The sequence below is a fragment of the Sarcophilus harrisii genome, chromosome 4 (assembly GCF_902635505.1).
Source record: "Sarcophilus harrisii chromosome 4, mSarHar1.11, whole genome shotgun sequence".
In the NCBI taxonomy this organism is placed as follows: domain Eukaryota; kingdom Metazoa; phylum Chordata; class Mammalia; order Dasyuromorphia; family Dasyuridae; genus Sarcophilus; species Sarcophilus harrisii.
Genome location: NC_045429.1, coordinates 338,860,124 through 338,931,321, shown reverse-complemented (window position 1 = coordinate 338,931,321; position 71,198 = coordinate 338,860,124). Strand labels below are relative to the sequence as shown.

General features: G+C 42.8%; 2 protein-coding genes across 6 annotated transcripts; one reads left to right on the top strand and one right to left on the bottom strand.

Moving 5' to 3' along the window:
- Positions 1-18,572: 18,572 nt before the first annotated feature.
- ETV4 (ETS variant transcription factor 4) lies at positions 18,573-35,734 on the top strand. Of its 5 annotated transcripts, none has more exons than XM_031966360.1 (13): positions 18,573-18,655; positions 19,229-19,340; positions 19,668-19,761; positions 20,073-20,120; positions 27,038-27,091; positions 28,227-28,350; positions 28,907-29,065; positions 29,440-29,705; positions 31,428-31,502; positions 32,758-32,826; positions 33,015-33,187; positions 33,411-33,512; positions 34,641-35,734. In XM_031966360.1, exons 2-13 carry the CDS (start codon positions 19,281-19,283, stop codon positions 34,863-34,865), a joined length of 1,449 nt encoding a protein of 482 aa, XP_031822220.1. In that variant the 5' UTR covers positions 18,573-18,655; positions 19,229-19,280; the 3' UTR covers positions 34,866-35,734. The 5 variants fall into 5 exon arrangements, with proteins under 5 accessions (XP_031822220.1, XP_031822218.1, XP_031822222.1 ...); XM_031966358.1 differs by having other exon boundaries at positions 28,224-28,350; XM_031966362.1 differs by lacking the exons at positions 18,573-18,655; positions 19,229-19,340 and adding exons at positions 18,780-19,029; positions 21,942-22,017 and having other exon boundaries at positions 28,224-28,350.
- Positions 35,735-40,013: 4,279 nt separating this feature from the next.
- On the bottom strand, positions 40,014-69,787 carry DHX8 (DEAH-box helicase 8). The gene is made up of 23 exons (XM_003768151.4): positions 69,548-69,787; positions 66,156-66,241; positions 65,385-65,457; positions 64,130-64,215; positions 62,363-62,469; positions 61,481-61,804; positions 60,913-61,057; positions 60,580-60,783; positions 59,899-59,986; positions 59,380-59,477; positions 54,068-54,215; positions 52,154-52,335; positions 51,555-51,749; positions 51,161-51,346; positions 50,783-50,993; positions 50,449-50,630; positions 45,470-45,610; positions 44,280-44,435; positions 42,747-42,884; positions 42,218-42,346; positions 41,843-42,039; positions 41,037-41,216; positions 40,014-40,233 (listed from the first exon to the last, which is right to left on the bottom strand). Exons 1-23 carry the CDS (start codon positions 69,657-69,659, stop codon positions 40,014-40,016), a joined length of 3,588 nt encoding a protein of 1,195 aa, XP_003768199.1. The 5' UTR covers positions 69,660-69,787.
- Between the last annotated feature and the right edge of the window lie 1,411 nt (positions 69,788-71,198).

Sequence of the window (71,198 nt, the reverse complement as noted above, 5' to 3'; positions counted from 1 at the left end):
AACACAGATCAACTCCCTGTTTTCCATTTACCTTCTCAAGGAGAAATTTTACCTAATTCAAACCCAGGAACAAACACAGGGTATCCATCCCTGACTGAGCAAAAATTGCAACAATAAAATTAATTCCATCCTTTTTTATTATATATGATTTGCTCCATTCCAGAGTGTCTTAGTGTCATGTTAAATACAGGACCCAGAATTTTAATGTACAACCTAAGTCTCCATTCAGGAGGAACACTACTAATGCAATTCCTGGTCACTTGGAAATGTATTAGAGCTTCCCCGGAGTGTCCAGATGGTCCTGTCTAGAGTCCAGGTCACTTGACTGTCTCTCACATTTGCTAATAAATGGTTCATTTCAGTGAAACAGTCTATCCAGACTACAGAGCAAAACAGACCCAGAAAAAAAGGAAGGAGAAAGGAATTATGGCTGGAAAGATGATATTTCAAGAGAAAAAGAGGGGTAAATGATCTAAAGTAGAGGTGGAAACAGAAGAAATTCTGTGTTGTAGTGAGCCTATTTGAAACAACTTTGCAGTAGGAAAAAAAAAAAAAAAAGACTGGCTTTGGTTCAAATCTTATAACTAACACTGACACCAAATTCTTCCCAATGCCTTCCTTTACAGAGAGCAGAAACTAGACTCAGCTCCCACCACTGTGCATCTAATGCCCAGTCTGGTTTCAACTCCATGGAGCAAGATGCCCCTTCATATGTTCCCCACCAGCACTGACTTTCTGTCTCCTTGGGTATGTTGTCTCCTCTTTGAACACCTTGAAGATAAGGTCCTTCTTTCTTTTAATTAATTGTGCCCCCAGAGCGTAATACTGTGTCTGACACATAGTGGGCATTTAATTTAAAAAGTATTGGATTGGCTACTCACACAAAATTACTTTTCTCTGGATCTCCGTTTCCTCAAATATCAGATGAGAGATCAACTGGTTTTCTAAGATTAGCTAAAAACTATGATCCTAGATTCTCAAGAGAGGCACCACATGGCATGTGAGATTGCCTTAAAGTCAGGGAAACCTGAATTTAAGTAACTGTGTCTCTAACAACTCCAGTGGCTCCCTATTACTGCTAGGATTAAAAAAAAAAAAAAAAAAATTCTTCTGTTTAGCTTCTTAAACCCTTCCCAATCTCACAGAGATGAGATTTTTCTTTTCTCAAGAAGAGCATCTTAGATTTAGTCTTGGCTGTCCTCCCCTATATGGGCCAGAAGAAGGCTTTGAAAATTTGGAAGAATTCCGAGTTTCCTATCTTCCCATCAGGGTATTGGCATCATCCTCTAGACAATAGAGTCTAGTCTACATTGGCTGCAAAAAAAAAAAAAAAAAATGTTTAAAATGGTCTTTATGTGTAACTGGGAGAAAATATTATTTAAAAAAAAAGAACAACAAAAAAATTACAAGTATTTCTTATGAGAACCCCATTAAGAGGAGAAAAAGACTTCCAGAAATCAGAAGTTATCAAGCTAATCCCTTACCACCTGTTCTTTTTAAGGATGAGCCCACTTTCTCCTGATCTGAATGCAATGATGGGAAGAGAATATGATATAGACTTTTGGAGAGTATTTTTATACCAAGTATATCATAGTACTAAACTTCTATTTCTAAAAGCCAAGCAAATTTGATTAGCTAATGAATACCAATTGGCAATCGAAGTAGGTGCAGGGGACAAATTAGTGAGATAACATGAGCTCTTGTTGTTGTCCATTCTCCAAGAGAATCAGAATGACATGACACTATCAGGGCCAATGTACAGAATTTCCAACAGTGGCTGATCAGATCATGAGCTATATTAGAGAAACCATCTCTGATCCATAGGGCTACTCTGAAAACCTTGAGGAAAGATAATGATTATTACCTCACCCTCTATATTTTCTCTATACTTGTCTTCCCCATTAAAATGTAATTGTCTTGAAAATAAGAATTGTTTTATTTTTTGTATTTATAATCTCCAGTGCTTAATAAATGCTTGATATCTGCTGACTGGGTGATTCATTCATTCGGGGGATAGATATAGAGACCAAAAAAATGAAAACAATCTCTACCTTTAAGTATCTAATATTCATTTGAAGATAATAATGAAGGTACACAGATTTTTTTTCTTAAAAGATAAAATATACACAAAGTTAATACCAAGATTGGCTCCTGATAAAATAAATATTGATCTGGTTTCACTCTGTTTATAAAATCATGACTTTTTTGAAGTACTGAAGAACCACAACCCTTGCTTTTTTAGCTCAAAAGACAGGTCACAAAGAAACAAGAATTATTTGTTCCCCCTCCTCGCCATTCATCAAAAAATATTGACTGTGTCCCAAACCCTCTGTTCCAGATTGTTCCAAATGAATCACCTCGGTCTCAGGACTGTTCTCCAAACTAGTACCACACAGAGTGATTCCCACTGTAAAATGTACAAATCTATCCATACTTGAAAAAGATTAGACTAGTTCTAAAAGAAATGAGTCCTAAAAAGAAATGAGAAATAGAATAAAAATTTTCTCCTCTTGCTCCCTAAATTCAGTTCCTATCACTTTACACCCTTCAGATGTACCATTAGCAGAAGTCTGGATGAAAATGAAAATAGTCATCAGCTTTTAACAACAAAAATAATACCAATCCCCCACCCTAAGCTTCTCCCTTTGTGTTCTTCTAATGTTAGGAACTGAGCAGGAGATTCATGATATTTTCTTTTTAGCAGGAATTCTTAATCTGAATTTTTTTTTAATATTTTGGTGACTCTATTTTAATATAGCTGATTTCCTTCATAATCCTAAATATCTTATATTATGCATCTAAAAGCATTCTGAGAAAAAGTCCATAAGTTTCACTGGACATCAAAAAAGGTCCATGACCAAAAAAGTATTAAGAAACTGTCTTACAATTCCAAAGACCCATGATGGAAATTGTTGTATAATCCTGAGTAAACCACTTAATCCTAATTGCCAGGAAAGAAGGAAAGAAGGGAGGGAGGGAAGGCAGGAGGGAGGGAGGAAAGGAGGGAGGGAGGGAGGATGTCATAAATAGATTAAATAGCCAGATATAGAAAGAGATAATACATATATACATACATAAATGAAGATTAGATTAAATAAACCCTCAGGTTTCTTCCTGTACTTTCCTTCTGTGGTGAAGGCTGAAAAGGAATCCTCCTGTTCAGTACTGAAGAAGAAAATAAAGGGGAAGAAATATTTGGAGTTTTGTTTTGGGTGTTGTTGGGGTTGTTTAGGTCTCCTTAGATTTTTTTTCATCTTACTTTTATTGGTAATTTTTTTTTCATCACTTTTGTAACAGGACTTTTCTAAATAAACCTGAAGTACTCATATCCTAAGAAAGCTCTTCCTCCATCTCTACCCAGTGAACTATTCTTTGTAGCCAAGATTTTAAAAAAAATATCAACTCCCCAAAAAACACTAAACCACACCTCAACTATATTTGGCCATAATTTTGTTTAATCCATTTTTCAATTGTGTCTGACTCTTTGTGACCCCATTTGGGATTTTCTTGGTAGAGATATTGGAGAAGTTCACCATTTTCTTCTCCAGATCATTTTACAGATAAGGAAACTGAAGCAAAAAGGACAAAGTGACTTGCCCAGAATCAAATAGCTATTAAGTGTCTGAGGCCATAAAGATTTAGGGAGATGAGTCTTCTTGACCCCAGGACATGCAGCCAATGCATATCTTAAAGCCATTGTCCTCCACCTGGGCCAAATTGGGAGGAAAGTGCTCCTTGCAGTCTATATGACCTTGGACTCTGTTTTCTTATCTGTTATAGTTTGTTCTTTGTTTTCAGAGGAAACCAATGATCTCACAGGTGAATTAAGTGAGGCAGTTGCCCAAAGTGTTCAGTCTCATTCTCTTCCAAAATGATCAAAGTTCAGTGATGAGACAAAAGTCAAGGTGACTGGCAATGACCCAGGGGATAACCATGGGGCCTTGGGGTCTGGCCAAGTTCTAAGCACTCCTTAGCACCTGCTTCCTTCCTGGTCGTTGGAATAAATCGTTCTCATCCACCCATTCTGCCAAGGGAAGGTTTTCACACACTTGGGCAGACATCCTTCTAAGTCACCAATGGGTTAAAGGCCCTATTGATCAGCCTCACTCTGGTCTAGCTCGTGCGCCAAGATGGCTTTACTGGGGTGAGACTGCTGCACACACTGTAGCTCCTTGGAGCCACAGGTGACAGGTGAGCCAGGTACACGCCAAAGGTGGATGAGCAGCCCTGAGAAGGGCTGAGAAAGCCCCATGGAATAGCTTAAGACAGAGGGTTCTGACAGTCACCAGGATCAGGACAGATGATGCTTGAGCCATATATATATATATATATATATATATATATATATATATATATATATATATATATCATATATACATGATAAAAGGAGATCCATGTTTGCTTAGTGCCTTTCCATCAGACAGAGAAGACTTTGAGAGCAGGAACTCAGTTCTGGTTTTCGTTGTGGAAGGATTCTGGTTATTTTTTTTTTGTTTGTTTCTCTTTCTTTGCTCAGAGTGCTTATATGGCACATAGCAAGTGCTTAATAAATGGAAAAAAGGAAGTAAACCATAACAACCCTAGCAGGAAGGTGCTATTATTGCCCCAATTTAAATGGAGTAACTGTTATGCCAAAATTCTCTTTTAATGGGGTGACCAGTTTCTCCAATTGTCCTATTTCGTAATTCTGCCTTAGGTTATAACCGTCCCCTCTTAATGTTTGAGATAAAGGTTTTATAAACATTCCTTAATGTTTGACAAGATAAAGGTTTATCCTTTTCAGATGTCATTAGAATATCAGTAATGTCGTTGTTCTTGTTATTCCATAAAAAGTTTGCTGCCCCAATACTCAGGGCTAGACTCTTTGAGATGATAGTCTCGTCTAGCCCTGGGATCAACATGGATGTATTGGTCCCAGTCTTTCTCTCCATTTAATAAATTATTGAATTGGTCTCTAATCTCTGTCTTGTTTAGTTTCTTTGGCATTACATAACGAGGATACAAAAATTAAGTGACTTGTCTGACTAGTGTTTGAAGCCATATTTGAATTCAGGTCTTCCTGACTTCAGGCCCCAGCACTCTATCCACTAAACCACCTGAATCGCTCAGTTGTTTTCAGTTGTATCGGACTCTTTGTGACTCCATTTGGAATTTTCTTGGCAAAGATACTGGAGTGATTTGCCATTTCCTCCTCCAAATCATTTTACAAATGAGGAAACTGAGGTAGGCAAGGTTAAGTGACTTGCCTGGGCTCACCCAGCTAGTAAGAGATTGAGGGAAAATGAGAACTCAGAATGATGAGTCTTCCTGACTCTAAGCCAGATGCTCTATTCACTGTGCCAATTTGTGGCCCATAGCATATAGTAGGTGGTATATAAATGCTTATTCCCTACTTTGCCATTCCCATCACCATTCCAACTCTCTGATCATTTTCTCTGCCTGTCCCCCATTCCTGGAATGCTCTCCCTCTTCAGTTCCTACTACTGACCTCCCTAGCTTCCTTTAAACCCCAGCTACAATCCTACCTTCTGCAAAAAGCTTTCCCAATTCTCTTAATTCCAGTGCCTTCTCTTTATTAATTTGCTCCTATTCTTCTATTTCCATAGCCTCCTTCATATATTTTGTTTGCAAGTTGAATCCCTATCAGGTTGTAAGCTCCTTGAGGGCAATGATTATCTTTTTGCCTCTTTTTGTATCCCCTGGCACCTAATAAAGATTTATTGATTGGGTGATTGTTTGACTTCTCTCCCTAAAATGTTAAATATGTTTCACAACAATCAAGCTGTGAAAGAAACTGAGTACCATAGTAACATATACAGAGACCATAGTCACAATGGCCTTTATAAGAAATCTGGAGAGCAAAGGTGATGAAATTAATATTTCCATAGTGCCTTAAAGCTTCCCAAAGCACATTACAAATCTTTCTCTTCAAGATAGTATAATGGGACGTCATAATTTTAAGGTAGAGATCTTTAGGTTATATTAATAATAATGATGATTATAAAGGTTAGCATTACTATAATACATCATCTTATTCAGATTACACAGATCTTATTTTTTAAATGAGAATAAAAACAGCCCTTACCTCCCAGGGTTGATGTGAAGATAAAATAAGATAATATATGTAAAACAGGCATTTTATTCTCACAACAAGCTGGGGAGGTAAGTGCCATTAGATGAGAAAACTGAGATTTACGAAATTGAAGAAAATTGATGAAATGATTTATGTGAAGTGCTATATGGATGGTAACTATTATTATTATTAAACTTATAACAATCCTGTCAGGTAGGTACTATCTATAATTTGGGGGAGAGGGGAAGTTAATCAGGATTAAGGGATTTCCTCAAGATCACACGAACTCAGGTCCTCCTAACTCCAGGGCCAGTGCTCTATCCACTACGCCTACCTACCTCAGGAAGGGCTATTATTATCTCCATTTTACAGATGAGGAAACTGAGGCTGAGAGGAAGATTTGTCCAGGGTTACACAATCAAACCATGATAGAATTGGTCCCAATAAAAAAAATAATCAAATAATAAAAAAGAACCCACATATTCCAAAGCCAGGACTTTTTCCATCACACCAGTGTATCATGTGCTGGTATTGCATCCATGTATAACACACTAGAAATAACACACTGATATTATTATTATTATTAGAAGATGAAAGAGAAAGTCATGTCACCTATATAAACCTAGGATCTCATGTCCTGGAGGTAATGGGGGGGGGGGGGGGGGGGAGGGGGGAATAAAACAGCAAAATAAATTGACCTGTAGTAAGACCAGGAAAACCAAGAATCAATCAATCAATCAGCAAACCTACTATGTGCCAGGAGGCATTGTGCTAGACACTGAAAATAAAACCCCCAGTCCCTACCCTTAAGACACTTATTCAATCAGGAAAAACCTCGAGCAGTTGGAAGGAGTATAGAATCATAGGAGGAGCCTAGGCTCTCTGTAAAACAAGGTTTAAGCAGGTCCTAGCTTATTTATCTCTGTGATCCTGGACAAGTCATTTCCCTTTACTATTAAATAGGGAAACTGGACTAGACATTCTCTAAGGTGCCCTTCTTCCAACTGAAGGATCCTGCAGGATGAGATGACCAGTCCTGAACATCCATCTGTCTCTGCTCCAGAGATGAAAGATTTGGAATAGGTATAATTCACTGGTAAGAAGACAAGAAGGAAGCATTCTGTTGTGGTTTGTTGTTGGGTTTTTAAATCATAAAATAGATTAGTTTAACAGTAAGGGGAAAAAAAGTCAGATTTATTGTTTTAATTAAGTACACTTTGCATTCTCAATCTCAAGGGGGAGAAGTGCCCTGTCCCATCAGCTTCCAATTTTTCCATCCATTTGGGGAAGATGTCCACACAATTTGAAATGAAAAATGCGTGCTCTAGTCAATTGTCAGTTGAGAACTCACTGGAAGCAATTGCAGAAATGTTATATTGGAAGAGACATATTCAGCAAGATTCTTACAGGTAGATCTGTTTAAATGGAAAAGCAAGGAAATTGAGAATGATCAGCCAAAAAGAAATGCCCCACAGGAAATGGGGGAAGGGGACAAGGAGCATGAGATGTTGCTATATAGGGTACAGGTGAGAAATATAAATTATTTTCATCTTTGCTCTGCTCAGTGACTGACTATGCAGAGTTATCAGTTCTGTCTCTGTAGGGATATCTGTGGGTCCCCCCTCCATGCCCTCTTTAATGCACTGGAGGCCTCCCTCTTCTGGTAATCAAACCTTTGGACATCCCCTCCCCTCTGTTTCTTTCTGACTATCCCTCCCACCACCTCCTTCCTCCACCCAGGCCCCTAATCCTTCTCCATCAACAACATCTTCTGAGCATTCATTCTGCATGGCCCCTAGATCTTAAATTAATAGCTGGAATTGTAAATTACCAGATAAATCTAGCCTGGGTTCACTAATATGATAGATGAGAGTAAGCGTGAGAAATAAATACCAGTATCTTACAGAACATGGAAAAATGGGAAGAAAGGGGGAGAGAAGGGAGATACCTAAGCTTATGAAGGTTTAGAGGTATGGAAGGGTGGAGGGAATTCTGTTTTTTTATAAAGTCCATAGATAAAATTAAATTTATCCTTCCCCCATTTTAAACCTCCTCATTAAAAAAAAAAAAAAAAAAAAAAAGAGAAGATTTTTAAGAATACAATCCTCAATATTCCCCAGGTTTTAGATTTGTGAGATTGGCTTAACGAGATGAGAAATCTACTCATTCACACATTACTCTTGACAAGAAGTGCAAACATAGACCCTATTGGAGAGTAGTACAGGAGATAAGTGGAATAAAGTGAATTTAAACGGCAAAGAGAGAAATTGCCTCCTCTCCTCAAAGCCAAGGCCCAGAGGGTGGCAGTGTGCACCTCATAACTCAAGTCTCCACTTAATTAAACAGGGGACTATCTTGGACTCTACCCAACTGGCCCCAATTCCATTCTGATTCTGATTCTTCAGGCTGCTAACAATGTTCATTGAGAGGGAGGAAGGAGAGAAAGAAGGAAAGAAAAGAAGGAAGGAAAGGAAGAAAAAAAATTGAGAGAGGAAGGAAGAGGGAGGAAGAATGGAAGGAAAAAAGGAAGGAAGGAAGGAATGAAAAGAAAAGAGAAGGAAAGAAGGAAGTGGGGAGGAAGGAAAGAAGGAAAACAAAAGGGAGGGAGGGAGAAAGAGAGGGAAGGAGAAAGGGACAGAGAGAAAAAGGGAGGGAGGAAGGGAGGAAGAAAAGAAAGAAGAATCTTTCCTAAAGGTTCTACCTCAAATGTCCCATCTAGGAGTTTACATGCATACTAGAAAATAGGACTATGCAAAAGTGGTGGCTCTGGGACAGGAGTTTTGGTCTAAGCAGGCTAAAGAATTGTGAGTACATGCCCTTAAACTCTAAGGAACTGATTAAGGGTTCTGTATATTTCTCTATTCTATACTGAGCCTATATCTAAGTCTCATCTTAGAACAATCATTCAATAATTAGCTTATTAGGCCCAAACTTCAGTGATCCAGGGCACAATTTTAGTTATGGGCTCACATATCAGGGGCCCCCTAAAAAGAATGAGAAAAAAAATTCAAGATATAATATAAATGGAGTATAGAATAGGCAGATTATAGGATATGATTCTCACTAATGAGGAGCAATTGAGTGTTAGAGTGGAAATGAGGAGGAACTTAGGGGGAAATGACCATTCTATCAGAATATATAAGAGAGAAGGAAAGGAATATTGGGTATAGTCTGACGTACACTCTACATTTGAAGAAAGAAGATTTCAAAGAGTTCAGGGAAAACTGGGTTCCCATGGACTAAAACATTTTAGAGGAAGTTTGTCAAGGAGGAATGAGATATGCAAACACATATATACATACTCACACATTTAGTCTATATTTGAAAATGAGATTTTTCTGAAAAGGACAATGCATAGGAAATGCACCAACTGACTTAGATTTTACAAAAAATATACACACAAGATGGAAATAAGGCCTGATATAAAAAAGATATGGGAATGGACAAAGGAAAAGGAGAAGTATTCACAAGCTAAGCATGTTTTAAATATTATCTTATTGGATGATGAGGCTTGATCCTATCAAAATAATACCAAAAATACTAAAACTTAAAAAGAACTGAGGTTGGTCAAGGAAGCTAAGGATAACAAAAAGGACCTTTTTTTTCCCCCTTAGCACTATTGGGAGAAGTCTTCCAGACTCAGGCCCAGTACTTTATCTACTGTGCTACCTGCCTCTAAAATAGCTGATACATCTATAGCACTTTCTATGTGCCAGAAACAGTGCTAAGCACTTGATATATTTTTTTTTATCCTTCCCTTTTGAAGAGGACCAATGATGTGACAGGTCATGTCTTGATTCAAATGTGAAATGGATTTAAATGAAGCAGAATTGCACAAAGTTGTCAGACCTGCTCTCTCTTCCAAAGAGAAAACTTCACTGGCAAAGATATTAGAATGGTTTATCATTTCCTTCTTCGGCTCATTTTACAGATGAAATAGGGCCAAGCAACTTAGCCAGAATTATCCAGGTGGTAAGTGTCTGAGGATGGATTTGAACTTATCTCTTTCTGACTCCAGATCTACCTTCCTCCACTCATTGGGAAAACAAGCTTTTTTTTTTTTTAATTTGCAAAAATGTTTAATATTGGGACAGCTAGGTGACAGTGAATAGAGCACTGGCCCTAGACTCAGGGGTACCTAAGTTCAAATCCAACCTTAGACATTTACTAGCTACCTGTGTGACTCTGGAGAAAGAAGAAGAAGGAGGAAGAGGAAGAAGAAGAAGAAGAGAAAGAAGAAGAGGATGAAGATGAAGAAGAAGAGGAACATGAAGAAGAAGGAAGAAGAAGAAAGAAGAAAGAAGAAGAAGAAGGAGAAAGAAGAAGAAGAAGAAGAAAAATTGGGAACTATGGAGCAAATACTCCAAAGGACATGCAGGGGTCCTCAAACTATGGCCCACGGGCCAGATGTGGCAGCTGAGGACGTTTATCCCCCTCACCGAGGGCTATGAAGTTTCTTTATTTAAAGGCCCACAAAACAAAGTTTTTTTTATTTTTACTATAGTCCGGCACTCCAACAGTCTGAGTGACGGTGAACTGGCCCCCTATTTAAAAAGTTTGAGATCCCTTAAGTGGGAGAGGAGGGCAGAATTAGAGGAGATCAGGATGGAAGTATCTAGACCTGAGGGAGGGCAAGACAAGGATGAGGAATAGAGTATGAACATTGACTACTGAAACCTTCAGTGTCACTGGAAAGGGCTATATAAGAGAATAGGAATAAGCTAACTATTGAACCATAAACCCAGGCAGCATAACAGTGATCAGAAAGAAATTAACTGAGGGAAACATATTAGTTTGTTGGAGATCCTTCCTTGAAGTTCAGAGTGTCCAGAGGACAATCAGGAATGGTGAAGAAGTTTGAGTTTGGGACATATGAAGATGAACTGAACATATTTAGCTTGAAGCAGGCAAAATACAGTGAGTAAAGTGCTGGACTCCCAGAGGGAGACCTGAGTTCAAATCCTACCTCAGACATCAGCTATGTGAAACTGGGCAAGTCACTTAATCTCTAGATCTCACTAATCACTTCACAACTCACTACCAAGGAGGACTTAACTTCTTCATCCTAGGAATTTTCCCTCTCCCTTTTCAGTTTTACAATTCTAATTAAATCAGTCAACTTACTGTTCCCAGAACAGATGTGTCAAGATATCCTCCTAAGGCTATACTCACCCCTTCCAGGATAACCACTCCCACACAGGTGTTGTTCGTTTTTGTCCAACTCTTCAAGATCCCTTTGGGGTTTTCTTGACAAGAATACCAGAGTGTTGGCCATTTCCTTTTCCAGTCCATTTTACAGCTGAAAAAACTGAGGCAAATGGGTTAATTAACTTGCCTAGGGTCACCCGGGTAGGAAGTGTCTGAGGTCAAATTTGAACTCTGGAAGGTGAGTCTTCCTGACTCCAGCCTGGCATTCTGTGCACTATGGCACCACCTCGCTGCCATTGTACTTCATTGATGATCAACTCTCAGGACCCCATTTGGTGTCTTCTTGACAAAGTTACAGGAGTTCTTTGTTCTGTTCTTCTCCAGTTCTTTAGGAAGATCACTTTACTAGCTAAGCAAAGGATGGGCTAGACTGGGAAAAACTTGAGATAGGGAGGACAGCCAGCAGATTATTTCAACAGCCAATGAGGTGATAAGGGATGAAATGAAGTGATGTCCAGTCTCATTAACTTACTACCCTGGCTCAGTGGAGTTTATTATTCAGGATCTTGACCTGTTATTCTAATTAACCTTTTCTGTATCAAGAGTCTTTTTTGGCAGTTGGGTGAAACTGATGAACAAGCACCTTTTTAAAAATAATGCCTTTAAATTAAATTAAATACTTATGATTACCAAGGGACAGCTAGCTGGCACAGTGGATAGGGTGCCAAGCCTAGATTCAGAAGGACACGAGTTCTAATCCAGCCTCAGACAATAAGTAAGACACTTAATCCTTTTTGCCTCAATTTCCTCATCTGTCAAATGAATTAAAGGAGGAAATGGTCACCCACTCCAGCAAACTCTCTAAACTCTCGAAAATGGGCTCCTAAACAATCAGATAGATTTTTCTTGTGCAGCAAGATAATTGCACAAATGTTTACATATATTGGATTTAACATATGTTTTAACATGTATAACATATATTGGATTAATTGCCATACAGGGGAGGGAGTGGGGGAAAGGAGGGGAAAATGTGGAACACAAGGTTTTGCAAGGGTCAACATTGAAAAACTATCCATGCATATGTTCTGAAAATAAAAAGTTATAATTTAAAAAAAAAACTAGCTGGAATAGGAAAAGAATTAGACATGACTAAACAATAAAATGATTACAAAGAAAGTCAAGTATATTGAAATATAGTTATTACATTCTTTTAAACAAGTTTACAGAAGCCGGGTTAAGAACATCTGAATTAAGGGTTTGATTTTTAGCTGCCCCTTTCTGCTCAAATGAAATTGTTTTTCTTAGCTCTTCAGGTTGCTGCAATGAAAAAAAAAAAAGTCTTCTGCCTGCTTTCTACAGTTTCTCCCCATGACATCCAGAACCATCAATCAAAAAAATGTTTTTGAATCTTATCTTTATTTTCCTTAATAGGCAGCCTAGTCCCCACCCACCCCCACCCTATCTCACAGTTTTGGGGCCTTTCTAATCACTGCTCCCTACAATAAGCTTCATTTCTTCCCTAGATTTTATCTATTTGCTACCCCCACCCCCAACACAGCTTTCTTTTTCCTCATCTTTAGTCTTTTGGATCTTCCAGCGCCCCTCAGGTCCCTTTAGCATATCTAAAGCCTATATCTACATTTTATAACTGCCCCAAGAGGAACTGATCTCCATCCTACCCATAATATATTGGAGAGTGGTGAGTATTGGAATAAAAAAAGAGAGTTAATTTCTCCATATTTTGCCGTATATCTACCATCCTTCCTTCTTCCTCTTGGCCCCCCACTATAGATGAGTGTGTTGCAAGGCAAGATGTCATTATCATTAGAATTTTCTTGAAACTTTCAAATTCAAAACATTTATTAAGGGCTTCCTAGGTCTTAGGTACTAAGTTGAGCAGTGGAGACACAAAGACACAAAATAGTCTTTGCTTTTGAGGATCTTATATTCTCCAGAAGTAGGTGGAGCAAAAAGCGTTGATTAACAATTAATAAACATTTATTAAAAATCAGGCAGTGCATCAGTATTATCTCTATGGGAGAAAAGCAATGAGTCCCCAAGTGATAGGATAGAGAGACCTGAACCTGGAGTCAAGAGGATCTGAGTTCAAATGCAGCCTCAGACATTTCCTCAGTGAATGCTCCTGGGAAAGTCACTTAATCTTGTCTGCCTCAATTTTCTCATCTGTAAAATGAGCTGCAGAGGGGAGTGGCAAATTACTAAGCAGAGACAACATGCAAATAAATATATACAAAGCAGGCTATATACAGAATAAATACAAAATAATTAAAAGAAGGAAGACCTTAGAATTAAAAGAGGTTGGGAAAGGATTCCTAGGGAAGGTAGGATTTTAATTGGGACTTAAAAGAAGCCAGAACTGCCTTTAAAGGAAGCCAGGAAGATCTTCAGAGTTGAGGAGTTTTCCAAGCATGGGAGACAGTCAGAAAAAATTATTGGAGCTAAGAGATGAAGTTCTTGGGACAAGAACTTGTTCGTGTCTTGTCTTGTTCATGGGACAAGCAGTAAACTAGAATCACTAGATCAAAAAGCATGTAATGGACTATCATGCTATAAGAAATCATGAGCAGACTGATTTCAGAAAAACCTGGGAAGAGTTACATGAACTGATGAGAAGGGAAGTGAGAACTGTGTCCAATGACACAGTAACAGCAAGATTATGTGATGATCAATTATGATAGACTTAGCTCTTCTCAGCAGTGAGGTGATCTAAAAACAAATCCGATAGACTTGGTTTGGAAAATGGCATCTGCATTCAGAGAAAGAACTACGGAGGCTGAATGTGGATCGAAGCATAGTATTTTTACCTTTTTGTTGTTGTTTTGTTCTGTTTTTTCTTTCATATGGTTTTTGCCTTTTGTTCTGATTTTTCTTTCCCAATATGCCTAATATAGAAATATGTTTAAAATGATTGTATGCACACAACCTATAATAGACTGCTTTCTGTGTTGAGGAGAGGGAGGTGAGAGAGAGAGAGAGAGAGAGAGAGAGAGAGAGAGAGAGAGAGAAAGGAAAGAGAGAAAGAGAGAGAGGAGGGGGGGTGAGAGAGAGAGGAGACACACAGAAAATCTGTAACTCAAAAACTTACAAAAATGAATGTAGAAAATTATCTTTACATGTAATTAAAAAATAAAATACTGTTAGAATTTTTTTTTAAAGAATGTGTATTGGAGGATAGGGTGGGAATATAGGAAAGGAATAAAGTAGAAAGGCTGGAAAAGTAGGAGGGGGCTAGATTATGATATGATCAGACCTTCATTTTGGGGAAATCACTTTAATGGCTCAATGAAGAATGGACTGTAGCACAAAGAGATTTGAGGCAGGCAAAACCACTACCAAGCTATTACAATTATCAAGGCATGAGGTGATGAGCAACTGTACCAGAGTAGTGACAGTGTCAAAGGAAAGAAAGGAGTGTATTCCAGATATGTTACAAAGGTGAAATCAGGACTCTGGGGTATGGAGATAAGAAGAATCCAGGATCACTCCTAGGTAGTGAGCCTGAGCGACTGAGAGGATGGTGTGGTCCTCTACACTAATTGGGAAGGTAAGGGTTTGGGGAGAGTATTTAGGGAGAAAGATAATCTTCTGTGTTGAACATATTACAAAAGTGAGGATCACTGGTGATGGACCAGGATGCAGTGAATGACCTTGGTATCTTCTATGACTGACCAATCTCTAAACACTCTACAATGCTTGCTTCTTGGCTACTGGAACAAATTGTTCTCATCCACCCATTTAGTCTTTGTGGCAGAGTTGGGGAGTCTTTCCATACTTGCAGTAGACATCCCCCTAATTCACCAACAGCCTGACAGGTCACTGTGTACTGAGACTGAACATGTTACAACTTCTTGGAAACACAAGTGAGAGCTGAGTGCCAGGTAGATAACAAAGGTAGATGAACAGCCCTAAAAAGGGCTCACCTCACAGGTTGCTAGTTCTCCTGGAACACCCCATATGTTCCATTATTTGTAGTGTACCCCATCAAAAATCAAATAGTTTTCTCCCCTTTATTTAGCAGTATGTAAGTAGCTATGAAAGCAGTAAGTAGGGGGAGAGACCCAAGGCTGAGGCTTGGCTGGGCATAATCAGTAGCTAGGGATTTGAGAGAGGAGGCCAGCATAGGGTTGATTTGATTCCCCAAGGAGTCAAGATGAGGAGAAGATGAGACTGTGGCTAGTGCAAGGGAGATGGCACAGCAGAAAATTGAGGAACCAAGGGATTGAAAATCATGAAGAAAATGAAGACTAGAATTATGTAAAGGAAGGCAGAAGGAAAAGTACAAAGACAATAGATTATAGCCTGATGATTTTCATCATGGTGGAATTTCAGAATTCTTGAATATGGAGGTAAGTACATTTATATAGGTGATGGCTAGATGAATAGCATGAGCATTTTTGTGTGGGATGTAGAAGTAGCTTATGGGAGGTGAATTGTTTGAAGTACTGAATGGTTAGGGTGTTTGAGGGAGAATCAGTTTCTATATGGAATGGAATGAGGGCTGGAGTTGGAGAGGAAAAGAGGGGGAGTAACATTGGGGATTTTGATTGGGTAGTAGATATGAATAACATAAACCTCAAAGAAAGAGAGGTTACTGAATGATGGAGGAAGAAGGAGAATCTGAAATCCTTTGAGCCAAACACCAGACACACAAGTATAAGGAAGCGATACCTTCAGCAAGAGGAGAGCTGGGTCTCTCTGCTGGGAAGGGAATGAAACATGATGGGCCTGAGCCTCTTCTCAAAATGGAGAATAAAAACTGAGGAATAAAATATGCTGATAGTAAGTAAAGACAAGGTAATTTGAGGAGAGAGAGCAGCAGAGAAATCATGGAAGGATTTGAGGAAGTCATGCACCTGAGCTGAACCTGGCAGGAAGCCAGGGGCACCAAGGATTAGAGGCCAGGGGACAGACTGTGCAAAAAGGCATGGGGACGGCTTAACTGAAAAAAACTCAGTGTAAAGGGGAATGTCATTCTTTATGTGTTTAATGCACTGACCACATTCTGTTTTGTGCTATAGATTTGTGTGGATATTTTTGTTCCCCTTCAAAAACTGCAAGATGGAGCGTAAAACTCACTAGTCTTAGATATTGGAGACCTAGGTTCAAATCCCAATAAAGTCACTTCCTGTATGGTCTCTTATTCTCTCTGAGTCTCAGTTTACTCATCCATAAAATAAGCATCATAAAACATGCTTTTTTATTTATTTGTTAATTATTATTAATTTATAAATTAAATATGTTGTATATGAATATATATTAATTCACCTGATGGTGTTGTTGTCCAGAAGGTTGTTGATAAACAACTTATAAGGAACTATCCCTCCCTTCAATGAGGAAATGAAGACTATAGGTACAGAATATTGTACGTACTGTTAAGATACCGTAGTTTTATGGGGTTTGCTAAAGTGCTTTTCTTTTCCTCTTATAAATTCTTATTGCAAGGGATGACTGGCTGGGCAAGAGGAAAGAATTTATTCCCAAATGAATGTGATACAATAGCAAAAGATCTCTAAAATAAAATACATTTTAATAATTTTAACATGTTATGGAAATGTAAACTCTCTGCTAGGATTCATAGTTGGAAGTGGAAATGTGGCAGTTGCTGGGGAGAGCAATTGTCTTGAATTCAGAAGGTGGATAGAGGGCTCTAATGGACATTTACCAAGATGTGTGCCTATAAACCAGTTATTGAGGATATATGTGCACTATAAGGAAGGGGAATCTTCAGCAAGACTGGGCGCCAGTTCTCTCTGCTAGGAGAGAAATGAAGCACCATGGGCCCGAACCTCAGAGTTCTTGGGGGGAAAAGTGCTTTGTAAACATTAAAGTATTGTGGACACTTCATCTTTGCTCTCTTTCTGTTCCTCTCTTCATTCCCCAATAGGAGCCTTGTACTTAATACTTTAAACAAATAAAGTTTGATAAATTTTAATCTCTTGCTTATGCCCAGACATCTCACAAACAGTGTGAGTCACTCAGGAAAGACAACTCCTCCCAATCCAGAGTTTTGGTCCTGACTACATGTGTTTTTGTGGCAGAGAAAGGAATAAATGTTCCTGTTACATGCCCCAGGCTCCAGAGCCTGGGGGCTGATATCCGAGGCCAGGGACCAGTCCCCCAGTGACAGTTTCCCCTCCTCTTCCCCCCCACCCCCAACTTGAGCCCGACTTAAGAATCCCCCACCCCCACTTTGGGGCCTTAGCTTGGCCGCTGCCCCAGAAGGACGCACTTTACTTTCAGTGGAGTCAGGGCAAGAAGCCTAGCGAGCTAGGAGCGGCGACCGGGGCGGGAATCTGGCCTGGGTGCTCGCCGTGTGACCGGCAGCCCCCGAAGAGGCCACCCCACCCCATCTTCCATCTTCTTCCTCCTTCCACTACCACGTCATCGTCCTGGGCCACCCAGCCCAAATCCCTGAATTTATTGGACTCCCCACCCCCTCCAGGAAGGGAGATGCCATCGCTATTGTGTCTCCTCCAGTCCCGCTGGCACCGCGGGTTTCTGCCCCCTGAAGCCTGGCCATTCTCCAAGGCCGCCGGCCGCCCGATGCTCCCCGCCCCCCCTCCCCCCGCACATTGGCTGCAGAGATGGCCAGAGAAACCCTGGAGCCACCAAAGCGACGTTTTCCGGGGTGGGGGTGGGGGTGAAGCCTAGGGTGAGAGATGGAAACGCTGCAGGGAAAGTGTGGCGGTGGAGTTGGTGAGGACCTTGTGGGGGAAGGCTTGGCCGGCCACCTGTGCGCTCCCTCTGTGTACACACACACACACACACACACACACACACACAGAGGTACACTTCTTCTTGGGGGTGGGGAGCGCGCTGCGCACGCACCTATACAAACCCAGACGGGTGTGTTTCACACATTCACACACACAATCCCGGAGCCAAAGACACCCTCCGCCGTTCCCTCCCGGAGCCCGTTGGGAGGCTTAGCTGAGAACCCGCCCGGGCCCCTAAGCTCTGCTCTGCTGCGCTCCTTTCCCTTACACGAAGCTCTTTATGAATGAACTCCTAGAGCAGCAAGTTTATTTTTTTATGAATGAGAGCCCAAGCCGTGAATGAAGCCCTGAACCAGGCCTTGCGTTCCGATTGGCCCGGGTTGCTGGGAAACTCCGCCCCCGGGCTCGGACGGGCTACGATCCTGATTGGCGGGCGTGTCCGGCCCTGGGGTTTCATTCACAAAAGTCAATGAAACAAAGGGAACGGGGAAAGCTGAGCCCGTGCTGAAGGAAATGCACCAATCGGGGGGTCCCCCGGGCACACAACTGTCTGCTCCGGCCGGAAAACAAGTTGGTGCGCTTGGGACTGGGGACTAAGGAAGCCTTGCTCTGTCTCGAAACCCGAAGTCCCTACTTCCCAATCCGGGGACATGCTCCGGACCCCAAAGCGGCAACTGCACTGACGCCCCCTCCTCAGGTGAGGGTGAGGGGGAAGGGAGAGGGAGGAAGTGTGATTCCCCGCCCACACACACACACACACACACACACACCATAATACACAATCGTGCGCGCACATACATGCTTCTGCAAATTTGGGGTGGGGGAGGAGAGGGGAAACAGAGGTTAGAAGGGAGTTGCTGAACTGGGAGTCCATGTGTCCAGCAAAGAGGTGGCGGGTTGAGTTAGTTGCATGAGGATGGTGCATCAGTCGCCTTCCCCCCACCCCCACGCACACGCGCGCGCACTCACACGCACAGAGACACACACAAAATAAGTCTTATGTAACCGATCTCAGCAGACCAGGGTTGCAGAAAGAAGAGAAAGGAAGAATTGTAAAGCTTCCGAGAGCAGGTGGGGGTTTATTTGGCGGGAGGGAAGTGGCAGTGGGGAAGCCCTCATTCCCTCCGGAGGTGAAGAAATTTGGCCGTCCCACCTTGGGTTCCCAACTGAAGCCGCTGGCCCTCCCCTCTCCCAAGCCCCTTCCCGGGCGGTCTGTGAGCGAAGCCCCGTTCCCACTCTCCTCCCGCCCCCATCCCCACTCCTACCCCAGGTCTTTCCCCCCCTCGGTGGGGCCGAGGCTCGAGGTCTGAGGGAGGAGCCGAATGGAGCGGAGGATGAAAGGCGGATACGTGGACCAGCAAGTGCCATACACCTTCTCCAGCGTGAGCGCGGGTCTCGGCCCCTCTGGCACCGCGGGCACCTCCATCCCTTCCTCCTCCGACCCCCTTCCCCAACTTTCCTCGCCCCTCGCCTATCCCTCCGACCTTTCCCCACCCCCATTCTCGCCCCTCCTACCCCCATGCATCCCGAGCGGGGACCGGCTCTTTGCCAGTCCCGGGGGACCTAGGTCAGACCTCCACGCCCCAGCCCCGTGACCACCCTTAGCTGCCTCCGCCCCATCCATATCCATCCCCCCATTACACCACTCTAGAGGATGACTCGGGGTCCATTGGGCCCTTTTCTCCCCCCTCGCCTCCCCCCACCCCCAGAAATCGCCCGGAAATGGGAGTCTGAGCCGAGCTCTGATGGTCACACAGGGGAAACTCATGGACCCTGGCTCCCTGCCGCCCCCGGAGTCAGAAGGTGAAGTGCCAGATTCTGGGGACCTGTACCTCTCCCACCCCATCCCAAGCCACACGGTATCCTCCCAATCCCCAGCCAGGCCCTCCAAATAAATACCCGGGCTCAGTATGTAATCCCTCCCCACCCCCAACACTTGTGGCATTTCCTTTTCGAAAGAAAGTGTTCTTTCCCCGAGTGCACCCCACTTTCTCCGAGTGCTCTTTCAGCCTCGGTTGGGTTGGGAGGGGGAACTCCCTGGCTTTGAGTTCATCTCTCGGTCTTCCTACCCCACCAACACCTCCCCATCCCATTTTATTCTATTCAACCCTCAGATCTCTTCCAAGACTTGAGCCAATTCCAAGAGACCTGGCTTACGGAAGGTGAGTTTGGGATTTTTTGGTTGCCCTTCTTTCCCTCTGATCCTGCTCCCCCCACCCCGACCCCCCTGCAGCTCTGGGACTCCCCCAAACTATCTCCTTTTCTTCGGCTCTTCCCCACCCCACCCCCACCAGCCTAGTGTGTGGACATATATATTGATGTATTTATTTTCTCTTGCCCTGAGCGGGCTTCTAAGCTTGTGTAACTAGGCCTGGGGATGAATCAGACCATTGTGCGGGGTATTTGCTTATGAATGGAACTTGGCCTCAGGCCCATTTTCCTTGTTGAAATTTTCTTTTGCAAAGTCTGCTTGGCCCTGTAGGAAGACTGAGGTGTGTATTGGGGTGGGGGTGGGGAGGGGAAAGGAGCAGTTAATTTGTTACTTATCTTTAAGAGTTTCCAAAACATTGATTCTTCCTACCCTTCCCCCACCCCACTAGACAATCAGCTATTCAGTGTGTAAGACAAAAGAAGAAAAAAAGTTGAAATGATTTTTTTTTCTGTCTATTTTTGCCTCCAGGGGCCAGAGATCTGTCCCTAAATTCCCTTGGTCATAAATCAGATATTTCTTCTTTTTCCTCTCTTTCCCTTCTCCACTTTCCAAGTGATATTCTCCCAACCATCTTTTTCCAACCAGAGGCTGGAGGGTTTTGATGGTGTTTGATGGATGTATTGTATTAAGGTCAGAAGCTGTATCCGATAGGGGTAGAATCTAGATTTGGGTGTGGTTGGTTGCTGTATTTCACCTAGTGTGTTTTGGAAAGGATGGTTGAAATATTTTAATAAGTTCTGATGATATTAGATTTAGAGATAGACAGGATCTTTGAGGTCATCTTTTACCACTTGGTATAAATCCATAGGTTTGTTTCTGATAAAATTGGTGGCTTATTAGTGGTTTTGTTTGTAAACACTCTGGGTGGGTCTGGCTGGAAGGATTAACATTCCGTCTTGAACTTTTCATTTTTACGTCTTGTTGACCAAAAAAGCTCAGGTCAGGAGAGATTTCTCTGTTCTCTTCTGCATCTCCCCATCACCTCTCAAGCTCTGGTATCTCATTTAGGTGATATTTTATATATTCCAAACTGCAGGGGACCCTTGGAGCAAGTTGGAAAGAACTTTTGCTTAGATGCTTGGGGCATTTGGCGGTATTATGTAAATCAGACTTTCTCCTAATCTCAGAAGTGGGCTGAGTAGATAAATTAGTTGGAATTACAATTACAAACCCAGTCTTATCTCTCGGTCTCCAACACCTTCCCTCCTGGAGTTCCTGGGCTAAAACCTAAGGTGGCAGAATAGTAAGACCGTGGGATTCATGCAGCAGAATTTTCAGGGTTCCTGTTTTTATCTTCATTTCACTAATTCCTTGTAGTTTAACATCCCCTGGGCTCCCCAGGCTGAAGGTCCCCAATGCCTGTGACCCTCAACTGGGCAGCACCCCAGGTCCCGAGGTTGGCTCTGGCATCGGCCAGTCCCTTCTGTGGCCTAGGTTTAGGGGTGACCCGAGGAGGAAATATCTTCCTATCCCTCCGTATAGAGGAAGACTCACCCCTTGACAAAAGGGGTTAGGGGTACTTGGGGATAGCAGTCCCAGGGAGTAGTCTCTGTTTCTGCTCCTCTGAAGTCCCTGTACATTCAAATCCAGTGGGTGGACAGTGCATGGCCAGAGAGGGGGAGGGAAGCATAAGAGGCAGAGGGAGGGGGCCTGGGATCTCCCTAGTTCCCTTTCCCTTCTGAGGGAGCGGCTCCGGTTCCCAGCTGGAGATGGAAGGGGCCTGAGGTGGGGATGCTGAGGCCGCTCACTCCCACTCTCTCTGCGGAGACAGATGCAGCTGCCGGGGCCATGTCCCCCTCTGCCGTCAAGTCACCATCCTGGCCTTCTCTACTGCCTTCTCCCGCAAGGTCAGTGTCCCCTCGTAGCCCAGGGGGGCCCTGAGATAGTGTGAATAGGTGGAGGGAGGCTGGAGCTCGAAGGGTGTGGTGGGGGGGATGGGCAGGAATCTCTTCTTTGGAAAGTGGTGATCGTAGGGAACCCTGGGCCAAATGTGGGGTGGCCCGCCATCCGACCCCCGCCACCGCTTCCTAGAGAATTTACAAGCCCACTTTTCCTCAGTCCTCCGGGGGCAGAGCCACCCATTTCTGCCAAGGGGCTATCCGCAGTGTAATAATCCTCACTGAGCCCCACTGCTATGCCAGTGCCAAGGGACCAAGAGAGAGGTGAGGGAGCTTGGTCGGGTGGACCACCAGGCGTGGACAGCTTAGAGGGGCTTGGGCAGGGTGTGTCTGGGGGGCTCGTAAGCCGAGAAATGGCGACAAGGACGCCTATTCCTGGTTTTTCTGGAGCCTCATCTTGAAAGGGTCGGAAAGGACCTCCATTTTCAGGGTGGATGCCAGGACTCGGTTGAAATGTTGGGAAAAGAGAGTGCAGGGAAATGCCCTGAAGTTGGGTCTGATTCTGAGGGACCACCTGGCTAGTGGCGGATGGGGGAACTGACCCATCCTGTATAAGGTTTCCCTTTTGGGGCTTTCGGCGGGCAGCACGAGGTAGCCAACCCGAGCTTGGGTTCCGTTCCGTGGAAATGGGAATATTTCATCCGGCTTCATGTGTCATATGGTTTAAGCCCTCTGTAATGAGATCCCCTTCACCCTTTGGTCCCTTCAGCCTGTGGATAGACATGTGTGACCTGGTTCAGGTTCCGTGTGCTTATGCTTATGACTGAGGTGGCTAGAGCTGACCGAAGGAATTAAGGAATATTTATATGTGCAGGATTGTATTTGTGTCCTCATGTTTGTGTATGTAGTTGTGTATGCTGGGTGTGAGCCTTCACTCAGTTTATTTCCCCTTCTCCCCCCTAGTCTTTACCAGTACTCTTTAGTTGGACTTGATGGCCATCTCACAGAGTGTGGACAAGGACTATTTCCTTCCCCTCCCCAATTTAAGGATAGGTGATTCCCTATAGAACAGAGGGGGATATTTGGGGAGTGCACATATATATACAAGCCATAGATTGTTCCTGAAAAGCTAGTCTAGAACAGCTGAGGCTCGTGAGGCAAGACAAGTGGTTATGTAGTAGGGCAGAGGCTCTGGGAAAAGGGTCTTGCTTGCTTCCTTTCCCCCCACTATTCCTTTGGAATGCTATTGCAGGGCTCAGAGTGGGGGGAAATCTTGAAACGTCCAGCAGAGGATTGGGGGCAGGAGCCAGGGGGGTACACACTCAGATTCCTCCATTTTCCTATGCCGTGACATAGAGACAGGAGAAAAATATGGGAGAGTCATATGGGTGAACAGCTAACTTCGCCTTCAAGAGTACTTTAACCCTTCCAGACCTTGGGTTGGGAGACCTTCCATTAATCTTTGTGGAGCATCCTTCCATATACCTTATCCTTTGAACTCTCCCCATTTGCATGCTAGTTTCCTGAATTGCATAGATTTGAAGAACATTAGAACACAGAGGGACCTTGAAGGATATTTAGTTTAACTCCTTTAAATTACAGTAAAACCCAGAGAGAAATGATTTGTCTAAAGTCACACAGCTCATCATCCACAGAGGCAGGAAACAAGAGTGTCCTCAGATTTCTTCCTAGCTTGGCAGTTCCCTGCCCTCAACAGCCATCCTCACCCCCTGTCAGAAGTCATAAGAGCCTAGTATTGAGACCTGAAAGGGGTTTTATGAGATTATAAGTCTAAATCATCAAATATAACCCTCTGGTTCATCTGCTATGGAGAATTTGGTAGCTGGCTGGAATGGGAGAGGGAAATCAGAATTCAGTTAAATAAATAAAACAAATCATTGTGATCTCAGAACCAAAAGTGGCCATTAAAGAAAATGCCTTTGCTGTCCAGGAAAGGAAGTCTTTGTGTCATTGTTATTATTATACTTGAATATTCTGAAAATCTATAGCAAACAACACCATCCCCCAATCCTCTTGTCTTCTCCATCCCCATCCTCTTCCTAAAGTGTGAACTCTTTATCCCAGTGATGATGATGATAGCTGACCTAGCACTTTGATCCTCATATTAACAATCCTGGTAGTCATTTGCTATATAGTATTTTTATTATCTGTATTTTTGCGGATGAGGAAATTGAGTCTGAAGGAGGTTAAGTTTCTCAGGCAGCATTTGAGATGAGGTGTTCCTGACTCTGCCCACTAACACTCCAAGTTCTCCTTAGGTATGGGGTGGAAATGTAGGCAGAATCATGGAAGGCTTGGGGGATGAGACTGCCATTTTTAGTCCTGGCTTACCTCACTAGGATTGTAGATTCATTTCTTTCTTTAAACAGAATTAAACTTTTTTCAGGAGAAGCCTAGAATTATAAAGTCACCTATTCCGGCTTCACATCCTCATTTTACAAAGGGATAACCTGAGTCCGGAGGAGGGGAGAGGCTTGCCTAATGTCACACAATTGGTGGCTTAATAAGGACAAGGCGGTCACTCATTTCAGTTGTGCCATTCCTCTTGACCCCATTTGGGGTTTCTTGGTAGAGATACTGGAGTGGCTCCTTATTTCCTTCTCCATTTCATTTTACAGATTAGGAAATTGGGTCAAACAGGGTTTAGTGACTTGCCCAGAGTCACAAAGCTAGTATCTGAGTCCAGTTTTTAACTCGGGTCCTCCTAACTGCAGACCTGGCATTTTATCCGCTGCACCGACTAGCTGCCCAACCAGGATTAGAACAGGAGATGAATAGAATTCCTCCCTTGGGGATTTTCATGGGGTAATGTCTGTCACAGCTTTTTAAAACTCGAATATGAAGCAAAAGAAAGGGTGATAGGACAGGACCTATGGAGCGCTGCAATATGGGCTTTGGGTTCAGGTTAGCATCGGTCTTAATGGGATAGTGGAGGGAGTGACGTCAACAAGGGCAGCCCTGGCCCCATTACTTCGATGGAAACAGCTGTTTAATGAAGTCCCATGGGGGTTCTGAGTGCGTCACCTTTCTCCAGGCTCTGTGCCTTCACTCCCCTCCCTCTCTAGAGACCCTCCTTGCCTAAGTGGGTAGGGGAGAGGGGGAGGAATTTTCTTCATCTTGTATCCCATTACCCTTCTCCTCTAGGCAGCCATGGCTACCATCCCCATTAGAGATATGGCAAGATGGGAGTGGGATGGAAAAGAGAATAAGGGGTCTGCTTCTTTCCAGAACAGATAGAACTCGTGACTGGACCATGAAGTCTTGCATCTTTAAGGTCCCGGGGACTCTTTAGTTTCCTTAACTCTATAGATGAGTTCCTAAAAATCTGGATGTGTGTGACTTGTAGAAATGGATTTTAAAATCGAAAGTCCAAAGAGCTAAAGAGCACCCCAGGAACCATTTAAATCAATGTCTTCATTTTACGGATGAAGACAGTTCCAAGGAAATTAAATGATTTGTGTAAGGTTACACAAAGAAGGAGGAGAGAGGAAGGGAACAAGCATTTATTAAGTGCCTACTGTGTACAGGGCATTGTGTTCTCAGCCCTATGTAGAAATTATCATATTTAGTATTTATACAAGTCATATAAAGAGGAATCTAATCTCAGATTCCAAACTCTTGTTTTTGTACTGATATCTGCGATCATTTCTGAACTGTTTTACTGTTTCCTTTGTGATGGAGAGATCTACGAATTCCTGTGGCTGTTCGTATTTTGATGTCCACTCCAGGCTTTCCCTCTTTCAGGCAGACCATGAGTCTATAACCAAAAGCACTAGACATCTTTGTGCTTTAAAAGAACTTGGTGGCAAATTGATTTGTGTGTGTGTGTAAGTGTGTAAATAATTTTCCTCTAATTTTTCTCTTCTCTATCTCACTTTGTTCTCACTTAAGAAACACGGGTAATGGCACAAAGAAACAGCTGTAATGTTCGGCCCAGGACTGGGAGAATGGTTAGGGCTTGTGTGGACCTTCAGAGGTCCAGCCTTCTCCAAGCGTTAGAATCCCAGCTCTTATCATCTTCCAAGACCAAATGTGAGCATCTACAGTACAGTGACCTGAGTCCGGGAATCATCCTGACTCCCACTGGACCAAAGGCTCTCTCGTCCAGCTCCTCTCCTTGCATATTAGACAGAACCTTTTCCATTTCTTAGCAATCTCCCAGGAAAGGAATCCCTGTGGAGCTTTCAACAAGGCTTGCAGGGTCAAACTACCCCCTCCCTCAAACCTCAAGCCCCCTTCCTGGAGAGTCAGAAAATTATTTGTCCCTTTCATTCACCATCAGTCTCCCCACTGCACTCTACCTGGGAGACCCAGACGCGGGAAGACGGGGCTGTGCCTTCCATTCTCCACAGAAGAGATTGCTTCCACCCACTCTATTCCTATCATGCTGCTCCAAATTCCCTCCAGTTACCCCCCCATCACACCCTTAAAACTTGTGCCAACGTGTCAGACTTCCCAGCTCCTAAGATTCTTAGAAGCTCCAGCCAATTCCCCTCCACACCCTGAGACAGCAATAGATAAAGGGCCTAAAGCATCCTAACTCCCCAAACCCCCAGTCCTCCTTCCCATAATTCTCCCCTGTTACCACTAAGTACACAGGTAATATCCCCATCCCCCATCCTACCTCTCCTGACACTTCTAAGTTCTGGAGTTGAGGAAGAAAAAGGAGAAGAGGAAGGCTGTTTCAATTTGGGGTGGGGGAGGGGGAGGGGACGGGATTTAAAATAAATCTTGTAGGAAAAGACACTGGAATCTCCTCAGGCAGGTTCTGGGAATGTTTCAGCCACAAACTAGATGAGTCTTCACTTGAGAGAAGAAGGGGGCAGAGGGGCTTTAGGACATGAAGGCCTTTGTCAATAAAAGGGCAAAAATGCATCTTGTCTAACTTGGGCTCCTACTAATCTTTGGATGAAAATGTCAGACCTGTTCCCTTTCCATCATTTGCCCACCCCGACCCTGGGCTCACACGTGAGCTCCAAGCTCACTCCCAAACCTTCTCTCTCTGCAGCTCAGGTCCCCGACAGTGACGAGCAGTTTGTACCAGATTTCCACTCCGAAAACTGTGAGTTTGTGGGCCCTGTTTGGAAGGGAGTTGGAAGAGAAAGGAATAAGCCGAGGGAAGTTTACGTATACAGCAGACGACTCATTTTCCCTTTTTCCCTGATAAAAGTGTGGGTAGGGGAGGGATCCCCACTCTTTTCCATGTAAAGATAGAAAACCACCAGGTTCTGACCACCAGTCAGAAATATCTGAACAGAAGGAAGCTCTGGGGAGAAGAGAAACACTTCTTCTATGAGATCAACCATGAAACAACAAGCATTTATTTATCAAGTGCTGTATTTATGTGTCATGGGCGAGGCACTGTGCTAAGTGTTGGGATGTAAAAAAAAGCAAAAACACATATATGGTCCTTATTCTGAAGGAGGAGGGAACAGGGACAGTTAATCCCAAGCAGCACATGATATGAAATGTTTGACTCTGGATTCTAAGTATTTGGCACCAGAATATAATGAAAGCCTCTATACATTTCCTCTTCTCTGACTCCATTCATTGAGGGCTTAAAACCCAGCTGAGCAGTGGAGGAAATGAGGTCATTATCCACAGATAATCGAGAATGTGGTATCATGTTAAAGCTACTTTTGAACACTGAACTAAGAATAAACATTCCCTCTGAGGTCTAAGGTTCAGTGTTGAAGTGTCAAGTAAGAAAAGCCTTCCTTTCACTCAGCTTAAGGTATAAATAGTTTAATTCCTTAAGCGAGCCAGGATGATTATGAAATTACAAATCTGTTTGCACAGGTTCTCTGGAGTTTAGGTTTATGGTGAATATTGGACTTTAAACAGCGTCTCTGGCTAATGTCTAACTTTGGGCATTGTCTCTGGCTAATGTCTACCATTAGCTACAGGGTCCAGGCGTGCAGGAGTGCACGGCTTATTGATGCACTCGGAGTATGTTGCATGGCAGTAATGGCTGAAGTTCTGGCTGTGGCCATAGTGTTAGAGCTGAAAGGGGACTTGGATCCTGCGGCCCAACCCCCTCCCCACCTTTTCAGATAGGGAAATGGGGTCGGAGAGGGATACTCTGGCTGGCTGAGTCTTAGAGAAGGATACAGGACACATTCAGGGGGGAGGGAAACCAGCAGGTGACTGATCTCCGATCCCGCTTTGCCGATTCCAATCCCTCCTCCATTCAGTAGCTTTCCACAGTCCCACCACCAAGATCAAGAAAGAGCCCCAGAGTCCTCGGACAGACCCGACCCTGTCCTGCAGCCGAAAGCCGCCGCTCTCCTACCACCATGGTGAGCAGTGCCTTTATACCAGGTGAGTCCCCGGCTGGGAGAGGGCTGTCCAGAAGGGGATTGGGAGAGAAGGACGGGGAATCCCCAGGCTGGAACTCTAACAAGGGAGGAAAGTCAGACAGCTGGACTGCCCAGCGGTCGCAGGGACGAGCTGTGAAAGTTACCTCGTGGGGACTGGGGGGAGAGGACGTCATTTTCCCCCGTGAGAAAGAACCTCATCTAATCGGACTGCGCTCCCCCAAAATCTACCCTAGTAGAAAGTGGGAAGGGGGGGCAGCTTCGATTAAGGAGAATGTGAGACAGAGGGTCTTGATGGCTCAAACTCCTCCTCATTCAGCAGCCTCTCCTCCCATCCCTCTATATAATGTGGGGCTGTGACCTCACTGTCCCCGGGGAGTGTGTGAATGTAAGGAGGAGGAGGAGGGAGATGGAACTGAGAATGACATAATGATAATAATTTATACTTGGATAGCTTTTTAAGGTTTGAAAAGTGGCAGGTTGAGGAGACTGTAGAGGGCTATGCCTTGGAAAGCTCCTCCAACTTCCCTTGTCTCTCTCCCATGTCTGCCTGTCCCCAGTGCCTATGATGCCCCCAGACAGATTGCCATCAAGTCTCCCCCTCACAGCACCCCAGGACAGTCACCTCTGCAGCACTTTCCCCGGGCAGAACGGAGTTTCTTGAGACCCCCAGGGGGAGCCCCCCCCAACCCCAACCATGGGTTCGTCATGGAACATAGGTGAGTGGAGGACAGTGGGTTTGGGGGCCCACAGTCCCAGCTTTGAGGGGATCCCCTCTCCCTCAGGCCTCCGCCTGGCTACCTTTCCCCAGGCAGGGTGGTGCAGTGGATAGAATCCATCTGTAAAATGAAGGGGCAACATACTCAGCAACTTTTAAGGTTCCTTCCGGCTCTAAATCTGCAATCCTAGAGAGGGAAAGTGTGGAGCAAGGGGAGAGCTGTACTTTCACCCCAACCTAATCCAGTTCCCCAGCTCTTGGGGAAAGCCCCCTGCAGAAGGGGAAAAAAATAAAGGAAAAAGTAAAAAGCGGGATCAGCTAAAATTCTCTTTTCTCTCCTCTCTCCTCTCCTGCCCCCTCCCACCTCCCACCCAGCCCCATTTTCCAGCAGCCCCCGGAGCTGTGCCACTCCTTCCCGTCCTCCCAAGGTGGGGGCCGGGAGCCCCCTGCAGCCCCCTGCCAGCCCCAGCTGTCGGAGCCCTGCCTGCCTTACCCCCAGCAGAACTTCAAGCGGGAATACCACGACCCCCTGTACGAGCAGGCGGGCGGGGGCTGGGGCGGCGGCGGCGGCGGCGGGCACAGGTACCCAGGGGCAGGGGTGGTGATCAAGCAGGAGCAGACCGACTTCGCCTATGACTCAGGTAAGGGGGGCGGGGGTCTGTGGGGGAGGGGATCTGAGTGCGCGCCGGAGAGGGGGAGGGGGCGGGGCCCTGCCGTTAGGTCCCAAATGGGGAGGGAAAGAAAGGGCGGCGTTGGGCGCCATCCCCGCTGGGCCTCCGGACACATCAGTGCGCCCGCACCCATGCGCGTATAGAGGATAACGTGTATCACGCACACAGCCATAGAGAGATCCCGGTACACCCGTGCTACCTACATTCGGAGGTGGGCAAGCCGCCTCACGCCCGCGCCTCAGCGTTCCCACCTGTGAAATGGGGATGATAAAAGCCCCGCCTCCTCAGGGGGCTGTGCGCCTCCAATGAGCTACGCGGACACAGAAACCTGCAAACGTGTGACAGATTACAGATGTGCACAAACACGCACGTACATCCCTCGTGCGTGTGGGTACCCGCCTGTCCACCTCCGTGTAGCTCCCGCCAGTCCCTGGGTTTATTATCAGTAAGACTGGGCTGGATTAGAAACAGGATGGAGACTCTCCAAACTCAGGGAACCAGAGAGGGAGGGGCCGATGGCTGGGAAGCACCTGAGCTGTTCCCTTCCCAATTTTCACACCTTAGCCCAGGGGAGGAAGACGTGGGTGCGTGTGTGCGCGCGCGCGTGCCTCCCCCTCCCCCCCCCGCGCGTGTGCCTCCCCCTCCCCCCGCGCGCGTGCGCAGACACGCAGGTGCACACGGGCCTATCCGAGGTATTTGCGGTGTGTCCCTACGCGGGTGTCTGTGTACTAACACGTGCGTGTGCACGCTGAGCCCGGACACCAGAGGCCCCCTTCTCTCCCAAGAAGGGCGCCTCCCTTCTGGAAAGCGGAGGAGGAAGTCTGGGACGGAGGCCGAGCTCTTGCCGCTGACCTTCAAACGGTGCTGGAGTGGAAGGGGATCGGGTTACGTGCCCTTGAACTCAGGGCCCCTCCCCCCTCAGCTCCCTCTGAATGGAGTCAGGAATTCCATTCACAAAATGGAGGCATGAATGAGTCCCCCCCTCCCCAGCCCCTCTTTCCCCAATCCCTGGGGTGTCAAATTTCACCTCCAGCTCTTCGCTCATAGGTGAGAACTGGGGGGAGGAATCGGCCCAGAACTGCCTTCCATCCAATCCCCTGCGGGTGGGGGAGCCTAGGGCCTGGGAAGGGAGGGGCGCGGAGCCTCCTCTCCCGCGCCCTCCACCCGATGGGCTGTACATGCAGGGGGGCTGGTCCAATAGGATCGGGGTTCTGGGCTGTGGTCTTCCGAACCCTGGAGACAAAAGCTCCCTCCCGGAACGGGGAAGGAGTCCATGTGGAACTTAATCCCCCCGACATCTGCCCTTCTTGGGGACGCCCCCACCGCCAGAGATACCGAACCTTTTTCTCTGGGAGGGGCTGCTCTCATTCATGCTCTCCCGTTCCTCCCTCCCCCTGTATAAACAGGAAATAGCCGCTCCCAGAGGCTTCCTCTGGGCTTGGAATGATCCTGGCCTCCTTTCAAATGAGGGAAAGCCCGACTCAGCAGCCCTGCCCGCTCTCCGGGCTACAGCTGCCCTCCCTCCCGTCCCAGGGCTGCTCAGGAGACCGGAAAGAAACCGGGCACCCGAATAGCTGACAGCCCCCCGCAGGCGGAGAAGAGGGACGGGGGAGGCCCGGGCAGGGAGCCTGCAAGGGAGGGGCTGGCTCCCCCGGCTCCCCCGACGGAAAGCCTTTCTTCCCTCCCCCACAGATGTTCCTGGGTGTCAGTCCATGTACCTACATGCAGACGGTTTCCCTGGCCCCTCCCCTGGTGATGGAGCCATGGGTAAGGCAGCTGCACCCCCACCCGGACTCCCGGCCCCATCTTACCGGCCACCAGGAGGGCAACAGATCTGAGGCAAACACGGTGCCCTCTCTCCCCCCAGCTACTGCTCCCCTCGTTTTACAGCGCAGGGCCCAGTGGTTAGAGAGACCAGCAGCCAGAAACCCAGTCTCAAACACTTCCCAGAGGGCCACCCTGAGCAAGGCCCCTCACCCCTGTGCCTCAAGGTTCTCATCTGTAAAGTGGGGACAATGAAAGCCTCCTGTGAGGTATCCTGTGAGCTATTTGTAAAACACGAGCTTAACACGCTGTTATTATCATTATTAGAGTTTTTGAGGTTCAGAGGCAATATCAGACCCAGAATTTTAACCCAGGTGTTCTGATTCGAGATCCAATATTCTCTGGGCTCCAAAGCCACAGTAATATCTCAACCTGAGGTGTTTGCTTGGTGTAATGCAATTTCTATCGGTCACTGAGTCTGTCTGTGCCTCCTTTTCCTCCTCCTCCTCCTCTTTTACTCCTCCTCCTCTTCTCCTCCTCCTCCTCCTCTTCTCTTCTTTTCTATCTCTATGTATATCTGTCTCCTCTCTCCTCCCCTTCTCTCTCGGTTTCTGTTTCTGTCTCTCTCTCCCTCTGTCCTCCCCCTTCTTCCCTCCCTCCAGTATTTTACAAATCATGGATTTAAAGCTGGAGAAAAAAAATACCTCAGGAGCCATCTAGTCTCTCTCTGTCTCTGTCTCTCATTCTTCCTCCTCCCACCTCCAGTATCCCAGAAACATTTATAGAATCATGGATTTAAAGCTGGGGGGAAAAAAACCAAACACCTCAGGGGCCATCTAGTTTAACTCCTTTATAATAGCTAAGACTATGCGGTAGGCCCATTTTAAGCCCTTTGCAATTGTTTGATCCTCACAACTACCTGGAAAGGTGCTATTTTATAAAGGAGGGAACCCAGGCAGGTGGAATGACTTGCCCAGGAAGGGGCTCTAGAGGGTCTCAGGCTGGATTTGAATGCAGGCCCAGTGCTCCATTCACTGCTCCCCCTTCACAGATGAGAGAGCTGAAGCAGTCAGACTTTTGTTCAGAGTCTACAAGCTGCAAGCATCATTGGTGCTATTTGAAACTGGTCACAAGAGTCAGTCCATTTTCTTTTGTCACAGTGCTTCCCTCTTGTAAATGGGTTGGAGGGGTCTGGAGCTCCAGATCTCTAAGATGTGTATTCTACCTTTTCTCTCCCTCCCCTTCCCCCCTCTGCCAGGATATGGTTTTGAGAAGTCTCTTCGGCCTTTCCCTGAGGATGTCTGTGTGGTCCCAGAGAAATTTGAAGGTCAGAGGGGGGACTGGTGGGGGCAGGGAAGCAGAGGAAGGTCTCCCCACTCATGACTCCTGTCTGAGCCTCCTCTGTCCAGCACAGAGAGGCTGGAAGTCTTTTTTTCTGTCTCCTTCCCTCTCTAGAAAGGGAGAATCTCAGCTCCCAGGAAAGACTCTGCTCATCTCCCTCCCTGTTTTTCACAGGAGACATCAAACAGGAGAGCCTTGGGGCGTTCCGAGAAGGGCCCCCCTACCAGCGCCGAGGTTCCCTCCAGCTCTGGCAGTTCTTGGTGGCTCTGCTGGATGACCCGACTAACGCCCACTTCATTGCCTGGACAGGCCGAGGGATGGAGTTCAAGCTCATTGAACCAGAAGAGGTGAGTGTCTCCTCCCTGCCCCCCACTAACCAGGAGTGCTGAAAACAAACAGATTTATCAGCGATGTCGCTCTTGGGTGAGGGTGAGGTTAGGATGGGGGTGTCTGACAATGTTGGGTGAAGACCAGGCATTTTTCCTAGATCTCCTCCTCTTCTCCCTTCCTTTCTGCCTCCTGATCTTCCCTGCCCCCCAAGTCTCAGACTTATTTGCCCATCTCTCCCAGGTCGCCCGGCTCTGGGGCATTCAGAAGAATCGGCCAGCCATGAATTATGACAAGTTGAGCCGTTCGCTGCGCTACTATTACGAGAAGGGGATCATGCAAAAGGTTGGGTTCGAATGGAGGTGGCAAGTGGTGGTGGTGGTGGTGGGTGCCAGGGAAGGTGCCCTGTGGGAGAAGATGCGCGCCTCTAAAGCTTAGGAGAGGAAGGAAGCTGTGTGAGGGAGAGGGGGGGTACATCCTTAACATCCTCTCCCAAGGAAGTAGTTGGTGGCGGGTTGGGGGGGCGGGAGAAGGGCAGAGCAAGGCAGAATGTGGAGTTAAAAGTTTATCTGGCAACCTATTCTTCCACCTGTTCCCAACAGCTGAACTGGTCAAGGCTAAAAGGCTCAGAGGTTAGATCAAGGTTTCCCAAGTTATTTTTGCCACAGGAAATTTGGGCTTTAAATATATTGATGGAAAGGATGAGAACAAGACTGTAGTAGTGCAGAATTGAGAGAGAGAAAGGGGGACTAGAGGTGATTTACATTAACCTTGCCTCTTCCCAGGTGCAATTATCTAAAAAGCAATTTTGATGCATAGAAAATTTCAAAAGTTAACATTCTATTGCTTGCCATCTAGGAAAGGGGATAGGGGGAAGGAGGGGAAAATTTGGAACACAAGGCTATGTAAGGGTCAGTGTTGAAAAATTATCCGTACATGTGTTTTGAAAATAAAAAGCTTTCTCTCCCCAGAAATTAATTAAAATAAGTATAAATTATATAAATATAAATAAAAAATAAGTTTAAAAAAGAGTTAACATCCTAGAAGAGGTAACTCCTGATAGCATGGACAGCATAGAAAGGGAAAGCTCTGACTGGGGTGTCCCTAGTAGAGCCCTAGTTCTGCTATCAGAAGGCCTGGATTCAAATGCAACCTTTGCCAACTAAGGGCAAGCACTTGCCTATACCTCCCTGTGGTGCCAACATCAAGTTTTCTTCTCATTTATAAAAAGGAGAGTGCTGGACTAAATGGCCTGACTTTCAGGTCTAGCTCATGTGCCTGTATTTTCTCATGGAACTCTTGGTCACATCCTGTGGGATTCCACAATGCTTTTTAGGAAATGCAGGATCAGGCACGTAGCATTTAACTGAGTGGGATGCTGCAAGGGCAGAGATGGAGACTCCCGGGGCATCCCTGCTGCTGCCCATGCCATCCCCCAACCTTGGTCGCCCCAAGCTCTTGTTCCGTCCCCAGGTGGCTGGAGAGCGCTACGTGTACAAGTTTGTGTGTGAGCCGGAGGCCCTCTTTTCTCTGGCCTTCCCCGACAATCAGCGCCCGACTCTCAAGTCTGAATTTGACCGGCCAGTCAGCGAAGAGGACACCGTCCCTTTGTCTCACCTGGATGACAGCCCTGCATATCTTCCAGAGCTTGGGGGCTCTGTGCAGCCCTATGGGCCTAAGGGCGGTTACTCCTACTAGCCTCTAACACCTTGCCAAGAACCCACAAACCCCCCAGGTGGGGGCAGGGGACACTATGACCATCCTCTTTGTACATATGGATACATTTGGTGTTGGCAGGAGCCCTTACTCCCTTCTCTGACACTCCAGGAAACTTTGGGGGGCAGTTCCCTAGCCCTGGTCATCCCTTTTCCCTTCCCCAACTAAAATGGACCCTACCCATGGTGCTCAATCAAATGGCTGGATGGGGTAGGAAAAGAACTTGTCCGTAAGTAGAAGGCTCTGCCCAGAGGACTCCGCTCAGGCTCTCCCCACTTCTTCCAACATGGCCCACTCTGTCTTTTTCCCCAGTACAGAGAGCAGGCAAGGTTTACCCCTGCCAGGTAGGTCAGAGGAAGAGGACTGAATCTCGGTACCGTCTCCAAGCCCAGTGGATCTTTGAGGTTCAGAAAGCTCCCATCAGTTCCCATGAAGAGAAGCAGAAGGCTTAGATATGTCCCCTTCTCCAATGACCAAATCCCAAGGTCACCTTTCTGCTTCCATCTCCATCCCAGCCTCCTGGTTACACTGGGTCTCCTTGGGGTCAATAAAATGCTTTTTGAACTAAGAAAGTGATTGGCCTTCTACCTTGACTAGCTGTCCTTTCCCTGCAGGTGGCTAATGGCAAACACTCTCTCCACTGGGTTACTGTGTTCCCTGAGGGAGGGGTTTCTATCCCAATTCTTCATGAAATAAAGGCCGGAAGGGTCTGCCTCGGACTGGGAAGCTTCAGGATAGGCCAGAGAGGATACCTTCCTCAAAGGAGAGCATATCAGCCTCTCCCCCAATCCATGTCCCCTCTTCTCTCCAGATCCCAATAAAGGCCCCTGCCAGGCTCTGTCAGTCTCTGTGTCCTTAATGTTGCCAGGTTCAGTGCTACTCTCCCAGGGCATGGATGGGAGGGAAGCTGGGGATGAAGATCAGAGAAATATAGAACAGTCTATAACTAGGTTCTCAAAATCTAGGGCCTCCCAAGAATTTTCTTCCAGAGGAAGAAATACTTTTCCTCTAGCTCTAGTTTTCTAACTTTTTTAAGTTGACCTTATTTCCTTTTCTTTTAATCAATTCTTGTCCACTCCCGAAATGCATAAGTACACTAGCAACTTATCCCTAGCTCTTGCTGGTGTCTCCTCCCAGAGTAGAGAGCAGGGCAGGGTTTCCTCCCACCACTCCTAAGCCGGCTGAGGGTCATTGCTGCATTTTTTGCTGGGGATGGAAGAGGGAGGGGGGCAGCAGGATGTGAGGGGGAAAGCCAAAGTATGCCCTGGGAGCTAGGCCAGAGAGGGTAAGACAACCAGGGAGGAGGAATTGGGAGAAAAGAATTTTCTCCTCTTCCAAATTTGGAAGAAATCTGATTCCTGGAGCTGAATTTGTATGGGTGGGAGGGAGGCTGCAGGGAAGAGGTGAATAGGATACCTGAGCTGTGTGTAACTGAAACAGGTGATGTAGTAGGTGGGTGGGATGGTGGGAGGACAGGATAGGACTAGGAGGAAGAACTCAGATAAAATTGAAGCTTCTTCCCCCTCCCCTCCACTATGACTAGAACTAGTTTGGGAAGGTGGAGAAAGGGGAAAGCAAAAACAGGTGATCTCCAGATATATTTTTAAATCACTACAACTACAAGCAAAGAAGGAACTAAGAAATGCAGGCTGACACATAAGCTGATTAACTAGATCCCAAGTGATTCAGTAGCTTGGCACAGGGGAAGGGAAGAAGTCAGATTATGTGCCAAACTCAGGTCAAAAACCTGTTTCATTTTATATTTCTGAAGGTTTTGCTTCCAATTCACTTGCTTTAAAAAAAAAAAAAAAATTCCAAACAAGGAACATAAAGCTTCATTTAATAGATACATCAATGTCACATTGTGGCCAGACGCTACATTGAGGGGAGGGAGAAAATGGGAAAGGAAAAATATACAGGAAGGGGCAGATAGAAAAAGAAGAGGAAAAAAGTCCATAGACTGAATTAAATTGCTGATTGATGCCCCTTGAAAAGCTAATTGCACGATTAGCCATTGTTCGCTGCTCTTCAATTGCTCTAATGCTTAAACTTTGAGAAGCTTGACCAAATAAATGAAAGTCCACTGGGAGGAAATGATCATTGCAGATACAGTGAAGGTGGTCAAAGCAAGGTTACAATGAGTTGAATGAGAGGCCAGGATTCCTCAGCCCAGTATACACCCCACAGAGCTCCAATATACACATGCATATGCAGGCGCATGTGCATACACATCACAAATCAGATGAAAGGAGCAGGAAACTCCCAAGCCTGGCTACCTGCTGAGCCACGAGAATAATAGACTTTCATAACCAGGAAGATTCCAGATCACAGCATGAGATCCATATCCTCTCCCCAGCCATCACCCAAAGTCAGGGAAAAAATGAACTAAGGGAAGGGCAACAAGCACCCCATTGTGCAAGGGCCACAGTCCACTCCTGACCACCATTCTTCCTGGGAACACCATCTCCTGAAATGGACAGGGTGGGGAAGCGGTTCCAGTGAAGGAATCTACACAGGCCCCAGCTCCACAATCCGTGTTGATCTTTCCTGGAGGAAGGTCAGGAGGGCTTGTAGACTCGGCAGGGCCCCCGGCGTGGGCGAGGGGTGAGGAGGCCACAAGGTTGTGTCTCACCCAAGCTCTCCAAGAGGAGGTCACTAGAACACACACAGAGCCGGAGGCCAGGAGGCATTCTACACGGCCACCCAAACCACTTCAGCTGTCTCTGGGCTTGATAGGTGGCCCAGCGAGCGGCCCCCTCCCACCAATGAAACCTCAAAGTCACCTACTGTCCCCTCTGGCAGGCTAGCACTGGACAGGGCAAGAGGAAAGTGTGCTCAATGACCACAGGGTAAGACAATGGAGGAGTGCATTTTCAGCTTTGTCTGGGAACACCTGACTTCCTCTGTCATACTGCTAAATCTGAGGGGACATAGACAGAGAAGAAGGCTGCTGAGCTGTGCTGCTCTCTGCCCAGCCTTCCTTATCCACAGGCCCCACTTAGCCTCACTCTGCAAGCTTTACAGAACATACAGTGTCAGTTCCTAAGACTTTCAAGCTGATTTTCTCTGCTAGACATTCCACAGTAAACCCTGGACATCTTTGCAATTTTTCAGGGTCCCAACTTCCCAGGACCCTTCAAGTTCAAACATTTAACCTCCCCGCACAGAAAATGAAAAGGTGTACCTCATGAGGGGACAGGGAGAACCTCCTCAGCATCCTAAGTAATTCCTGCCACCTCAGCCTCAAACAATTCCTAAATGGGGACTCTGCTCCCCAGCAGGTGGCTTAGATTGTCAGATTTGCTCAAAAAGGGTTCAGCTCAATTTAGGAGCAAACAAAGAAAAAGCAAGAAGGAAGGCACAGATATGGACACTAATGAGGTCATATTGCCTGGTTCTAACTGCTATCCTTCCACAAGTTAGCAGCACAGAAGACTGAAGGGTTTTGAATTGGAAAAGACTTTGGAGATTATCTAAGCCTAATTTTCTCATTTAATAAAAATGAGGTTAAGTCATAAGTCTGCCCAGGATGCACAAAGCGTAAAGTCGATTCTCAGACCTCTGACTCCTTCTCTATACCACATTTAAACCTGATCTTCCCTCCCTAACTGGAGGGAAGGGAAAGTAAAGCCAGTGATGGAGGCCCAAACAATAAATAAGACAGCAGAGAGGGGAGAGATGTTTTCCTTTCAGAGAACAGGGCCTAATGACCACTTGAAGTCCAATGGGGAGAATTTAGAATCAGTTAAAGATTAATGATAGCTCAGACACTGGGAGACAGACTCCACATCTAAACCATCCCAGGACACACTGTGGGCCCTGATGATTTCCTCACACAAGACTACTTCTGGGAAGCCCTTTCTGTTTCCCAGAAGCTCTCGAGCACATAGTGTCTCATACAGGTGCTGTCCACTACAAACAGGGCAGCATCTGCCCTTCTCGGGTCACAGAATGAGCACAGATGAAGCATGGCCACACAAAGCTCGAGGAAAGGGGAGCAGGGAAAAAGGAAATTCAAGTCCTGCTTCAGAAGGATCTAGAGTGCAGCTGTTAAGCTTCCACAAACCATCTCCAAGAAGGTGTTTGTGTGGCCATGTGTGTTTTGCCATAGAAAGCCTCTTTGTTAAAATTCACAAGAGTTCCTGGGGGAATATTAGGCCTGTTTTGTGGAAGGGAGTGATGGGAGTGGAAATTAAATAAAATAAAAAGTTGTGATGTCACCTAGCATTTTTTGAAGAGGAAATAAGACACATTACACATTGTATAGGAGGAAAATCCCCCCCATATTCAACATCTGTAACCACTCAGACCCCTGGACTGGAGAGTTCTGTGAAATGGATGTGGTTAATCACTGGGTGACCTATAGTTCTTAACTATGCTAGAGACGGCGCTGAAAGACAAGACTCCCAAGCTGACATGTGTGTCCTGCCCAAGTCCAGCCCAGGCGTGAAGGGCTTTGATTCTAGGAAGGGGGAGTGGGGAGGAGGGGGGGAAGAGAAATGCAGAGATCCTCTACCATGTTACACATCCTAAATCCCCCCCCCCCCTTAAGACTGGCCAATATACTAACATTTTAGCTTAAAAAAAAAAAAAAAAAAAAAAAAAAAACTGCAGGGAAAAAAATTATATACAAATGTATTTAAAAATAAACAAATACATATTTCCAAAGAGTTAAGCTGGAAGAAACAGGTTGGAAAGTAGATAGAAAGCTTGGGCAGTGCCACCAAAGGGCTCCAAGTTCTCAAAAAGCAATGGGTTGATAGGCGGCTCGCAGGGTTCTCTGACCTGAGGATCTTGTAGCACAGGCTGTTCAGAAATGTAACAATTCGTCCTGGTCCAGCTCTGCAGAAAAAGGTGGGACATACCTGCTCCTCACGAGCTTGGCCCAGGCAAGGGGGCAGCATGTATCTCATGGCCAAGGTGAGTTCCTGTCTTCTGAGGCTTTCATCACAAGAAAAGAAATGAGAGTGCAGGTCAGGATGTCCTGTTTTGGCTTTGAGGCCTCTCAATTCAAAGACAGCTGTGCTCCTGGTGGGGGGTTTTAAACAAAATTCACTGGAGTCCTGGGCTTCAGTCCTCCAGCAAAAACTCAAAACGGAATACTTTGTGCCACAGTCAATGGCTCCCTTGTCACCGCCGCCGGAAAGCACGGGAGATCCTCCAAGCATTTGGCTCCTCATACCGGTTGTATAGGGGCTCAAGCCGCTGCTGCTTCTTCTGTTTGCTGAGCTTTGTGGGGTCTGAGACCTTGAAAAAGGCCGGAGCAAACTCCACCAGCCACCGGGGGTCAATGGTGGTGACCTCCCGCATGTACTCCTTGGTGGTCAGCACCAGCTCATGGTATACCACCCTGCGGACAGATGAACACAAAACTTAAAACTACAATGTTATGTGACCCTGGTCCACAATAAAACCTACAAAACCACACCTGTTCATCCTTTGGTTTCCATCTTGTTTTTTATTCCACCAAGCTCTGCTTACCATTAATGTACCACTGCACAATAGACCCCAACATCTTATATTGTGGATCTCGACCCTATGTGCGATCTTATAACTGAATGTGTTGCAAAATTATGATTTGTTATTAGTAAATGCTTGATTTGCAAATTTATTTTATATACCTATATACCTAAGATCACATAAAAATTTCTCAGGCAAAAAAGGGGTCACAAATGGAAAAGGTTTTAAGAAACCTGGTGAAATTTGGCTTTTATGAACCAAAGAATCTTATCTGTCATGCAAATTAGTGGCTCACATCAAAGGTGAATTGCAACAATTATCCTAATGTGAATATACCCAGAGATACACAACCTCAGAGAAATCAATTAGATTAATAAGAACTAGAAGAAAATATGATTTCCTTATGAGACCTGTAGAGGTCAAACTAGTATTTCTGATCCTCTTAGAAATATTAGCACTAAAAGAAGTGCTGGAAAAGAGCACAGAGATACATATTTTAGCTTTGTAAATTTAAGTGAAAATTTATCCATACTGTGCAGGGATCTCACATAAGTTCTTATGAATAAAAAGAAATCAAGACTTTCCCTGGAAGGTGGCACATCTATAGAGCTTTGCCTTTTTATACACAAAAAATGTACAGGTGTGATATCTCCACCAATTAAGAGTGCCCTACATTATGTATTGCTGGCCTACCATTCTGGCTGTCTGTTGAAGAGTGCACTAGAGGGATGGATGTAGACCACCTGCTGATCAATCAAAGTTCGGTAGCCTTCCTGTGGGTCTTTCTTGGCTGCATTTCGGAAGAAACCACTGCAAATGGCTTTCTGTACACGGACTGTTGCCTTGCCACAGGACACCACGTCCAGCTTATGTCTATATAGCAGAACAAAGGAAAACAGAAGAAAGACATGGAACCAGTCTCTTGTCAGAAATGGGTCAGACACTAATAACCACACATTCATTATCGCTCCTCTCCCTACTCCCACCAGGAAATCCCTACTTCCACCACTAAATATCAAAGAGAAACAGTTGCTTTACAGATTGGGCAAAGCATAAGTCCAAATCACTCAGGTACTTTTCCAAAATAGGAATTTTTACTTTTAAGGTCCTGATTTAAGGCCAATTTCTTCCATTAGGTTTGTAAAATTATGGTTATTATTTGTAATCACAAAGAATCTGTCCTCCTTTGTGAAATTTTTAAAAGCAAAAATCTGCATCACTACTCATTTGTAACAAAAGAATAGACATTTTTAAAAATGGAGTAGATCAAGAGATGGTTTTTTTGTTGGTGGATGCCAGTTGTTTTTTTTTGTTCTTCTTTATTGGATTTTTGTGGGAGAAGATTGGCAGCTTTATGTAAAGGGACTAGAAGGACAATAATCATATAGAGAAGGTAAAAGAACAGAAGCACTCACTCTATGACAGGTCACGCCAAAAGATTCTGCAGTAAATGATTCTGGGCCTTGCACAGTGGAGGGAAAAACAGATTTTAGACTCACCTATCCATGATGCCCAACATCTGTTTACGGATGTCCTGGGCTCTGCGCAAAGAGCGAGCCTGTATGAAATTCTCATAACACCAGGGATTGGAGAATTTGTTGTTCTTCCAAGAATTATACACAGCCAAGAGAGTGAGGTGGTCACCTTCAGTTTGGTGGAATTTGGCTTTCTTCTGATCTGCAAGGGCTTGTTTGTCCTGCCAATCAATAGAGCATAAGATTATTCTCTTTTTTCACCACAGGTACTCATTCCTACTCAACCCCAGATCCAAAATGTCATTTCCCAGGCCTCCTCCAAAAAAGGTTCCCCTCTAAGCCAGCTCAGTGTGCCTGCCATGAGGTGACGCACTAAGAATGCAGGCCTTTACCCCCTACCTTGGGCCTGTAGAAGACATTCTGCACTGACAGCATGGACACAATGGTGAGCATCTCCTCACTGCAACCCAGATGTACAGACATGATCAGCATTTTGCACAACATTGGCTCCAAGGGAAACTCCGCCATCTAGAGGGAGAAAAAGACACTGCTTGACTCTTCTCTGGAAGGCCTCCCTGGTGGGCAGGCAGGGAGGACCCACTCTGGGAACAGCCTCCCCGACCCTCCTCCCCCATCTGTAAGGGCAGAAAAACAAACAGCTGTCAGGAGGCAGGTGGCAATTCACCAAGTCTAAGCTTTGGGCCCATAAAACTCACACTGGGGGAAATCGATTCAGACCAGACTGTATTAGCCTAGGGAAAAGATGTGCTTCTTCTAGAAATAAAGCAGGACTCCTGGCTGATATCTGGTAACCAAGTGAGATGGACAGGCTGAGAATGAATCTGTGCCCACCCAGGGACCTCCAGGTGCTCTCTGGCAGGGAAAGAGGGGTGAGGAAGGGGGGCTGTGAGGCTGGGCCGTGACTTACCCTGCGGCCCAGACGGGTGAGCAGGCCCTCGTCATCCAGGGCTCCCAACGTATACAGCTGCTCCATGGCTGTAATCAGAGTTTCCATTGGGGGAGCATCCATGAAGTCAAAGGAAAGCAAATCATTGATGCCCATAGCCTAGATTAGAAGGGATAGAAACATCATCACCCCATTTAATGACCATCCCAAAGATCTATTTCCAGGGACCCAGCAGAGACTTTCAGATACTTCCTTTGGTTCCTCAAGTGCAAAACAGGAAGATGACCAAAGAAATTAACAGTAGCCAACAGGCCAAAGGATGGGCCCCTGGGGCTTAGAAGAAAGAAACACATCATCATTTCACCTTCCAGAAATCCTGATTAGGTTTCAGCAAAGGGTAATATTTCACAGAAATTCAAAATTCATGCCCCAGAATAATAGATGGTGTGCTGTCTTATTTAATTACTCTAGTTGGCTTTTAACAACCTCAAGGACAGATGCAATGTTTTCTATTTCTTTTCTATTCCCTAAAGGTCCTAAGACTTATGTTCACTGTACTTGTGTTACTGAATGAACAGTCATTTTGGTCATCCCAACCCCTTTGCTAGGAAAGCAGAGAGGATGGCAGATTTTTTTCCTGAAGCTCTGTCCTCCCCCCTCTCACAGAGGATAAATAATAAATTTTGGTGGAGCACTCTGCACCAATAAAATGACAGGGCTCCAGAGTAACATCAACTGTTGTGGGGACAATGCCATCATCTGGGAAATTACTCATGCAGCTGCCACTGCCAAGAGAGAATGAAGCTCTCCACTGAGGACTAGGAAAGGAAGAGAAATTATTCAGAATAAAACTAAGCTCCCAAAGGACCAGTCTGTATTCTGATCTTATAGCTTAGTTTTAATTTTATGTGTGTGTGTGTGTGTGTGTATGTGTGTGTGTGTGTCCTTATTTTGTTTTATTTTGACTTTTCAACACAGTAGAGAAAGGGCTTGAAAACTAAGACTCTTTAAGAAACTATACTGTCATAGGATCTTGGTTTGATATTAATGACATTTTTCAAATTTGTTAATGGTGTTAACTGAAATGCTAAAAACTCAAATGATCAATGTGCTGTAATTCCAAAAAAGAAAAAGACAGGAGCTAGAGAAGACATGTTGGCTACAATGCATCCCCTGATTTCAGCCATTTGCACTTGACTCAAAATAACTGGTTTTTGATGTTACTTAAGTATTAAAGGAGATTCATAAAACTGAGCTTAATTTACTAAAAGCTTCATAACTGGTTGTGCTAATGCTCATGCCTGGAGGCAGCTATATGGCTCAGTGGACAGAGTGCCAGGACAGGGCTTGGAGGGATCTGAGTTCAACCTCACACACAGAGTAGTGACTGAACTCTGTTTGCCTTAATCCACTGAAGAAAGAAATGGCAAACTACTTCAGAATTTTAGCCAAGAAAACCCCACAGACAGAGTGGTCCACAGAGTCATGAAGAGTTGGATACAAGTGAATGACTGAATGACAACATCATTCCATGCAATGGGACATGATGGCTACCTTGAGAGAGAGCACCGTGCTGGCTAAATTAGTTCTCTGGATCTCAGGCACGTTGGTGGTTAACATTTCGTCTCGGTAGGCACGTTCCGTGTAGAGCCTGTAACACTTTCCAGGCCCTGTTCTCCCCGCTCTCCCTGCTCTCTGCTTTGCCTGTGCCTAGAAAGGTGAACATGAAGAAACAGCACACCTGTTTAACAGCTACTGAGGTGGGAGAAAAGCATTATGAACAAGTAACAAGCTACTAGCAAAATCATAAATGGTTTATTCCACTGTCATTCAGATCATTTCTAAGACCAGGATTCTAACTCTCATCCTTTTTATGGCAGAATACTTAAATAGCTGCTGAAGAATGATACACAATGAAGCAATTACTGACTTCAATTGCAGCACAGCTATGGGCACAGCAGCCTGGCAAAGACTAGAGAAGGAGAGTTGTCCTGACAGAGCAGCCTCTAAGCCCTAGCAGCAAAACTACAGAAGTGCCAGGCTGTGCAAACCTCTGCTGCAGCTGCAAACAAAAAGACAGTCCCTGGAGGGAAGACTGACTGGGACACGCTAAGTACTTTCAGCTTGCACCCAGCCCATATGATCCAGAAAAAACACCCTAATCAGCAGCACCTTAGAATGACATCCAGCTGACTAGATGAGGGGGATTCTCTAAAATGCTCCTGTTGAGAGGCCCTGATGGTCTAAGAGGCTCCAAGTCTCCCACTGAAACAAAAATGGTTAACAGCAACAGACAATTTTTCAATTTGCTTCTCTAATATGGTCCTTTGCTGTTAAAATTTGATTAGTAGACTATTACCAGGAAAACAAATCTGCCAAAAATTATTAGTGTCTTGGTCATTTGTATCTATGTATTTTTTTCATGTGCTCTTCCACCTAGGTAAGCTAGGCTAGAGCATGGTGGAGTCCATATCAATAGTTCTGAAAAGGAGCTACAATTTTAGAAACTGAAAAATATCACTCTACAGATTTAAAATGCATAAGCACATCCCCAAAACACTCCCCTCAGCCAGTTTAAAAGATATAACGTCATCATTTAGAAAATTTATCCTTAAAACACTGTAAAGCCCAAAAGAAGAACATGCAAAAACTTTTAAGAAAAGCAACCAAATCTTTTAGGAAATCTGCTGGTGAGTCCCATCTGAGAGCTGACCTCTACTCTTATGAGGGCTGAGCTTATGTACCTGAGAAATGGGAGTCACCACCAGCTGATCGATTCCAGTCTTGGAGTTGTACACTTTCTGCTTCACAAACCCGGGGTCCACCACGTAATAGATTCCATCAATAGTCAGAGATGTCTCAGCAATGTTGGTAGCAATTACAACCTGCAGGTGAGAAGCACAATTAGTTGTGGCAGACTGTTTTTCTGCTCAAAGAGTAACGCAGATATGCAAAACTTTGCAATTCAAAAGAGTATGAGACACTGAGACACATCACCAAGGAAATATATAACATCTCTCCTCTGGAGGTTCGAACTGATGAACAGAGAAGACAATTCTATCTGGGAAGGATCAAGGGATAGTAAAGAGAGGGGAAAAGGAGGGGGTCTTTTCCAGCTCACACATTCTGTGAGGAGGAAAAATCATCCCTGAGCCGGAGAGAAAAAGAACAAGGAGGGGGAGGAAAAGAAGAAAAACTAAAGCTGATCAAAGACCATTTCACTTGGATAAAATTGCTATCTAGCTGTCAAGACCCTATGACAATTACTAAAATTTTAATTTTTCCAGTGCCTTGGGAAAGCAACGATTTTCTAGTAACACATTAGCCAATGCAAAAGGAGATTTTTCTCTTGCCCTCAGGGACATCTAAACTATAAAATGGGTTTTTCACATATGTGGAACATGGGAGAAAATTTTCCAGCCATAAAAGGAGGTTGAGAAATTTCATCAGCTGGGTGTAGCAATATACATGATCTAAAAGGTTATTAGTCTCGCCTTGGCACTACCACAATTCTTCTACCCAGAAGTCTAGCTAATAAAAGATGATGCCTTGGGAAAAGTCACTGCTAGGAGGCTATAGCACAGCTTACAGCATGCCAGCATCACACTGGTCCCCAAAGACTGCCTATCTTCAGCTTAGCCACAGAAACTTAATGTTTAGAAAAGACAGCTGCCATCGATCGATCAACAAATACCTTTTAAGAGCTTACTATGGGGTCACAAACTGTGCTAGGCCCTGGGGAAAAGAGGAAGGCAAAAATATTGTCCCAGATCTCCAGGAGGGTCCATTCTAATGGGGAAAGCAACCTGCAAATAAATCAGAACATAAAAGAAATAGAAAGGGACAGTTAAGTGGCATAACACGAAGAGCATGGGGCCTGGAGTCAGGAGATTTACCTTCCTGAGTTCAAATCTGATGTCAGACACTTCCTAGCTGGATGACCCTTGGACAAGTCACTTAACCCTGTTTGTCTCCATTCCCTCATCTGTAAAATGAGTTGAAGAAAGAAACAGCAAACCACCCTTGTATCTTTGCCAAGAAAAGCCCAAATAAGGTCATGAAGAGTCAGGCACAACTGAAAAACAAGTGAATAAGAATAAGATACAGAAAAAGGAGGGATGTTAGGATAAGCTGATGGCAGAGGCACCAGTAAAGTCACCCTGGGAGGATCTGTGCTGAGTCTTGAAGGAAGTCAGGATTGTAGGAGACAGAGGTGAGGAAAAGTTGCATGCAGCTAAGATGGGAAAGGTAGGAAGGAGCCAGGTGGTAAAAAGCCTTTAAATGCTAAATGACGGACTTTATTTTGAACCTAAAAGTAAGAGGAGGTCCTTGGGTGGGGGGGAAGGGAAGGGGGAAGATGGTCATACTTTAGGAAAATCTGGAATGAATGAACTGGAGTGGAAAAAAGTCAAGTGAAGTCAACGAACTTTATTAAGCAACTATCTAGGGTTAGTTCTGTGATAAGCACTGAGATCTGAGGATCACGGATCAATTAAAAGGCTAATAAGAGTTCAGGGAACCAAGACGGTGGAGAAGCAAGAAGTACAGCAAGGGACACAGACACACCTTCACAACTCCTCCATTCAGATCTAGAAAACACAGCAGATTGAATCCTGCTGCTAGGGAAGACTGAGGCCCTGTGGACACTAGGGAAAGGACTGAGCAGAAGCAAGCACTCTACTTGGGAAGAAGCAGAGCCCCAGGGCAAGAGGAGATGCCAGATTCATCCTGGGCCCAGGGACCTTGTGCAGGGCACAAGCTATGCCAAATGACAGCTCTGTCACCAGAGATCCAGGGTGGGGAAAGGAGGGGACCTGTGCTGAAGAGAGGCAAGGAGCAGAACTGGGCCTTGGGTAGTAGGCTAAGAGAGAAGCAGGCAGTTGCAATGTGCCTTGGACCCCCAGGAACAGAGCAGAGCCCAGCCTGAAGCCTGCAGAGAAATACCAGGGCAGAAACCACAGACCAAAGGGAAACCTCAAGCAGCATCATTCGGTACTAGCAGAGCTTCTCTGATGGCTGACAGTCCAGCAGCAGTCCATTGTTCCTCAGAACTAAAACCGGGTCAGAAGCTTACAGAGCTCAGATGGGGAGGAAAGCAGTCAGACTGCCACAGAGCAAACCACTTGGATTGTCCCTGAGGTCCTGGAACAATGCAATACTCAACAGCCCAAAAAAGCAACCAACAGGACCGAAATGCAGAGCTTGACCCTAACATCAAGTTTCAAGTCAGGAAATAGGCTGGAAGTATGAGAAAAGCAAAGATAATCCTACTATGAAAAGTTAGTGACAAGGATACTCAAGATTCAAATTCAGAAGAAGAGAACACTCCAAAACAAGCTTCAAAAAAAAAAAACATAGTTTTGGCACAAATTCAACCATAATTTCTGAAAAAGATGAAAGAATAGTTTGTAAATGAAATTAAAGTGATAGAGTATAAAACTAAAAAAGAAAAAAGAACATTAAAAAAAGAACTGGAAAGGGAATAACAGTTTTCCACAAGAGACAACAAACTTTGCCCAGACAATATACTCCTTGAAAGTCAGAATGGACCAAGAAGAAGCAAATTACTCCACTTATCAATAAGAAATATTAAAAGAAAGTCAAAGACTGAAAATACTCAGAAAAAAAGGGAAAAGTATTTCAAAGCAAAAACAAACCAAACAAAATTTTAAGAATCATTAGATTACCTGAATACCATCACATTTTATTTCAAGAAAGCTTAAAAGAAAATGGCCCAGAATTCTTAGAACAAGAGGGCAATATGGACAGAGAGAGAATCCATCAGTAATCTCCTTGGCCCCAAATGAAAATTTCCTATTATCACCAGGGATCAGAGAGGAAGTTTAGAAAAAGAGGGGAGGAAGATTATACTAAATGGAGAAAGGCAACGAAAAATTATCTTAAAACTGAGAATAACAAGGAGGAGGAGGAGAAGAGAATAGCTAAAATTTGATTATCACTTTAATCTGAATTGGTCAAAATACAAACATACCACTTAAGCAAAGTTGGACCACAGGAATAATATGTCACTCAACAGGAAAATAGAAACAAAAGGAAGAAGGAAACGCGGGAAGGAATAAGGGAAATTAGAAGAAAGGCAGATTAAATGAGAGATTAGTCCTAAACAAAAACCTCTAAATAAGAATGCACAAAAATATTTACATCACTTTTTTGAGGTTGTAAAGAATGAGAACACAGGAGAGGTATCCATCAACTGGGGAATAGCTGAATAACTTATGATATGTAAATATGATAAATTAGTATTGTGCCATAAGAAATGATGAAGGGAATGGTTTCAAAGAAAACTGGGAAGACTTGTAGGAACTTTTGGGGAATGAAGTGAACCGAACCAGGGCAGCAATTAATACAATGAAAGACTTAGGAACTCTGATCATTATAAAGACCAGTCGAAATTCTAGAAGACCAATGATGAGACATAACTCTCACTTTCTCTCTCCCTTTCTCCTCCTTCCTCCTTTCCCTACACACATATTCACACCCCATTCTGCACCCTGATTTCATATTTCCTTCTTCAGACATATATAAACATGTAAACACATATACATACATGTATTTATTTATTTAGGTCATATCCAATATGGATATTTGTCTTGCTTGACAATACATGTTTTTAACAGGGATTTTGCTCTTCCTTTATTCTCCATTGGGGAATAAAGAGGGTAGAGATGATCAAAGTTTTATTGAATGAAAAAAAATTAAATTTCCAAGTTCTTACAAAAGATAAGAAAACAAGAGTAGATGCCTAGTGTCTGAGAATGGTAAAACAAACAGCATATAAATGTAATGGATTCTATGCTATAAAAAATCATAAACATAAAGGATGCAGAAAAGCATAGAAAGACCTATATGAACTGATATCAAATGAAGTAAAGCAGTACCAAGAAAACAAAATACATAACTATAACAATAATGGAAACAGAATGATGCAAAAATGTAAGCACTGAACTTGGCCCCAAAGAAGAGATAAGAGTGAAAGATCAAAAATATAGCTATTAAATATAATAACTGGACAATGGGAAAGAGAAGTGAAGATAAAATATATCAATAAAAATGTACTTTTTAAAAAGGCTACTGCAATAGAGGTGATGAAGTCCTGAATTAAGTGGTAGCTATGTAAGTGGAGAGCAAGGATATTCATGAGAAATATTGTGTAAGTAGTAATGTTAAGTTCTGGCAAATGATTGGATATATGGGGTGAGTGAGAGTGAGGAGTCACGTATGACATCAAGGTTGTAAGTAGGGTGACTGAGAGGATGGCAATGCCCTCAAAAATTATAGGAAAATGTGGAAGAAGGCAGTTTTTGAGGGGAGAGATAATTTGGTCATGGATATATGCTTCAAAATATCTAGCTGGCAGCTTGTGATGTGGGCCTGTAGGCTAAAAGAGACTAGAATATGAAAGATCTGAGAATCATCTGTATAGATCTATGATTACTGAATTCATATGAATTGATGAGATCAAATGATGTAGCAGAGCAGAAAGAGAAAGGGGCTCAGGATAGAGCTTGAGAAAAAAATCATTGTGAACAGATGACTTGATGAAGAACTAGCAAAGATAACTGAGGAACAGTCAGATGGTCCAATATAGATCAAGAGAGCAGGAAATTTAACAAATAAAGCTTATAGAAATTTTAAGCAATTCTCAGCATGACAACTCAAAAAACATCAGTGACATAAGCAATGTTAATCAACTGGATATTACCTTCCTGCTACCAGGAGGAGCCGGGTCAAAGATCCGGGTCTGCATCTCACTTGGTAGGGCAGAATACACAGGGAGGATGATTAATTCAGGTACATCAGGTCCCAGGGACTTCATGCGTTCATACAAAATCTCACAGGCTGTATCAATCTCTTCCTGACCAGTCAGAAACACCAAGATGTCACCTGCATGGAATAAGTCATGGTATTTAGGCAGGAAAGTCAACCTGTCATTTACATTTCTCATGAAACCTTTGCCCTTCAAGAGATCAGTGCTGGAGAAGAGACTCATTCATAGCAGATAGGTTATCCTCGAAGTAACAGTCCCATCTTCTCACCTGGTGGTTCAGTTAAATGGATCTGCATGACTGTGATCAAACTGGCATCCAAGTAATCTGTCTCAGGTTCTTTAGTGTAGAGAATTTCCACAGGATATGTTCGGCCTGGAATGGTGAAAATGGGAGCTTCATAGAAATACTGGGAAAATTTCACAGCATCTAATGTTGCAGAAGTAACAATCAGCTTCATGTCTTGCCGTTTCTGTACTGTCTATTGAAAAAAGAAAAAAAGGGACTCAGGTTATATTAATGCACACAAGCAAAAGAAGATGATTTTCACAATCTATCATGACACCAATCATCTCTCCCTCAACTTCCCACCAATTCTGCTCGCTCCCTTCTTCTGGAAGATGGCACCCCCAGGAGCTATCTAGGTACCTTTTTCAACAATCCAAAGAGCACATCTGTGTGAATCGTTCTCTCATGAGCCTCATCCAACATGATGATTGCATATTGAGTAAGATCAGGGTCAATCAAGCATTCCCGGAGCAACATCCCATCTGTCATGTACTTGATGACTGTTTCTGGACTGGTGCAATCTTCAAAACGAATAGTGTAACCCACCTGAAACAAGCAAAAAAGTAAATTTCCCACTTAAACCCAAATTTCCTTCTCACTGCAATCTTCAAGGGGCTACAACAGGGTATTCAGGTGAACTAGTTCTTTTACATAACCAGATATTAATTTATTTGTTAGTAGAGGAACACAGTAAAATTCAGATTTCCCAGATTTTCACCAAGCCATTCAGAAGCAGCTTTCTTTGGCCTTTTACCTCTTGTCCCAAGCAACATCCAAATTCTTCAGACACTCTTTTGGCCACTGACATCGCTGCAACCCTTCGAGGTTGTGTACATCCAATTTTCCCCCTGGAGGTGTAACCGGCCTCAGCAAGATACTGTGTGATCTGGGTTGTCTTCCCAGAACCTGTCTCTCCAATAACAATCAGGATCTGATTGTCATGAACAGCCTAAGATGCATTAAAAACAGATTAAGAAATTGTTACAATATCTCCATCTGAGAGAAACACAAATTCTTTGCCCTAACTCAATAGTTTAAATCCAGTACAAATTTTATATGGTTCAGTACATTATTGGTCCACTTAGCACAACATCCTGACAAATGAGAAATCTGTTCTTTCCAGGTTCAACTGCGTTCATTTTTAATAGAGGACAGGTTTTATAATGAGACAAAGATTTAAAAAAAAAAAGTTTTCAAACTTAAATTGTATTCCTTTAAGCATGTCTTACTCCACATTTTGAAAATCATCATTAGATTACTACATGGTCTCTTCAAGAGAACCTTGCCCTCAAAAGGCCTCCTCTCCTTTTTAGGAGAACTCTTTCTCCACCTGGCCATAAAATAACTTCTCACCTGAACAAGCTGCTCTTTAAGCTTGAAGATGGGAAGACTCTCCCTCTGTTCAATGATTGACAACTGAGTCTTTTTACCATAAGATGCTTTGTTGCCCCCAAAAGCATGCTTCTTCCATTCTGGGATGTCATTAGGCATCATTCCAATGCCCCGCATGTTGGCAGCAATCTGCCTTCCATCCACTAGAGAGAAAAACAAAGCATTTAGCAAGTCACCAAATACACTTCTCCACTGCCTGCAGCCTAGAGTACAAGACTAACAAGCTAGGTGAAGCTTAGTACACATTTCAATTAACCTGAAATCCCTGCAAAATCTAGTTATCAGTTTAGAATTCTTAAAATTTTGCTTTCTGTTACCAGGAAAACAATCCCAACAATGACTAAAATAATATAAATGGCAACAGACTTCAGGTTACACACAATGTCTGTGGGTCATCTTGGTCCTTGAAGACGAATGATGAAACACCCTTTCTCCTACTCTTAACAGAAAAGTAAAGGGTTTAGATATGCTACCTGTCCCTGCTGCTGTGTCAAATTGTTTTGCTAACCATTTTTGTTTGTTACAAAAGAATTCTATGGGGGATCAGTTATTGTTAAATATATTTGCAAATATATCTGTGCTCTCTTCAATGTGTACATTCTCTCCAATGATGCATTTTTGCTATTCAATATTTTTTTTACAGATGAGAAAACTGAGGCAAACAGGATTAAGTGACTCGCCTAGGGATCATACAACTAATAAGAGTCTGAGACCATATTTGAACTCAGGATCATGTCTTCCTGACTCCAGCCTAGCCACTCTGGCCCCTAGCTGTCCCAAAGACATATCACAACCTATTCATTTTTGCTCATCCTGTATGACTCTTGTTCACTATCTCCCATAAATACACCAGAGTCTACTCAACTCAATGGAGATCAGTCTTGTTTTCTCCTGATATTAGTTAAGATACCAATGGCATGCTCACACAACCCATCATTCCTCAAGCTTGCCACATGACTAGCCTGTTATTTTCCTAGACCAGGTGCACATGTGTACACACACACACACACATCCTATAGAATAAGATCAGACAAAAGACAGTCTTCATCTACTTGTTCTTTCCAATACAAAGTGTCAGACTAAAACTCTTTTGAGGTGATTCTCTATCTCCTAGGACACTGCAATGTTCCAGGAATGGATGCAATCAGCACACCATTAGACACAAGAAGATTTTCTCAAGAACATCTCACTATCAGGAGGAATCCTTCCTCAACAAGGGCTCTGCAATGCATGTGCTCTGATAATGCCAAACACCAAACACCTTTGGTGACCATACACCTCTTCATTTTATTTTCCACTTTAAGATGAGATACTTAAGGAACAAGTGTCTGATTATTTTTATTGATATATCATGTAAGGAATTTAGAATGATTTTGAATATGGAGAAGAGAAACCTTTCTGGAAGAAAATCTTTAAAGGTGTTTTACTCTAATGAATCAAATGCTGTTTCATAATATTTTTAAAGCACTTGGGAAATGATAGTGGCATAAAAAATCATAAGAAAATGTTCACTTCCAGCAAAAACAAAGTATTTTGCCTATGGGACATTTTCCTAGGCAAATAAACAATTTTCAGAACACCACCCCCATCAATAAAGAATTAGCTTCAGTTTTAATCATTTACAAAGATGACCCTATTTTAACTGGACAATTCAACAATGAAATTAAGGCCTATCAAAAAACAAGGGGCATTAGTTTCCAACCTGGGCCACTCATGGCTTTCTTCTTTTTTTTTTTTTTTTTTTATTTAATAGCCTTTAATTTACAGGATATATACATGGGTAACTTTACAGCATTAACAATTGCATGGCTTTCTTCTAACCTTGGGAGCTTCAACAAGAAAACATTTAATTGCATTTCTCCCCCAGATTCATACCATCAGGCAGAGGATCCACCCAGTGTTTGTTGAGTCCCATAGGAATGGAGTCCATCTCTGCTTCACGCTGGGCCTGTTTGAGTTCTCTCCTTTCTTTCGCCAAAGCACTCTGCATCATTGCTGCTTGGGACAAGGAGCCATCGGGATTCTAGAATGGGAGAAAAAACCCATGAGCATTCCTGTCTGAGGTCCTACTGCACTCAAGCAGCTTATTCTTCAATTCCCCTACCAGACTCTAGGTTCCCTAAGAGGAGGAACAGAATCAGAGATAAACTGTGTCTCCCTCCAGCACCTGTTCTGTACCCAGGAGGTACTAAGAAAAGGTTTCCTGAATTGAAATGGAGCCTTACTTTTAGCATAAAAATGAACCTTTTAAAAGTATTCTGAAGCTTAAAGGTGATTATTCCATTTTTCAAGATGCCAGAGAATCAGGTAACAGCAGTGATAGCAAAACGAACCACATGGCAATGATAAAATGTGCTTCAGAACTCTCAGGATCTTGATTCTTGGGAAAACTCTAACTATAGCATCCCCTTTAAAAGGGTGAAGGCTTACAAAGATAAAATAACCACATTCAAGACTATTCTCAGAGTGGCATCAGCAACTCAGGAGCCCAGAGATAGTAAAGTGAAGGAGGAGGGGAAAGGAGTCAGAAAATCGGTCAGAAATACCTTTGTTGGCCTTGGGTGCAGCTGGCACTGACTGACAACTTTACTGCTCATATGCAGTGCTAAGCTAGTACTTGCGCTTGCAGGGGAGAAAAGGCCTTTCCTGAACTGAATGGATGTCCATCAGTTGGAGAATGGCTGAATAAATTGTGGTATATGAATATTATGGAATATTACTGTTCTGTAAGAAATGACCAACAGGATAATTTCAGAAAGGCCTGGGAGAGACTTACACGAACTGATGCTGAGTGAAATGAGCAGGACCAGGAGATCATTATATACTTCAACAACAATACTATATGATGACCAGTTCTGATGGACCAGGCCATCCTCAGCAACGAGATCAACCAAATCATTTCCAATGGAGCAGTAATGAACTGAACCAGCTATGCCCAGAAAAAGAACTCTGGGAGATGACTAAAAACCATTACATTGAATTTCCAATCCCTATATTTATGCCCACCTGCATTTTTGATTTCCTTCACAAGCTAATTGTACAATATTTCAGAGTCTGATTCTTTTTGTACAGCAAAATAACGTTTTGGTCATGTATACTTATTGTGTATCTAATTTATTTTAATAAATTTAACATCTACTGGTCATCCTGCCATCTAGGGGAGGGAGTGGGGGGGTAAGAGGTGAAAAATTGGAACAAGAGGTTTGGCAATTGTTAATGCTGTAAAGTTACCCATGCATATATCCTGTAAATAAAAGGCTATTAAATTAAAAAAAAAAAAAAAAAAGCCTTTCCTGGGTAAAGACCGGAGCACAGGCCAGAAGATCAGGAACTACACTATCTTGGAAGAACTGAAAACTTGCACACTCCCAGAACCAGCTTTGCAAATGGACAAAAAAGCCTAAAGCTTGGCACAGTACCTACCCACCAATAGGTAAGAATGCAAACTTAACACAAACTTCAAAGTCAAGAAACAGAATGGATAATTTGACCATAAAGTTACAACAATGGCCAAGAAGACCAGAAGACAACTGAAGACAAACTCAGAAGACAACAATGTGAAAACAGCTACAAGAAAAAGCCACTCAAAGAAAAATTCTAATTGGATCTAAACCTAAAAAGAATTCCTGGAAGCATTCAAGAACAGATAAGAGTGGTAAAAGAAAAATTGGAAAAGGAAATGAGAGTGATACAAGAAAATTATGAAAAAAAGAGTTAATGGCTTGGTAAAAGCAGCACCAAAAAATGGACCAAAAAAACCCACTCTAAAACTAGAACTAGCCAAACGGTAAAAGAGACACAAAAACTCACTTAAGAAAAAAATTCCTTAAAAAGCAGAATAAGTCAAAAGTAAAAAGAGGTACAAAAGCTCATTGAAGGAAGTAAAAAATTAGGATTGGGCAAGTGGAAGCCCTTGACTCCATAAGATATCAAGAAACAATAAAACAATCAAAAGAATGACAAAATAGAAGAAAATGTGAACTATTTCATCAGAAAAACCACTGACCTAGAAAATAAATCAGAGATAATTTAAGAATTACTGAACTACCTGAAAGCCATAGTTTTGTTTTTTTTTTTTTTAAAGAGCTTTGACATCATATTTCATAAAGGAAATCCATCCCAGTTATCTTAGATACAGAGAATAAAGTAAAAATTGAAAAAATCTACCAATCTCCTCCTAAAAGAAATTCCAAAATAAAAACTCTCTGAGATAATATAGCCAAATTCCAGGGTTCTCAGGTCAAGAACAAAACAGTGCAAGCATTCAGAAATAAACAATTCAAATATCATGCAGCCACAGTCAGGATCATACAAGATTTAGCAGCTTCCAGGTAAAAGGAATGGAGGGCTTAGAATATGATATTCCAAGTGGCAAAGGAAGTAAGATTACAACCAAGAGTTACCTGTTTAGCAAAATTGATTATAATCCTTCATGGTAAAAAATAAAGATTTAATGAAAAAGAGGACTTCCTGGCATTCCTCATGAAAAGACCAGAGCTAAATAAAAAATCTGACATTCAAATGTCAAAAGAAGCCTAAAAAGATAAACATGAAAGAGAAAGGGATTCAATAAAGTTAAACAGATTTATATTTCTTTATGGAAAGATGATAAACATAACTTCTAAGAATTTTATCACTATTAGGGAAGTTAGGAGTCTACATAAAGAGGGCATGAGAATGAACTAATTATATTGAGATGATCTCAAAAAAAAAAAAAAAAAACTGAAAAAGAAGGTTGCATTGGAAGAAGGAGAAGGAAGAGGAAGAGAAATATACATACACACTCTCTCTCTCAATTATATATAGAAATTCATCATATTATGAGGAAGGGGATAAGAAGTATGAGCTGAGGGGATAATAAAAGGAAGGGAGAATTAATAGAAACAGTGATCAGTAGTAAAATAGATTTCTGAGGAGGGGCAGAATAAAGATAGAGAGAAGGATAAATAGAAGAAAACAGGATAAAAAGAAAGAAATAGTAACCACAACTCTAAATGTTCATGGGATGAACTCACCCATAAATCAGAAGTGGATAACAGAATAAATTAGAAATCAGAATCCAACAATAAGTTGTTTACAAAAGACAAACTTAAAATAGAAAGACACACAGAAAGTTAAAATAAAGGGCTAGAATAAAATCTATTATACTTCAGCAGAAGTAAAAAAAAAAAAAAGGCACAGATAGCAATCATGATCTCAGGCGAAGCAGACCTAATTAAAAGAAATGATCAGGGAAGCTACATTAAAAGATACCACAATGAATATTTTAAAAATCTTACCGTGAGTTTCTCTGATTTCCCAAATACATATGGAATTGAGTCAAATTCATAAAAATAAGAGTTCTCAACTGATAAATAGTCAAAGGATATGAACAGGAAGCTTTCATGAGAAAAAAAAAAACCAAAGCTATCTAAATTCATATGAAAAAATGCTCTGATTCTTTTTGTACAGCAAAATAACGGTTTGGTCATGTATACTTATTGCGTATCTAATTTATATTTTAATATATTAAATATCAACTGGTCATCCTGCCATCTGGGGGAGGGGGTGGGGGGTAAGAGGTGAAAAATTGGAACAAGAGGTTTGGCAATTGTTAATGCTGTAAAGTTACCCATGTATATAACCTGTAAATAAAAGGCTATTAAATTAAAAAAAAAAAAGCTTAAAAAAAAAAAAGAAAGAAAAAATGCTCTAAACCACTATTGATTAAAGAAATGCAAATTAAAACAACTCTGAGGTACTTCTATCTTTATTCTGCCCCTCCTCAGAAATCTATTTTACTACTGATCACTGCTGCTATTAATTCTCCCTTCCTTTTATTATCCCCTCAGCTCATACTTCTTATCCCCTTTTCCCTTCCTCTTGATACGATGAATTTCTATATATAATTGAGAGAGAGAGAGAGAGAGAGAGAGAGAGAGAGAGTGTATGTGTATTCCTCTTTCTTCCCCTTCTTCCAATGCAACCTTATTTTTCACAATTTTTTTTTTTTTTTTTTTTGAGATCATCTCAATATTAATTCACTCTCATGACAAATACTAGAGGGGATGAGGATAAATATATACACTAATAAACTGTTGATGGAGTTGTGAATTAGTTTTACCATTCTGGAGAACAATTTAGAACTATGCCCAAAGGGCTATAAAACTGTGATATCCTTTGATCCAGTAATACTAATATTACATATATACTATACTTAGGGTCTATACCCCAAAGAAATCAAAGAAAAGGAAAGGGACCTCTATGCACAAAAATATTTATAATAGCTCTTTTAGTGTTGGCAAAGAATTTTAAACTGAGGGTATGCTCATTGGTTGGGGAATGGCTGACAAAGTGGGACATACGATTGCAAAGTATTATTGTTATAAGAAATGATGAGGAAAGTTGTAATTTACAGGCTAGCTTTCTAGACTAGCTTTCTGGAGGACCATGGGATCAGCCTAAATCCTTGTTCTTAGTGGTGAAGTGATGAAAGCAGGACAGCCACCACAAGGCTGGTCAAAGATAGAATGTCTCTCTTCCAGTCTTTCTTAGCCCTTATATACCTTATTGTAACTATATCATTACATACTGATTATGTGTGAAGGTTAGAGAGCCATTACATCACCATACAAAGTACTAAGTATATATGTGAACTAGAGAACACTCATCTCATCAATTCCACTGAGTTAACACCTTGTTTCAAGTATACTTGTCCAGAGTTCCAGCCTTTTACAGAAAGTAGTTTCAGAAAGGACATGGTAAGACCTATATGAACTAATACAAAGTAAAATGAAAGGAACCAGATCATTACAGCGATGTTATAATGATGATCAACTATGAAAGACTTGGCAACTCTGTTCATGCTGTTCAAAAAGTGATTCAAGACAACTGCAAAGGACTCATAACAAAAAGAGAACTAATGAACTCAACACAAATTGAAGCATAATTTTCTTTCTTTTGCAATATGGCTAATATGGAAATATGATTTGTATATTTCACATGTATAAATGATTTTTTTTTTTTTTTGGTCTTCATAGTGGTTAGTAAAGAAGTGAGAAGGAAGAAGAGAATATGACATTTAAAATTTAAAAAGAAAAGAATGACAAAAATAAATAATATATTGAGGAGGGAAGGGACTGTATTCTTTCTGTCCTAAGAGAATGAAGTCCCTCTGAGATTTCCAGGTTAAACCCAACATTTCTCACCTTAACAATTTTAATGGGGCTCATGTCCATGCTTTGTTTGGTATGTCCTCTCAGGAATGGAGGTTCTTCCTCAACCAATTCAATCTCCAGATCTTCATCTAAAATCCCCACAAAAAGATTATTTAACAAAAGAAGAAAGCACAGATTCTTTTCACCAAAACCTAGGTAACACTTAAAAAGAAATCAGCATCATCAAGGATATTGCCAAAGGCCTAAACAATAATCAGGTTTAAAAGAAGGCAGTCTCTCAACTAATTGGTACCTAAAGGAATAAAAATAATTTCCTTTTTTCCCCCTCCCCATGCTCTTCAGAGAGTTGACACATATCTCAATCTAATTGCTTCTTGGTACTTTTATATAAAGTCAAGCATATTGAAAATTTTCTGAGTATTTATTTAGCACTTTCAAAGTACCTTTTTTCTAACACAAACCAAGCTACAAACTGGCTAGTCCTATATATTCGATTGTGAATATATCTTCTTGATTTTTTTTTAGGCCCACACACAAGTGATTTGTTACCTTCTTCATCATCCACTTTAGGAAGGATTCCTGTCTCTTCATCAAAGTCTGGAAACTCTTCTTTAGAAAGTACATTGGCCGCAATCATCTATACAGAAGATAAACACCATCACTTATAATTTAGGGGTTTAGAAACTAAATGAAGGTGAATATACAATTTTTAATGAAGAACTGATGTCATTTCTCCACCACCTCAAGAAGTCAGAGTCCTAATTCTTTTAGGTCTGTTTTTTATAAAGTCTTTTTAAACTTAAACTAAAGTTTAAAGGTAATTAAAGGAAATTTGGGGGAGAATGGCAAAAATATACAACAAATTGGCCTCAGCAATTAATTGAAATCATCCACTAAGGCCTTTGTCTTTGGGTTAAATAGCAAAACAGAAAGAAATCCTTTGTTCTCAGTCTGATTAGGCCAATTATTAGCTATGTAACCTCATATCTAAAAGGGAGATTATAATCCATTGAGGATTAAATGAAAGCATGTAGTGAAATTACTTAAAGCCTGCAAAATGCTATATAAATGTGAGAGACTATTATTTCTCATTCTTCAGGGTTGCTGTCAGACTTTCTTTTTCCCCCACCTTCATCTTTTCTGAAACTTGCTACTCCCATTTACAAGACATCTTGTTGATTGTTAACAGTTGATAATTAAAATCATGCAGAGGAAACATGGAGCCCCCACCTGTTTGATCTCCCACTTCTCAGGATCTGATATTCGGGTGAGGCGTTTCCTTTCAAGAGTGTCATCTTCCACTTCTGGAGCACTGACAAGGGAGAGGTGAGTAGGTCTATCAGGGTTCCTCATAGAAGTCTCCTCATTGGTTTCCCCAACAAGGTTCCTCCGTCGGTTTGGATTCAGATCTTCTCCAGTATCCTGATCCACATCCTAAAGCAAAAAACCCTCTAGGCTTACTTTCCACCCTCATGTTTTCAGGGTATCAGATATAGAAGTGTCCAATGCCATCTCCCTTGCCAAAGACACCCTCTATTATGCTAAATCTCTCTCCTGTCTTACCTTCATGCTCAGGCTGGTTTTGGTCCCAGTGAAGGACAGGACTTTCACCTTAACCCTCTGGCCTTTGCTCACCACATCAGCGACATTTGCCACTCGGCCCTCCCGACGAAGCTCAGAGATATGAACTAAACCTTCCCATCGTTTCCTGTGCAAAACAAAAGGAAGATGTAGAAGACATATGTAGCTACATGACCCGACTTCAACTGTCTAATGACAGGCAAAACAAAAGAAAAAAATTAAATCCTAATGGAAGACTATGAAGTGAAATATAACTTCCTAGCAACAAGGAGAGTTAAGTATAATTAAGTAAGTCATCAAATCTTCTTCCCTGCGAAGCATCTTAAAAATAAACTAAGTTCTATCTCCATCTGTGTCTCAGTAAGGAAAGGGTTAGTCCTTCTGGCAGGACATGCCAGCACCAAACAGTTTCTGAACAGATTAAAGATTGATTGTATTAAAGATTTTCAATCAAACCACTTTTTTTTTTTTTAAATGTAAAAAAGCCCAAATGATTGCACAAGACATTCAGACTAACACTGGAAGGGGCATAAAAGGTCTTGGATATTACCTTAGTCCTTCCAGTTGTACAAAACATCCAAACTGCATGATACTGGTAACTTTGCCATTGTAAATTTCCCCAATAGAAGGCTCTTCAGGAGGAGGCCGGTCCACATGTTTGTCTCGCCATCTATCATTGCTCTTTTCCCCATATTTATCACGGTCCTTACGGTCTTTAACAGGACTCTGACTTCTGCTCCTTGATCGATATCTAGATTTCCCTTTATTCCTGTCTCGAGTCCTAGAACGTGATCTTGATCGGGACCGGTGTCTTCGCTTGTGGTCTCTGTCTCGGCTTCGACTACGACTCCTTTTTTTCTTCTTTGCCCTATCACTAACAGAAATAACAAATTGGTTCTTAGAATATTCAGATATCCAACCTAACACTGTTAACAGATTCCATAAGGACAGGAAATTAGAGGAAATAAAGTCAGAGGGTATAGATAGTTTTTAACAGGAAAAAAACAGTTAATATATAACAGGAACAATGTTATAAATGGATGATTGGCCAAATACAGTACAGTAGGGTTTCACAACTTTATTACCTCCACATAAAATATTAATATTTCAAAATGAGGCGATTTTGATAATTAGCAGCTACAAAAGCCGTAAAAGTTGTCCATCACTAGAAACAAATCAGAAAACTTACAAAAATTTGCTTTGCTTCTTGTTTTAAGACTTTTTGTTAGGAATTTTTTCTATTTCCTACATTTCTCTAGCATTTTTTCACAAATCATCTGTCAGGAGAAAGTGGGAGTAGATGGTAAAAGTGGCCAAATGGGTGCAGTGAAGGGCCAGTACAGATCCTGAGGACTAGTCCAGAAACGTATTCAGACTAGGCTAGACTGCCAAGTGGAATACAATCCCAAAAGAAAACCCAACAGATAAGTACCGATGTTCAGAGCCTCTCTGCTTCTGTGCTGCAGCACTAGGCTTTAGAGCGTCTAACTCTTTGAGGACATCCACAGCTACTTTCACATCATCTTCATCAAGCATGGTCTACAGGAACAACAGAGTGAGAAAAAATACCAGTCAGAAAATACAGTTGACAAAAATCCACTGAATTCTTGCTCTAAGATTCCCTGACAGTAGCAAGGAGATGACTCTGATTTCACAGATTATATCAAAAAGAAACACAAGCTATTGACAGGCCCTACTTTTAAGGAAGTCTTGAAATACACTGTGCACCTATTATTAAATGACTAGCCTTACTGGCTAAGCTCAGAGAGGTGCATCACCAGAAGAGGGTCTTCAAATTTTTGTTTGGCCACAGAAACTCGTGAAACCATCGATTAAGACATGGATGGGGAGTCAGCTAGATGGCAGTGGATAGAGCAGTGGCCTTGGAGTCAGGAGGAACTGAATTCAAATCTGACTTCACATACTAGCTATGTGACCCTGGGCAAGACACTTAACCCCAAGTGCAACATACATACAAAAACTAACATTTATTTTAAGATATTTAACCTCTTCAAAAGTACACTGTTATTTTATGTGATCTTCCTAACTAACTCTATGAAATGAGCAAAGCTAATATTACTACCTTCATTCTACAGAGAAAACTCAGGATTTGAAAAGTTCAATGATCTGCCCAAAGTTACCTTGCCATTGAATGTCCAAGATGGCATCTAGAACACAATTCTTCTGGCTCCTAGTTCTTTCTTTCCATTACACTCAAGCCTACAAATCCAAAGTGAAAAGGAGCCAGGAAGAATTTCCAACATAACTTAAAATGATGAGAATGGACAAAAAAAGTAGCATCCAGAACTAAAAGAGGGTCACAGTCCTGCTATATACTGATCATATCTAGAATGCTTGTTTTTGGAATCCAAGACTAAAGGGGCCTTGAACAAAATGGAGTGAGCATAATAAACAATCAATATAATGAGAGTTGGAAACTATGTTATAGGAAGAATGGCTGAAGGAACTCTGAAGTGTCTGAGAGAAGAAAAGACTTCAGAGAGGGCACAAGTGCTGTTTTCAAAGGTCTAAGAAGCTGTCATATGATGAGAAAATAGTTACAATTATTAAGTGGATGCTTGCACTATAAAGAAGTAAGTCCCATTACTGACATTATATGCTAACCTTCACAGTGGGGAGACAGAACCAGATAACTTCTGACTCAGATATTATTCTAGTTAATGAACAGACACAAAAGTTCTTAGAAAACTTTTCTTATATTCCATACATCTCTGTAACACAACTCAATTCTCTGATTTTCAATTAATGGCAAAAATTTTACCAAGCTGGGTCTTGAGAAACTCACCATTTTTTAAGTGAAAAGAATATGCTTAACTTCAAAAATATCATGTATATCAAATCACAAGTTATTTTTAAGGCTATTTTAAATATCTTAAAGGTCTCCAATATGTTTTCTTACTGCAGCTGACAAACCAGAATACTAAAAAAAAATTAAATACACATGTAACCAAACAAAAAGATGTATTATTTCACACATATGGTTAAACACCAGTTCTTATAATTTTCCTTAATTTAATCACTAATTAATTACTAATTTAATTAATCCTCATCAATATTTCTTAAAACCTTTTAACATTTTTAGTAAAAATGAAAATAATAAAAGCAACTGGAAACATCTTCTCAAAAACTGTTCAAAACTCATATGATTCCAAAATTGGGCCTCAAAGGCCATAAGTACCCTAATTGCAGGATTGTCTGGTCGGCAAAGTGCTGGGAAGAGGTCCTTGAGCTTCTCCTTTTCTGTCTTGGGCTTAATAACTGGATCTTGTTTCATAAAACAAAAAGGGGAAAAAAGCATACAGTGAGGTAGATTTTTTTTCTTTTCTTTTCTTTTTATTATAGCTTTTTATTTACAAGATATATGCATGGGCAATTTTTCAGCATTGACCCTTGCAAAACCCTCTTTTTCAACTTTTCCCCTCCTTCCCCCCAACCCCTTCCCCTAGATGGCAGGCAGATCCCACACATGTTAAATATGTTAAAGTATATGTTAAATACAATATATGTATACATGTTCAAACAATTATTTTGCTGCACAAGAAAAATTGGACTTAGATAAAGGTAAAAATAACCTGAGAAGGAAATCAAAAATGCAAATGGACAAAAACAGAAGGAGTGGAAATGCTATGTTGTGGTTCATATTTATTTCCCATAGTTCAGTAAGATTTAATATTTTCAGTAACTTAAAGAAACATTAAACTGAAATATGCATCAAAGTTTTTTCAACACCAAATCCAACCAAGTTTCCTCAAGCAGAAGAGGTTTCTAACAAATAATTCTCTTTCCCTCAAATTTCTTCTCTTGCCTTAAGAAAGTGAAGGAATAAATGATCCCAACCCCATTGCTCAGACAGCACACCAAATCACCCCAACCTTGAAAAGACCTGAGCTACACATACCCCCTTCTCCTAGTATATAATAATATCATATATATATTACTGATGTACACATAACTCTTTCTTATATTTAATATTTTTTTCCTAATGCCAGGTCCTCTCAAACTGAGAGATATGTGTACATCAGTATCATTTTAAATGGGGGGAAAAAAACTAAAAAAAGTTTTTTTAAAACTCTAAATGTTTCAAATTTTTATCTCACCCACCAGTAAAATGAGTATGTTTGTATGTATAAATACATATACACACACATACATATATACACACGTCTGAATATGACATTGAGTACAAAATACTAAGTGGATTGGGGAAGGGGGAAAAGATTAAGATTGTATAATTTCATTATTGTTTGTATAATACTCATTTATCAATGATTTCTATCGCTTTAACTTTGCCTTAGACAAAATGGAAAATTTAAATAGCAGGAGCTATTTGGAAGCTCAAAAGCTGCCAACAAGATCCCATAGAAAAATATTTTGGGATTCTCAGGCTTTAAAAAACACTGTGAGCACCACAGTCAATTCAAAGCAGGACTTACCTTTGTTAGCAGAAAGCTTGGCTGGGGGCCGCATAGTCTGTATGAGGCGTAACAAGTTACTAATGAGAGAGTCCTTTGAAAGCAAGCACAGAATAAGAGTCTTTGTGTTTCTGTTCAAATATACTTAAAGAATGAAAATGTCTGCTAAAAGAAATATAGGCCTAATCACATGCATTAAATTGGAAGCTTCTTGAAAACAAGAACTATACTTTATTTATATATAATACTACCCACAGCAGATGCTTAATAAATGTCTGCTAAATGGGTTCACTATACATGTGTAGTTGTGGGAGGCTACACTTCTTAGTTTAACACACTGAGGTTGCCAGACTACTAGTAGTAGAAAACACTACATCTTTAAATATTCTTATATGTTCAAAATAATCAAAGAGTTGTTACAGAATTTTTTAGACAACTTATCTATAAAGTATTACGTTTTTAGATCTCATAAGACCATTTTATTTTTCAATTTACAGCCACCTCCATATAGTCCAGCAATTTGTTTCTGTTCAAAAGAACTGGATTGTTGCAGTCACAGAACAAGAATGAAAGAAATTGCCACAAAGACTTAATGATGGAAGCCTTGCTCCATTTAACTGGAAAACTGTCCCAGGAATCCAAATTAAACTGAATGACTGCTTGGTGATTTGAAAACATCATTCATTCAAACCACTTGATTGGGAAACAAACCCCTGACTCTTCTCCAACAAGAGCCCCATTTTTAATTCGAGTAACTTGAAGAAAATGGGAAAGTCTCAAGATTATACATACTGTGAATTCAGCCCCATTTTTGGTGAGAGAAGCTTTAAATGTGTCAAAGGTTGTATTTTTCTCTGCAAGACTTATCACAAATTCAGCTGTGAAAACAAAAGTGATATTAAAATAAGAATAAAACAGAGGGATTAAGACAAGGAATCATTTCCCACTACAATAAAAAGTACTATATTGCCCTTAACAGTCCTGAATACCAAAGATCCAGTGATTAAAAACAAAAAAAGATTTACCTTGCCCAGGTTGTGTGCAATACATTCCTATAAATCTGTACATGACTGGAAGCTACTATTACAAGACTGTTTTCCAGTTTTCAAGTGCAATACAACTGGGAAATAACTCTTGATTTTCTCCCCAAACCCGAGTTCCTCACTCCCATAAAGCTACTAGATCGATAAACAGTTTTTCTGAGTTAGAATATGCTATTATCAAAAAGAAAACACATAATATGCTGTCTATTCCCCATGGTTTCCAACAATACCGATTACACTTAAATGTGAACAAAGTAGAAACAATGGAGAGTGTCAGAACAGGTACCAGAAGAGATCTCAGTTGAGCTACTAGTTTCTATCACTTACTAGATGTGTGACCTCAGACCTTATGCCTCAGTGTTCTCATCTGTAAAATGGGAATAATACTTATATTACTAATTTCATAGCGTTGTGATGAAGACAATGCTTTTCAAACTTTAAAAAGTATTCTACAAATCTAAGTTATATTCAACCTATGTGCCTAATCTGGAGATCACAAAAAAAGCCTATCAGCCCTCAACCCACTACCATTCAATCACCAATGTTGCAGAAATTAATACATTTTGAGCTGTTCATTAGTGCCTTTCAAAATATTCAAGAGCTCTGACTAGGCAAACAAATGTGAGTTTGATCCAGCACTTCATTAAGGCATTAATAAATTCTGTGCACCTGATTAGCAAAATCATCATCACATTTCCCAAGTAAATGATAATTCCCCTTACTATTTAAGGGAAAGGAAAAAAAGATACTAAGGGATGAAGAAGTATGAAGGAGGGGAGAAGAAAAAAATACTCAGTAAGGGGCCTCATCAGTTTAGGCAACAGCATAAGTACTCTAAGTAGGTGAAGAAAGAAAAAAAGAAAAGCAATATGGATATTGATTTAAACAAGATAATCTCCATAGTCTTTCCCAGCTCCAGAAGTCTGAATTTTAGACAAACAAAAGCTCTGAGTTCTCCTATTTGTTTCACTTACAGCTGGCCCTAGTTTTATAGAGAAACCAGAAATGACACACAATGTCCTAGCAGCAGGCAGGGAGAGCAAAGGCCTAAAAATGTCTACTGTCCTCCTCCAATAATTGTTTTCCAGTCCAATAAATAAAATGAAAATACAAATAAAATGTAAATAAAATATAATGCAGCACAGATAATATTAATTTGTGGGGTTTTCTAAAACAATTATGTGGCTACAGGTATCTGTTTCTATTTGAATTTGATACCCCTGCTCCAGTCTATCTGACTGGAGTTCAAATGATTGAAATTTCGAAGGAACCTTGAAGTTCACCTGAGTTATTCCAGACATTTTACAAATCTAGATAATGAGCACCAAGTAAAGAAATAATAGTTCATATGCTCAAAAAGTTATCAAACTGTGCATACCCTTTGATCCAGGAGTGTTACTACTGGGATTATATCCCAAAGAGATTATAAAGAAGGGAAAGGGACCTGTATGTGCACGAATGTTTGTGGCAGCCCTTTTTGTAGTGGCTAGAAACTGGAAACTGAATGGATGTCCATCAGTTGGAGAATGGCTGAATAAATTGTGGTATATGAAATATTATGGAATATTACTGTTCTGTAAGAAATGACCAACAGGATGATTTCAGAAAGGCCTGGAGAGACTTACACGAACTGATGCTGAGTGAAATGAGCAGGACCAGGAGATCATTATATACTTCAACAACAATACTATATGATGACCAGTTCTGATGGACCAGGCCATCCTCAGCAACGAGATCAACCAAATCATTTCTAATGGAGCAGTAATGAACTGAACTAGCTATACCCAGAAAGAACTCTGGGAGATGACTAAAAACCATTACATTGAATTCCCAATCCCTATATTTATGCCCACCTGCATTTTTGATTTCCTTCACAAGCTAATTGTACAATATTTCAGAGTCTGATCCTTTTTGTACAGCAAAATAACGTTTTGGTCAGGTATACTTATTGTGTATCTAATTTATATTTTAATGTATTTAACATCTACTGGTCATCCTGCCATCTGGGGGAGGGGGTGGGGGATGGAGGGGTAAGAGGTGAAAAATTGGAACAAGAGGTTTGGCAATTGTTAATGCTGTAAAGTTACCCATGCATATATCCTGTAAATTAAAGGCTATTAAATAAAAATAAAAAAAATTAAAAAAAAAAAGAAATAATAGTTCAAAGCTAATAAACTTGTTGAAGACTGCAAAGCATTTTCTGGACCTTTAGTTCATCTGAGTCACAAAAGCCAAAGAAGCAGATACTAAAGGAATTACTAACACATTTGACTAGGTGCGTAAAAGACAGCACTGTGGAGGTGGGGCAAACCCAACCTGAATTTGGAACCCTTCTCAAATTCTTACAAGCTGCACGACTCTAGAAATTTCACCTTCTGTCAATAAAAAGTTATTAAAAAAAAAATTTTCCACTTAATCTCAGATTTCTCTTCAGTAAAATGGAGCTAGCCTGCCTTACAACACCGCTGTGAAAATGACTTGTTTTTGCAAACCTCAAAGTACCTAAACATGAGCCACGACTATTGATTATTGTTATTTTAGTTATTGCCACAAACCACAAATTTGGAGTTGGGGGAGCCTTAAAGGTCAAGCCTTCCTGTCCTTGCTATCCAGTCACAGCTGACTCTGTGATCCCTCTGGAGATTTTCTTAGCAAAAATATCGGAGCGGTTGGCTATTTTTCTCTCCGGCTCATTTTACAGATAAGGAAACGGAGGCAAACTGGGTTAAGTAACTCGCTCAGGGTCATAGACAACTAGGAAGTGTTTTAAACCAGATTAGACTTCACAAAGAGGAATCCTCCTGACTGCACCCCCGGCCGCCTCAGCCCCCATTGCACAGATGCAGAAGTAGAGGCTGGAAGGAGAAATTACTTGTCCGTAGTCACACAGACAATGTAAGACGGAGGCTGACTAAATCCAGCACCTAAACCCCCACTCTGCAGCGTTCACGGATTCCTGACGCGCGTGTAGGGATGCACGTGGAGCTCACGCCATAAGCTCACGGATTTACAATACTCGGCGGTGACACAGATTTGGGACGCTCCTGAGCTCACAGATCCAGAGGGGGAAGGGCTTTCTCTGGCCATCTTGCTCAACCCGCACGTCACAAAGTTCGGCCGCTTCCCTCTCGGGCTCATCACCTAAGTCCTTGTCGTTGATGCCCAGGTGGTTGTCCAGCTCGGTGCACACTTTGGAGACCAGGGACAGGTACTCGAGTTTGGCGAGCTCTTCGGCGGGTCCCGGCTCGGCCATCGCGAACCACGGCCAGCCCCGGATCCGAAAGCCGGCGGCTTCACCCAAAGATTCCGCTGGTTAAATAGTTCTACTTCCGGGTCGGCCGCTGCCCCGCCTCCTTGTTTACCTTCCTCGCGGGGGTGTCCAATGAACGCGCACCGGAAGAACCATAGAGAGCCCGCGGGAAGTGCCTGAAGAAGCCTCCGCGCGGCTAAGGCTACAGCGCCCGAGTGGTCGGTGACGACACAAACGAGAGCCAGCAAATTTGAGACCTTTTTATCCCCAGCCTCCGTAGTATCGGTAACTGGGTTGCAGAGGGCGCCAAGTGATCGCGAATCGCGGCGCGCGCCTCGTCTCCCAGCTCCCGTCTCTCTCCGCTGCTGCGCAGGCGCGGTCTCAGACCGCCGGAGGCGTGCGGAGCGTGGGGAAGAGATGCCGCGGGAGCCTGGAATGACCGCGCGAAGAGGGGTTTCGGAGTAGGGGGATGGGCGACTAGGAAGCCGAGCACCTCTCCATGTGACCTCATCAGTTTCCTCGCGCTCAGCAGCCGCGCCCGCGCTGACGGCTCCCGAATCCACCCCAAGCTTCCGGTCTGGCTGCGCGCGCGCGGGTCCCGGACCCGGGGAGAGCCGGCCCCCTGCCTGCCTTGTCTCTTACCGTGGGACCGGGGCAGGTCGCGGCCCCTCTGTGGCCTCTGGGATCCGAAGGGGCTGTGACACGGCGCACCTCCCGGGGTCCTTGGGAGGAGCAAATGAGGTGACAGGCGGCGTGCCGCAAACCTCGCATCACACCGTGCTTACATTCGATGTACATTTAACGCTGTACGTTTACAGATAAGGAGACTGAGGCAAACTGGGTTCCGCAACTTGCATTTAACCCGTTAAATGTCTCGTTAATGGACGATTCCAACTGATCTGTAGGCGTCTCAGACTGACCCCGTCAGAAACGTCATTCGTCATCGTTCCCCCACAAAACCGCCCCTCTTCCAGACTTGCATATTTCTTTTCCGAGTGCCAGGAGACTGGCGGCCCTTTATATTACAGCTCGATGAATTGCTTTCCCTTTTAGAATGGGACCCGAAGTGATCTTCAGGGGCTGCCTTACTGCTTGCATGTGCAGTGCTTGTCACAGGGCTTCGCGCCTGGTGAACATTTAATATGTTCCTCGTTCGTCCCCATCATGCAGCCCCATGCCTCAAGAATTCATTCCGCACACTTCGGTCTCGGTCAACCTGATGCAAATAGTGCTCCCCTTGCATTGGGGGGGGGGGGGGCAATACCCTCTACTGAGCTGAAAATTAGTCCAGGAACAAACCGGGTCTCTCCTCTGGGAGAGACCGCCCCAGGGAATCAAGATAAGCGTCTTCATTCTGTTATTCTGGATGGCCAGCGGCAATACCCTCTACTGAGCTGAAAATTAGTCCAGGAACAAACCGAATGGATGCCCATCCGTTGGAGAATGGCTGAATAAGTTGTGGTATATGAATATTATGGAATATTACTGTTCTGTAAGGAATGACCAACAGGAGGATTTCAGAAAGGCCTGGAGAGACTTACA

What these genes read in the sequence shown, in the direction of transcription:
- DHX8 (XM_003768151.4), bottom strand. Translation starts at nt 69,659, where the DNA reads ATGGCCGAGCCGGGACCCGCCGAAGAGCTCGCCAAACTCGAGTACCTG. An exon ending in GATGTTGCTTGGGACAAGAG is followed by an intron (nt 51,347 to 51,554) that starts GTAAAAGGCCAA and finishes TGCTTGTTTCAG; the next exon opens with GTGGGTTACACTATTCGTTT. An exon ending in ATGTCTTCTACAGGCCCAAG is followed by an intron (nt 42,040 to 42,217) that starts GTAGGGGGTAAA and finishes ATTGATTGGCAG; the next exon opens with GACAAACAAGCCCTTGCAGA.
- ETV4 (XM_031966358.1), top strand. Translation starts at nt 19,281, where the DNA reads ATGGAGCGGAGGATGAAAGGCGGATACGTGGACCAGCAAGTGCCATAC. An exon ending in TGCCATACACCTTCTCCAGC is followed by an intron (nt 19,341 to 19,667) that starts GTGAGCGCGGGT and finishes CCCCACCCCCAG; the next exon opens with AAATCGCCCGGAAATGGGAG. An exon ending in CCCTGGTGATGGAGCCATGG is followed by an intron (nt 31,503 to 32,757) that starts GTAAGGCAGCTG and finishes CCCCTCTGCCAG; the next exon opens with GATATGGTTTTGAGAAGTCT.